General features: G+C 41.3%; 5 protein-coding genes and 1 long non-coding RNA gene across 12 annotated transcripts; 3 read left to right on the top strand and 3 right to left on the bottom strand.

Annotated features, from left to right (window-relative positions):
• The first annotated feature begins 487 nt into the window (after window positions 1-487).
• On the top strand, window positions 488-15,810 carry mapk6 (mitogen-activated protein kinase 6). 2 transcript variants are annotated; one of them, XM_082527151.1, is made up of 8 exons: window positions 488-680; window positions 4,399-5,314; window positions 5,440-5,757; window positions 11,677-11,821; window positions 12,195-12,359; window positions 12,496-12,691; window positions 12,869-12,986; window positions 13,356-15,810. In XM_082527151.1, the coding sequence occupies exons 2-8, from the start codon at window positions 5,078-5,080 to the stop codon at window positions 14,451-14,453; spliced, it is 2,277 nt and encodes a 758-aa protein (XP_082383277.1). In that variant the 5' UTR covers window positions 488-680; window positions 4,399-5,077; the 3' UTR covers window positions 14,454-15,810. The 2 variants fall into 2 exon arrangements, with proteins under 2 accessions (XP_082383277.1, XP_082383276.1); XM_082527150.1 differs by lacking the exon at window positions 488-680 and adding an exon at window positions 3,495-3,628.
• Window positions 15,811-19,252: 3,442 nt separating this feature from the next.
• Window positions 19,253-27,384, bottom strand: LOC309698255. The gene is made up of 5 exons (XR_014274038.1): window positions 27,310-27,384; window positions 22,652-22,733; window positions 21,883-21,932; window positions 20,980-21,228; window positions 19,253-19,618 (listed from the first exon to the last, which is right to left on the bottom strand). It is a non-coding gene; the product is annotated as an uncharacterized lncRNA (long non-coding RNA).
• On the top strand, window positions 26,792-34,589 carry LOC309698109 (uncharacterized protein). 2 transcript variants are annotated; one of them, XM_082520409.1, is made up of 7 exons: window positions 26,792-28,708; window positions 29,139-29,240; window positions 31,193-31,388; window positions 31,501-31,716; window positions 31,821-31,963; window positions 32,828-32,963; window positions 34,023-34,589. In XM_082520409.1, exons 1-7 carry the CDS (start codon window positions 27,495-27,497, stop codon window positions 34,209-34,211), a joined length of 2,196 nt encoding a protein of 731 aa, XP_082376535.1. In that variant the 5' UTR covers window positions 26,792-27,494; the 3' UTR covers window positions 34,212-34,589. The 2 variants fall into 2 exon arrangements, with proteins under 2 accessions (XP_082376535.1, XP_082376534.1); XM_082520408.1 differs by having other exon boundaries at window positions 29,139-29,354.
• usp8 (ubiquitin specific peptidase 8) lies at window positions 34,404-46,922 on the bottom strand. Of its 2 annotated transcripts, none has more exons than XM_082520237.1 (19): window positions 46,743-46,922; window positions 45,910-46,086; window positions 45,611-45,755; window positions 45,418-45,503; window positions 45,162-45,303; window positions 44,263-44,305; window positions 44,001-44,172; window positions 43,657-43,819; window positions 43,413-43,554; window positions 42,945-43,231; window positions 42,377-42,850; window positions 41,051-41,125; window positions 40,613-40,911; window positions 39,977-40,198; window positions 39,678-39,888; window positions 37,977-38,213; window positions 37,628-37,770; window positions 37,372-37,504; window positions 34,404-36,051 (listed from the first exon to the last, which is right to left on the bottom strand). In XM_082520237.1, exons 2-19 carry the CDS (start codon window positions 46,011-46,013, stop codon window positions 35,893-35,895), a joined length of 3,237 nt encoding a protein of 1,078 aa, XP_082376363.1. In that variant the 5' UTR covers window positions 46,014-46,086; window positions 46,743-46,922; the 3' UTR covers window positions 34,404-35,892. The 2 variants fall into 2 exon arrangements, with proteins under 2 accessions (XP_082376363.1, XP_082376364.1); XM_082520238.1 differs by having other exon boundaries at window positions 46,765-46,922.
• A 4,722-nt stretch (window positions 46,923-51,644) lies between these two features.
• Window positions 51,645-57,152, top strand: hdc (histidine decarboxylase). Its single transcript, XM_082513312.1, has 12 exons — window positions 51,645-53,488; window positions 53,598-53,770; window positions 53,881-53,994; window positions 54,072-54,194; window positions 54,290-54,427; window positions 54,500-54,643; window positions 55,156-55,222; window positions 55,329-55,491; window positions 55,621-55,711; window positions 55,788-55,886; window positions 55,987-56,088; window positions 56,360-57,152. The coding sequence occupies exons 1-12, from the start codon at window positions 53,461-53,463 to the stop codon at window positions 57,140-57,142; spliced, it is 2,025 nt and encodes a 674-aa protein (XP_082369438.1). The 5' UTR covers window positions 51,645-53,460; the 3' UTR covers window positions 57,143-57,152.
• Window positions 57,153-57,177: 25 nt separating this feature from the next.
• On the bottom strand, window positions 57,178-64,492 carry LOC309707434 (long-chain fatty acid transport protein 2-like). Of its 4 annotated transcripts, none has more exons than XM_082534761.1 (11): window positions 63,910-64,492; window positions 63,388-63,704; window positions 62,877-63,086; window positions 61,125-61,283; window positions 60,787-60,911; window positions 60,437-60,631; window positions 59,269-59,359; window positions 58,995-59,193; window positions 58,067-58,164; window positions 57,703-57,833; window positions 57,178-57,613 (listed from the first exon to the last, which is right to left on the bottom strand). In XM_082534761.1, the coding sequence occupies exons 1-11, from the start codon at window positions 63,936-63,938 to the stop codon at window positions 57,440-57,442; spliced, it is 1,728 nt and encodes a 575-aa protein (XP_082390887.1). In that variant the 5' UTR covers window positions 63,939-64,492; the 3' UTR covers window positions 57,178-57,439. The 4 variants fall into 4 exon arrangements, with proteins under 4 accessions (XP_082390887.1, XP_082390889.1, XP_082390886.1 ...); XM_082534763.1 differs by having other exon boundaries at window positions 63,388-63,556; XM_082534760.1 differs by having other exon boundaries at window positions 63,388-64,084; window positions 64,249-64,302.
• Between the last annotated feature and the right edge of the window lie 5,535 nt (window positions 64,493-70,027).

Genomic DNA, 70,027 nt, shown 5'->3' with positions numbered 1-70,027 from the left:
TGGTCTTTGGCCCACCCATTCCTGGGACATTTGAGACTTCCCTGGTGATGGCACAGGCTCCTCGACACGCAAACAGCTGCAGGAGAGAGAAATCATGTAAATGTATTTTCTCGGGTGTAAATCACCCAGCGATAGTGTTCTAGGGTTAAGCAAATTGATTTTTTTTTTTTTTTTTTTAAAAAGACAAATAACTCCTGAGTGTCTTGCCTAGAAGCAACAGTTTATTTCAGGACAGGCTACAGATAATTAACTCTTTTTCTTTTTACAAAATACAAGTGAGCAGGTCTGAAAATAACAGGGATTTTTTTTAAGAATGAGAAAAGAGTAAGAAAAGTGGCAGAGAGAGAGAGACAGAGAAAGGTGGATTCGGTGTGTCTGACACACTGCTCTGTCTAAGGCCAAGCCATACACAGTGCAGTCTCCTCCCCTCTCCGGCTTGGCCTATATTAACTTTCCATGGAGCTCCACCTCACAACCAGAGGCACATGGAGTAGGATAACACACCGCCAAGGCTCTGAGAATACATTCACACACATATAAACGGACGGTGGAGTGCACTGGGTCTTTCAAGCTTTCTGCCTTTCGGACTAGGAGTGACGGACATAAAACATACTCTTCTGAATGGACTATTGACTCAGGCACCATGTTGCTCCATTCGTCACTGGAGAATTTCAGCCATGGTAAGAGATCAGAAGATTTTTTCTTTCATAAAGGAATGAGCAAGCTTGAGAGTGACAAGAGCTGAGGACATTTTAGTTTTTGTGCAGACTTTGTATAAATGAAGAACAGGTTCAACATAATAAAACAGGGGATGCATGCAGGAGGATAGCAATGTCCAGAAATGGAGCTGAGATAAACTCAGATACTCTTTAAAGGTGAAAGTGTGTGTTTTAGTAAGAGACTCTTACCACTGTTGCAAGCAGGTTGACAGCATGTGCACACACTCATTTTCCATACATGAGACACTCTGTGCGCAGCAAACAACACTGATGGACTGCAATAGTGCTGTGTTTGTGTTGGGCCAATGATTAAAAGACTGGCAGAAACAGAAGTAAATTAAAAACATCTCAGTCTGACGTTTCGGTGTAAGACTTGGAGAAACAGTTCTCTTATATCTCAAGATAAAAGAGAGGAAGCCCGGAGCACAGAGTGTAATGACCCTGCAGAGATATATCATTAATAACTGAAATGTAAGTAACAGAAGTCCGGATCTTCTGTCTCCAACGTGATCAAAACGTGAGGGCAGGGTCTCATGAAAGACACAATATGTGACTTTATCTTCTGACCTCCATTCTTGGCTCTATACAACAGAGAAAAGAGCACTCGTGGGGGTGAGGGACAACATATCGCACACAATCAGTGAGTTAAGTGCAAAAGGACTAGATGTCAGTAAAGAGAAGTTCTCTCTTTCTGATTTCTACCTGATCAGCTCAAAGGAAGTGACTTGGAGCAAAGACAGTGAAGCTGCTACCTGAACATTTGCATCACTTTTTACAAGCACACTCAATGCAATTTCTAAAGGCAGTTTCATTCATCTTTTCTAGAAAAGCCGCTTATAAATAATAGATTTACCAAACCAACAAATAATAAATAAATAAATACACCTCAGCTAGGTCTTTATGCTTTTAAAATATAGCTGATAAAAGTACGTAATTACATAGCTCTACGTCTTTGGGAGCATTAATGGACGGGGTAACATATAGCCCAATCGTAATCTGATGTTCAGAGCAGCGGTGAACTATATCATGTCTTTTCCCAACATTTCTCTCTCTCAGTCGCATCACGTTCCGGCAGCATGTAGTTTCTCTCTCCATCGCAGAGCCCACCCCGGCCCGTAAGAGCCAGCCGCATTGTCGGACACATGGGCACTCACATGGTCTGCATGCGGATGCTGATGTAGACTTCTGCGGCTATGATGCTCCTTCCTGCACACCCACCCGTTCCCTCTCCATCCCTCCATTCACAGCATCCACAGAGAGGGAGGACCGGGCGCTCCGCGGGACCATCCGTAGAATGAGGGAATCAAATCAGTGCCGTATTTGATTTCTTCACTTCTTTTCCTCGGGATGTGTAATCCTCGCGGAGATCTGATGTGACGTGATGTCGGGCCGCTAAAAGAGAAACACCCTGTCGGTGCCAAAGGGAGTAAATCCGCATGGCGCATGTGAGTGACCTGTCCGGATTTTTTTTTTTAAGTCACTGACAAGACCACTACTGCGCGTCACTAAAAATAAATAAATAAAATGAAACAAAAAGCTAGAAAACAGCTTCGTTTTGCAAAGAAAAGACAAATAATACCATTCGTACTATTGATGCTGCCTTGAGTAAAATTTAACAATGGTTGGAAAATAGAGGGATGACGCTTTCTCAACAGAAATTCTGAGAGGCAATAAATAGGCAATGATTCTCTATTTGGAGGACAACTCAAATTTTAAATGTAAAATACTAAAGAGCAAAGTGTAAGCAAATGATGCACTGAGGTGTTTCAACTAAAATGAACAGCTGTATCTGCTCTGCAGGTTATAATGCAGTATTTCCACCCCCCAGATTTCCAGATAGGAGATCAAATAGGCTGGGTAAAGAATGTTCTTCCTGGTCCATTATCTTGTGGCATCCTCATTTTACGTTGCATAATAGAGCAAGTGACAAAAAAACAAAACAAAACAAAAAACTCTTTCTAGAGGTTTGTTACTTCTGGGGGTTGGTCTATTATAAAATGGCCTGCAGTTACGGCTGGTTGAACTTTGCATGTATCAAGAGGTGATAATGAGGTAAGTGATGGTGAGGTTGCCTGTGGTACAGTGCTGCTATCACTTGGACTATAAACACAAACACTGAGTTGGAATGAACTCCAACTTCAAATGTTTTGAATGATTCCTGCTGTATTCAAGTACTGCTCGAAGCATACAGCTCCACCTATAAATATAGATACAGATATATCTGACTGTCAAAGTTCTGGGCTGGAAACAATAGATTATTTTTTGTGTTTTTATTTTTATTTCTTTTTAACCAATTCAATCACCAGTTGCTGACATTTCAGCTGCTTACCAACTTAATTGTTCATTACACTGCTAAAATATCAATACATGTATTATGAGTAATATGACACAGTTGTGTTTCTGTGATAATAAAAATGATCAGAAACATGAGGTGATTAATTCATGATTTTTAGAAATAATGCAAATGATCTAAGTTAAACTTCATTATTTATGAAGCAGTGCCAACTCACTGCATGTTCTTGTCTGAATAATGAACCCAGTGAACCCAGAGTGGGGTTAGGGTATTAGAACTAGAGATAATTACAGTACTCTATCAATGTAATAGTGGGTTGATAATAATTTTAAAAATAAATCAGGAATATTTATTTGTAAATAACTGCTAGTATGCAACTAAAAGCTGGGGAAAACAACAAATAAGTAAAAATAAATTGTTTGTTGAAGACTCGTAGTCGTAGTAGACATCTTTCCGACAGTCAGTGAAGGTGGCCTTGTGACGTCGCTGCTGCCTTTCTCTACCTAGCCTAAATGGCGATTGCAACAGATCCGCATAGCACCGGGAGCGGATCGCAGTCAAACCTCGTCTGGGTTTGATTAAAACTATAGCCCGCCTAATGCAACAAACAAGGACCGTGAGTAACATGTTATATATAGATTCTGATTATTATGTACATGTTATGTTGGATTCGCTGTTATTCGAGCCGTTTAATCGACGTCGGCTTTGTGCTGCTTAGCGCTAGGAAAGCTGTACCACGTAGTCAGAAGCCTCCGCCAACAACGACCCCTTTGTTCGCGCTGTCGGCACATTTCTCGCTGGCTTGATGTTTTTTTTAAGTATATAAAATGAGTGATGTAGTGAGATATGTTTTCCACATATAATTTAGCTCATGTTAACGTCAAAGGGTGGTCGTGGTTATGTTCTAAATTAGATCAACGGCGGTCTCTCGCTTGCTTGCCGTTACTCTGCCATTCTTCGCTTTTTTTTTTTCTCCCCAGCGAGCTAGTCAACAGAGACCGGGCGAGGGCCAAAAGTAGGCGCTGTGAACACGGTTATTCGTCTTTAATGTGTAGTATTCGTGTACTCTCGTGGATACTGATCTTCGTGAAGCTTCTAAATGTTATCTCTTTAATTTTAACGATACCTAGAAAACCGGACTAGCAGGCGCGTCACTGGAGCGGGGGAGGGGTTAGCTTCTCGTAATGTCACCGCGTTCAAAAGCCGGCCGAGCGAGGCAGCTTGTTGCTTAATGGAAATCCCTAACACATGTCAGCCTTACAGAGTGAGACATCTTCATAGAAGACGGAAACAATGTGTCAAATGATGGGCTCAAACCCAGTTTGCTCTGGCACAATACATGTGTTCTCACACTTATTTTTTGTTTTGTTTTTCTTTGTCTTTCAGGTTATATCCAAGTAAAATGGAGGATAGTTTTGATTGCGACTGTGGCGAGCTAGAGCCACCTGATCATTGAGGCTGAGGAATTACTTTAGAGACTTAAAGGCCAGACTCATTTCAATTTTTATAGACGACGTGAATTGACAGGAAAACTACACAGACAGATCTATACATATATTTACAAAGGAAAAAAAGAAAGAAAGAAAGAAAGAAAAGAATTAGCAGTGCGTTTACTCACATGAAGCTGCTCAGGACCAGTCATACACTGAATGTATTTGCACTGTGAGGATGCAATTACGTGCTTTTATAGTTTAAGATCGTGCCAGTGCGCTTTAATTTGCCTCAAAGACCATTCCATTTGCCGTCTGCAAACACTAGTTTACTTAGAGCTGTTCATTTAAATATATCCACACATTCAGGATTGGAGGATGAATTCAACTTTAAAATTTTCTCTCCTTACTCAAAATGGAAGGAAACTTTGACTACACATTAAAACCTTGCATCTGACAGTGACAGCTAGAGGGGGTGACTTGGTAGTCGTCTGTACAGGGGTCAGCGGAACCTCTGAAGCAAGGGGGGGCGGGGATTCCTCTGTTAAGTGCGAAAATTGGGCTTGAAACGGGCCAGAGGATTAACATTAGAGATAGCAGAAGCTTGGTGTAGAAGTCCACAAAAACAAAAAGTCATGGCAGAGAAGTTTGAGTCATTGATGAACATCCACGGCTTTGACCTGGGTTCTCGCTACATGGACTTGAAGCCTCTGGGCTATGGAGGGAATGGCCTCGTGTTCTCAGCAGTTGACACTGACTGTGACAAGCGTGTAGCCGTGAAGAAAATTATCTTGACTGACCCCCAGAGCGTCAAGCACGCCCTCCGGGAAATCAAGATTATCAGACGCCTCGACCATGACAACATTGTCAAGGTATGTTGGGAGGTTCAAAGTTTAAAAAAAAGAAAAGAAAACGTTGCTATCTTTTTTTTATCTGGCTGTGACAGAAAATGAAAAGACTTCATGATCAACACATACCCTCCTTTTTATGGAACTAGGTGTTTGAGACGTTGGGCCCCAGCGGTCGCAGGCTAACAGAGGATGTGGTGTCTCTTACGGAGGTCAACTCGGTCTACATTGTGCAAGAGTACATGGAGACTGATTTGTGTCAGCTACTGGAGAGGGGCCTTCTCTCAGAGGATCACGCCCGGCTCTTCATGTACCAGCTCCTCAGGGGCCTTAAATACATCCACTCTGCCAATGTGCTGCACCGTGACCTCAAGCCTGCCAACCTGTTTGTCAACACGGAGGACCTGGTACTTAAAATCGGGGACTTTGGACTGGCACGCATTATGGACCCTCACTACTCTCACAAGGTAAGACCAATTGCAGAGTTTTGCTGGTCTGCTGTGGTTTATGATGGGTGGTTATAATGCAGCACAGGCTACAGCGCAAAGCAGAACAAATATAGCAGCGCTGGTGAACTCTTTGCCCATATACGAGTGCTCTGCTGCTCTGACACGAGATGTTTATTGCCCAGTAATGTGGTACTCCCCAGGGTGACGCAGTTTTTTGAGCAGGAAGTGAGCTAGAAAGGATGTGGTTCCTTGAGGTAAGGCCTCGCCTTCCCTTCTCATAAGTGAGGGTTGAAAACAAAGCCGTGGGAAACATTTTTTTTCCATTATGTAAAAGTATAGACGATAAGAATTGGAGATTAGTTTGTGATAATGTGGCTTAATTAAGACGTGCTACAATAGGATCTCCAGTGGAGGGTGTGTGTGAGTGTGTGGGGGGGGGGGTGTAATGTTTTCACAATGACACAAAACCGGAAGAGTTCAACGTTGCGCCTCCATCAGCTTTTAGAGAAAACTGACGAAGGCTTGAGGCTGCAAAAATTTGTTGTGGACATCCTGCTCTTAAAAAATAAAAATTGAGGATTTGTTACATCTGAAAGGAGGATGCTTTGCATGAGTTCTCTTTGCATGAGGTCATTGCTCCAATAAGCAAATTCTCATGCATGAGACTTTTAGAAGTGAAGACATTTGTGTCCCTTGCTGTTTTCTTTGTTCATGGCTTTTCACTGGTTTCTGAAAGATGCTTACTGTAAACACGTGCTTAGAAAGCCAAATGCTGGCACGCCATCTGTTGAATGCACACATTTTAATGCTTTCTATAAAACCACCTTTGTTCTGTGAAGCAATGTAATTGTAGCATTAAAGAAGCTGTTTCTGTCTTCAGTGTGAGAAGAGTATAGATCAGCCTGTGTAATTGCAGCCACGTGGGAGGCCTGTGTAGCTCTTGTGTGTTGCTGTCACCTTTATAAAGGGATGAGGAAATTCCAGTTGATGGCCATATGGTGGTGTAATGTGAGGAAATCTAGGTTGGGAAGCCTGTCCCTCCCTCTGTGTCTCTGCCCGGATCTTCTTGAGGCGCTAAGGTGGTCAGATGCTTGCATGTGTCTCGGATTAGTCACAGAAGGGAAATGGGGCTCAAGTGATGGGTGATCTCACTGGATGGTACTGTCTCATTCATATCCATTACTCATCCAGGCTCCTGCCACACAATGCATCCCTCGAAATAGACTTACGCACCCTTGTTTACCATAACTGGCTTAATTGCCAGTTAAATACGAAAACTGCGTTTTGGTCATGTAGTCACATTTTCAGCTCTGACTGTTTTCATATGAGTCATGTCTTTTGAGACAGTATGTCACTGCGCACTAGGAAGAGTAAGGTAATAGTTGCTGGGAAGGAATGAGAGCTTCACAGTTTAGTGTCTGTAGCAGGCCAGATGCTTTAGAGAAGTTTTTATTTTTTCCCTCCTTAAGCTGCTTGCCTGGGGTCAGAGCTCAAAGATGTACTGCAGCAGATTACTGCTGTTTTGCTCAAAGATGGAAACGCCATAGTCAGATTGACTAACTGGTTTTCCATGAAGCTCTCCTTACTGTGTTTTTGTTTGTTTTGTTTTTGTTTTGGGTTTTTTCATTGTTTTTGTGATAATAGCTGTACCAAGGGGCAAAGTTAAGCTAGTATCTTTACCAACCACCTTTTTATGGCTCCTAGACTCATTTAAAGTGAGTGTCTAAGAACAAATGAGGCGTGTTTAAAAATGAACTTGGCACCCCCAGATAACACACCAGTGGCACAGCGTGAAGGTGTTAAAAAAACAGTTGGTTTTACTGTTGACCACATGCCACATTCACTGGGGGGCAAATGCTCTTTCACGACCACCCTCTACTTAGAGCATAGGGTCCGAGACGCAGTGCTGGAGTGCAATGTATTTGAATAACATCATTTCTAAAAAAAAAAAACAGCTCTATTTTTCAAGTGAACTTCAGTTTCTAGTTTAGCTTCGGTAATGTGATCTTGGATTCATGCATCAGTGGTGCATTCACCAGGCGTTTGTTTAATCCTTTCCTCCCACGCTTTTTCTTTCTTATAATGCCTTGGCTAAAAGACATCAACAGCTCATGGTTCCCTTTAGGCTTTTAATAATCCTGCATAGCTTTGTTTTAAGCACAACTACCTGTTTCTGTGGGGAAACAGTTTCTGTCTCTGTGAGCTTTGAGGTCTCGCCTAATAGTGGCTCATACTCAAGAATGACAAAAATTCACGTGTACTCATCCAACTTTTCCAACCCCAGTTCCCCTCCTTTTCCCAGCCAGCCCTTTGTCTCATTGTGGGAGCCTTGCTCAGAGCCTTATTTGAAGCTGATCTAAAGCCTGCGTTCGCTTTCAGTCTTGTCCCAAACTTTAGCTAGAGACTAAGCTGAACCAAAAGTCAGTCAAAGAAGCTTTTAACAGTTTTAAACAAGAATTGCTGAGGCTTTAACAATTTTTACTGTGTGTCTAAGTTAAGCAGTTTGAGTGTGTCAAAAATACATTCTCTAGAAGTGACATCCAGTCTAGTCTTCGCTATTCTTGTGATTTATCACTGAGAGATCGTTTGGCTTGGCAAACCATTTAAAGGTTTGTCTTTTTATGACGCCTAGAAAAAAGTGGCAAACTTGTCAGACATTCGCATAATTTTGTGCTGTGGAAACAGTTGTTTGCATGTTGCCTGTCAGACTATTGAATATTGAAAAAGTGTGATCTTGTGCTTGCCTGTGGTTTGGTATAATTTTCAGTAATTTGAGATGCTATAGAGGTGATAGCCGTGACGTTGTTAGGAATGTTATAAAAGACCTTCACAAGGTTTGTTTCTGCCACACATTCATCAAAGTGAACAATTCTAAGCCACAGCTGCAATAAAAAGCATACTTGACCCAGTTATTTAGCTACCACTGGGCCTGTCTGGTGCCAGACTTTACAAGATTCAGAATAAATGCAGCAAAGTTGACTTCAGGCTCAATGAGTTTTAGAGAGCTGGTTTTGATTATTCCACCCTGTACTTTCTTGATTTTAAACAGTAGTTTAATCTTGTTCTGCAGCAAGCAGATGTATCACAAATTATTCAGAGAAGCCAAAGATCCAGATGGAAATGTTTTTTTTTTTTCTTATTTATTAGGCGCACATCCTCCTCATTTAGTACTTGACAGTTGAACTCGGAAGTGAATCTGTATTGGCAACAAAATTGATTACTTATTTTTCGGTCAACAGCTTTATCCTGGATTGGGAGGTGGGGGAGGATCTTTCTGATTCTCCAGAAGCCACCTTTACTGACATCTGGTTAAACCTGCTTGAGGTTGCTCTGACTAACCACAGCCTGTCACATGGAGAGGCCTAGTTGTGAATCATTAAATGTCAGCCTGAGCTGTTGTAGATCCAGTAGTGAAGTTATTCACCAGCTGCTGCTGGAGGTACTGACATTGTTAATGCTTTAAAGCTTTATGGTGAATGGTCCGCTTGAAAATCTGTAAAAGAATTGAGCTGGAAGGTTCACCTAATGCACTTTATGCATTTAGCTGGTAGGCAAACTTTAATCTGTTCCTTTTAGTTCAGAGTCCATTACGCATTGTCCTTACTCTCTGCAATGACTCTTTCAAGCTAACCTAATTTACATTCTCTGTTAAGCTGGTTGTGTGTGTTTCTCCCCCGTAAACACAATCTCACAGGTCGGCTTTACCAGCTGCTTCTCAGAATGGGTTCTGGTCCCAGTCACTAGGTATGACCTGTCTATGTGCCAGACTATCTCTTAATTCCCCCCACCTCTTTACAATCTTTATAGGTCCCATCAAAACAAGGGCTTGCAGGCACTTAAGGATAGGATGACATCAAGTATTTGTGGCTAAATTTGGGCAGAAATGGGAGCCTCCCACAGTGGTGAGCAGTCCATTTTGGTCCCACAAACTACCACTCCATGTGGGGGGGAAAAAAGAGCGCAGCAAGGGTGTTGTTTTACCACTCCCCCTCCCCCCATTGAGTGTGTAGACACACATACAGAGGTCAGCTTCCTTTATGCTTGGTGCCCTCCTGGCCTTGTGACTAGTCAGGCACTGTTTGAGTGCAGGTTAGTGGCAGTGGGGTATTATCCTGCTCAGACTGCTGACATGGCCTGCTCTCCCCTCTTTTCATTGGTCTCTTCTTTTTTGGGCGGGGGGTCTTTGTATGCTGTGTGGTGTACGTGACCAGCACAGAGTACGGCTGTTAAGGAGATGGCACAGGGCTCTGAATGTTTAGCACAGACTTGCAGGATAGTGTCACATCTCCTGTTACCTGTATTGTGTGGCAAACGTGGAGGTACATGAAACAAGGGTAATCATAGCTTTAGAGCTGGGCGATATGAGATTTTTTCATATCACGATATGTTTTTTTTTTTCATTTCAGGCGATAACGATATCTATCACGATATAAGCCAAATAACTATATTTGTAAGATTTAAATGTGCCGTTGCTCACAAGTAAAATGTGAAATAATCAGCAGCTTGTTTTTATTTAAATATTTATTTCCCATAATAAGTTCAACAGGGTAGATGTACTTAAGGAACATGAGACTTTTTCAGATAAATAAAGGCAAATATTGCAAACTACAAAAGGCAGCCGCTAAAGCGTTTAAGTTTCAAAATAGAACAAACAAAACAGACTAAATTGTCAATTCCACTTAGAAACAAAATATTAATTCTAAAAATAAATCTTAGTTTGTTTTACAGAAGAACAGACAAAACTGACTAACTTTTGTCAATATCAAATAAACTGAGAACTAAAAGGAAATTCTCAATCTCTCCTTGTTGTATAGCTGAGCTTTTCAAACAGTGTTAACAGTTACTTTAGTCTGACAAAAGCCGAATGACGAATTAGCGCTTCCAGTCAGAGACTCAGGCTACGTCCACGCGTACACGGGTATTTTTGAAAACTGAGATTTTCCGTTTTTGTTTTAAAAAATAATCCCGTCCACACATAAAGGCAGAAATGAAGGAAAACGCTGCTATGAACATGCCAAAGCAGCAGGTGGCGCTAGATTCCTAACCGTGCCGAAATGTTGGCCAATCAGAAGTCTAGAAGCCTCGGTGGGAAAAAGTAAACAAAGCTGGGGCATAGAAGCAGAACCGAGTCGTATGTGTGGACGGACAGTAACTGTGTGTATATGTAAGCATTTAAACACTGCAGAGAGTACAATTAACAGTAACAGTATTGTAGAAATTCATTTCACCGAAACAATAACGTGGCACACAGTGTGACGCATGCACCAGTTTATTGTATTTCCAGACTTGCTTTCGGCACAATTTACAGTGCACGCTACTCTGTTTTTTGTCAGACTTGAAATAGCCGAAATACCTTCACACTACGGAACTTCTATGGCTCTTCCGTTTGACAATCTCTCCGGCATTGGAACCATCATCTGTTTTCTCTTCGGTCACGCTCGGTTGATTTTTCTAGTCGGCACACTCATTTCCTCCATTACGCGCTGGCTCCATTACCCGCTGGCTGCTTCCCAAACAAACACACGTGCGGCTTGGCACTTGTGCTGTACGTAACAAGTCACGCGACGTGACGCTGCGGCTGTGATTGGTTCGGCTCTGCGCTACTTAATTTGGATTGGCTGACCTTTTATTTATTTATTTATTTTTGAGGACAAGAGCGGCGAGGTCTATCGCGATAGCTTAATTTCTCTATCGAGTAAAAGTTATATCGCGATACATGTCGTTATCGTTCTATCGCCCAGCTCTACATAGCTTTTATTGTGAATCACTGCAGACTTATGAGCATCTTACCTCTGAATGAAAACAAACTGAAAGTAACTTGTCACTCATAAAAAAATAATAATAACAATAATAATAATGATAATGCTGCACTATTTCCAGTACTGTAATGTATTTTTTAGAGGGTTACAATTAATGTCTGGTTTCCCACCACGACAGGGCCATCTCTCTGAAGGTCTTGTCACAAAGTGGTACAGATCTCCTCGCCTGCTGCTCTCTCCTAACAACTACACCAAAGCCATCGACATGTGGGCTGCTGGCTGCATCTTTGCTGAGATGCTCACAGGGAAAACCCTGTTTGCAGGTAAATGTTGACTCAGTTTGTTATGTCAGACTCACTCCTCACACCTTGTGTAAAATCAGTCTTTAAGGTGGCTCAAGTGACAGAGTTAAATGTCAAGTATAGGTGTGATGACACATATGCTAATTTTGTTTGTTAAACACATGGTAAACCAGACAGTCTGGTTTGACTTTGCGTATTCGGCCGGTGCAGGGAGAGACTGTTCTTGTTAAAACAGCCTTGAGCTGACCACAAGGCAAATGAAATCTCAATTCCCATGATCTGAAGCAGATCATGGGAATCGAGGCTGCCTCACTCAAACTCCCTCAGTCATGCAGAAGTTGAGTCATGGGTTCTCTTCTAAAAAACTCCATAATATTTCTGTTTGCTGTTTCAGGAGCTCACGAACTGGAACAGATGCAGCTGATCCTGGAGTCAATCCCTGTACTACGAGACGAAGACCGCCAGGAGCTCCATAGCGTAATTCCCGTCTTTATCCGCAATGACATGACCAAGCCTCACACACCATTGGCCAAACTGCTGCCTGATGTCAGTCCGCAGGGTAAGTACCACTTTAATTAATCAGAAGTACTTGGAGCCTTATGAAGTGCTTGTGAACCCAGGGTCATGGTCGTGTACTTCATAGATCACATCTCGTATTTCCAGCTTGATAATCTCATTGTCCTTCTCCTTTACAGCCCTTGATTTCCTGGAGAAGATCCTGACCTTTAACCCCATGGATCGTCTGACTGCGGAAGAGGCCCTGGCACACCCCTATATGGCTGACTACTCCTTCCCCCTGGATGAGCCTGTGTCTCTGCACCCCTTTCACATTGAGGATGAGGTAGATGATATCCTGCTCATGGACCAGAGCCACAGCCACACTTGTGACAGGTGTGCCTTCTCACTTATTTCCCTCTCACATATTCTCTTGGGATTAACTTCAGCGGAATTTGTTTTGCTGTGCTTGCTGCAAGTGAGCAGCTCTCACTGTTTGACTAGAGTTTATTTGCAAACTTAGTCTGTATATGACTGTTGCTAATGAAGTCTTTCTATTTCTTTATCCATTAGGTATCATGAGAGCCAGTTCTCAGAAGCTGACTGGCACTTGCACAGCACCCATGACCCAGACGAAGTTCAGGTTGACCCAAGGGCACTCTCCGATGTAACGGACGAAGAGGTCGTCCAGGTGAGTTATTTTTGACAAACGCTTCAAACCTACTATCAAAACTATTTTCACTGCTTTTTCAGAACCTTAAGGGTGATTAATTCTGGGCAAGGAAGCAAGTATTGGATTGATCTTAAAGCGGTATACATCAATAAAAGCCTTAAGGCCGGGTTCCCATTCATAGATTGAGCTTTATTGCTAACATAAATAAACATTATTTCAGAGGCGGCCTTCCTTGAATTTTACATGTATTTTTGTTTGGATAGGCTTAATCCATGTCTGAAAAAAGCTAGGTGCAAGAGAGCTCATTCCTTACTAATATAAATTGGATTTAAATCAGTACTGACTTAAATGATCAGATTCTGAAAGGTAGCTGTTGTCTTTTTCTAGGTGGATCCTCGTAAATATGCTGATGGAGATCGAGAGAAGTTCCTGGACGAGCCGTCCTTCGACTACTCAACCCCATTCCCACTAGAGAGATCTTGGCAGGATGACCACCACGAGAACAAATACTGTGACTTGCAGTGTAGCCACACCTGTAACTACAAGGCTGTGTCGCCCTCCTACCTGGACAACCTCATCTGGAGAGACAGTGAAGTCAACCACTACTACGAACCCAAGCTTATCATCGACCTCTCCAACTGGAAGGAGCAGCAGAGCAAGGAGAAGGCAGACCGCAAGTCCAAGAGCAAATGCGAGAAGAACGGGCTGGTAAAGGCTCAGATCGCATTAAAGGAGGCAGAGAAGAGCCCTGTAGAGAAGGACAAAGTGCAAGAGAAACACCAGACGGAAAAGCCTCAGAGCCAGCAGAACCAAGGCTTTGACTTTGACTCCTTCATTGCCAGCACCATCAAGCTGAGCCTGCAGCCGGAGCCCTGTCAGGAGGTGACCCTGCTCAACGATGTGGGGCTCCTGAATGAGGTGGGCCTCCTGAACGAGCTCAACTTTTCTGTCTCCCAGCTCGAGGCTCCTCGCTCAACCTCTATGTCCAAGTCCATAAGTCAGGAGAAGGAGGAGAAGTGCCTGGTAAATCTCGCCCAGCTAGGTGGCGGAGGGCTGGGAGTGGTCGGCGGGGACTGCGTCTGGCCTGCTCGCCCCTGGGAGAGCTCTGGGGACACTGTCGGAGAGAATGGCATTTTGATAGACGAAGCGTGCTGGGACATTGGCAAAGAGGACCACCTCCAGAAGGAAAGCCCTTACACCAGCTACCTGGACCACCTGTTCAGCAGGAGGGAAGAAGTAGTCTCCGAGACTGCCAGCCCGCAGATTGGGTCCCCGGTGGTGAGAGAGCTAGACGAGAGCTTCCTTGACAGAAGCACGGAGATTGTGCTCAATATGCAGCTGGACTCTCTGGCCCTTCCTGGCTTTGACAGCACTGATGAACTGCCTCTAAAATCCATCCAGGCGTCCCTCACCCCCTGCGCTGTCAAATGCTCCCCACAAATTGCCCACAAAACGTACAGCAGCATCTTCAAACATCTTAATTAAGGAAATGTATATCTTCCTCACAGTGCAAAATCTAGGCAGTTTTGTTTTTATGTTGCTTTTTTTTTTTTTAAATAATATGGTATACTGTACTTGAATCATTTCATACCTTTTTTTTGTTATTATTATGTTTGTTTGTTTGTTTGTTTGTTTTTTTAAAGAGTCGAAAAGGGTGATTTTATTTAAAGAGTTTTGATCATCACTCTGAGCCTTGATCACCAGGCCTTCATGGGTTAATGTCTACACCCTCATTGCTATACTGGCATGTCAGTCGCACATTTAAGTACTGTAGATGAAAGAGGAGCGGGAAAGAAGTATCTAGAGGAGGGAGGATGAGGTAGAGAGGATTTAAGAGATGAAGTTTGGCCGTTCTGGGTGTGACATAAAGAAGGAAGGTAGACGCTAACATTGCTGTGGGGTTTTAAAGTGCTCTCAAACAGCCTTTCCTGGGGTGGGGTGTCTTGTTCGTCATGTTTTTTTTTGTTTTTCCTTCTTTTTAAAATATTCTTTGACCTTCTGACATTTTTTTTTTCCCTGAAGAAAGCTTCCTTGAAAACCCTTTCATACTGTAAATCTGACACATGATGCCAGCAGCAACCATTATCGTAGGCGTTAATGTAAATGTGTTATCTACCTCAAGGTAACAGCCGCGAGAGACACTCGAAGCCGCACTAGTGCTTTACACACATGACCATCCTCATACCATGAAATGAAGTGGTCGCGTAGATGAAATCTGTCTCACTTTAGCAATTAACATAGTGAGGTGTTTCAGTAATCATTTATTTATTTCTAGCAAAATGTGCGCTATTTATTTTATCAAAATGTGTTATTTCAATGTGATTATTGAAGATTTGAGGAGTTGGGCAGACTTCCATTTTCATTTTTGGCACTATACGGGCGTGCAAGTGTTCTTTTGTTTTAAGGTAGGATGCATATTCATGTGTTATGTTGAAGTCGAGGCTTTCCATTTTCCATCAATACTGTTCTAATGGATATCTTTTTTTTTTCTTTTTTTTAAAAAATGGGTGCGTTTTGTCTTTAGTGGAGAAAAAAATTATTTTATGGTTTAAAGAAGCGCCTAAAAGTCTTAATTTTTTTTTTATCCAAATGTAAAAAAATAAAATAAAATTAAAGTTGCGTGCATGGAGGCAGGAGAAAGGTACAGTTAATGGTGAGTATAATGTACGTCAGTTTTAATTGTACTTTTTTGTTTTTTGTTTGTTAAATTTCTATGTACTTTTTCCAGGCAAGCATGATGAAATTAGGTTAAGGTGTAGCATGTAGAACACTTACGGACTTTTTTTGTAATCATTGGTTCCCCTGTTCTACAAAATATCTCAATAAAAATTATTGGCAGAGAGTTTAGCCTCCTCTTCCTTGTTCTTGATCGGGGATTGGCCCCGTCATAAACCTGGTCCTTGGAGAAGACGTGCCGCCAAATCTACGTGCCACTTTTAAAGTCCAAGTAAGCAGACTGGATTTCACTGGAAGTGCTGGGGACACGGGATTTGAATCACCAGCTAAATGTAGCTCTGGTTGAGACCACCATATTTCAAAGCTGCCAACTTGGTTTCCACCTGCTTCTCATATAAAATGCTACAGAGAAGCGAGCAGGATTACACGACAAGTACTTTTCCATTCTACAGTCCTGTTCTCTAACACCGACGCAGCATAACTACATTTCCAAACTTCCTGTTAGGGAACAACTTCACGAGATGAAATCGGACTGTGGAGAAATAATAGGTTTTTGTAGGGTGTGGTGACATTGTCAAAGTCACTCTGACAGTTCATTTTCACATCAATCGTGCAGGATCGTAGGGTTGTTTGGATTTTTGGGGGGTGGGTGTACTAAAATGTGCAAAGACAAGCTTGTCTGGCTCACATTAAAGGCAGTGATTCTAAGTGAGGTAGAGCCAGTTTTAATCAACCAGTGGGCTGATTGGGATGCTTTGGTTCATATTCTTGGATGGCATGATTTTGTCTTAAAGCCAAATCTTTCTAAACAAGTTAGTACTTGTGCACGAGAATGGGCATTTCTCTTTTAGCATTGGAAAATGTTTTAGTCGCTAAACACGGTTGTCTACAGTTTGTAGTCATCCATTTTCTTAACTGCTTATGATGTCCAGGATCACAGTGGAGCTGAGGCCTATCCCAGCTACATGGCGCAAAAGGCAGGGTACTTCCAGTTTATCGAAGAGCTGAAAACGGAGACGATTCACATCTTAATTAAACTACCTGGAGAGATTCTGTGTAGGCACGGGGACTGGGAGAAACTCCGGACCCCGCCTGGAGATCCTCTTGCTGTGACAGCGCCTCCCAGTTTTTATTCATTTATTCTCTGGCAGTAGAAACGCTTTGTTCTCCAAAACATGGCAGCATTAATCCACTGTGTATGTCATCACATGCAGAACAGTTTATCTAGTTGTCAAAATCTGCCAATGCCACTCCGTGCCAAGTCATGAACGTGAACATTGTAAAAAACATTTATAGAACTTGAGCGCAACAGTCGGATGAACATATCACAGGGAAACAGCCTGTCTGTGATAGGGGAAGAGGAGTGTGGTGGTGTAGCGAAGGACAGATAACCGACGCGAGGGATGCTGCGTAAACGGCGGTTCTTCCTCCGTTACACTGCAGAGGGACAGCACTGGGTGTGAGGCTGATTGAGTGACAGGCTGTCCCGTGATACCCGGCACTGTTACGTTACTGTAATACACTATTGCACACACATAATCCCTGTGGTTTGTTCTCAAAGTGTGTGTTTTTGATGTTCGTGGTCTATATAAGTTATGTGCAGTGCTTGTGTTGCTAGTTTACAGTACTGAGTCACCCTTAGAGGGTAAAAGAGCCCCTCCCAGGTCACAGTACACACCAATGCTCTTTCTCTTTATAAAACTTGAAATCCCCATTTGAACATTTTTAAATGTGATCCACAAAGTGAAGTGAAGCATATAAAGTCTGGTCACGCAGAAGCTGTTTTACCCAGTTAAGCACGTCTCTAACCCAGAGCTCACGAGCCTCTGGCTGACTCTTGGCTAGAATGCGTTTGTTTTGAGTGGCAAGGCTTCTCTTAATATGTTACTGTTTGCCCATTGAGGGCAAACTGCTTTAATACTGCCTTACAGTGTGCACAGTCCTCTGAGCAGGCAAGAGTCTTTATTTTAAAGTAATTTAAAGTAATATTAGAGAGTGAGGGGGGGGGAATCGTGGTACAAAGGTTGGAACCCGTTGTCCCTCAGTAATCAGCTACAGCTGGGCTTGGATTTTTCACCGCAGCTACTTTGTGCTGCGAAAAAATTAGGCCAGCTCTGTCTTGTTTTTCTGCCTTCCTAGTAACGACACTGTGATTAAACCCTGCTTGAATACTGAGATGAAAGCCAACACCTGATTTGCATCAAGTGCAAGAGTAAGAGGCGTGCCCAACAACCAAATGTAGGCCAAACACTCTGAAGAAAGCACTCTTTCCACCACAACAGCACGTATTCCACATCTTCCCTCTGCAGTATTTTTTTTCTTTTTACTGCAGCTTCATATTTGCCTAGATTTATGTGTCGATCCTCTGTTGTCATTCCCCACCCGAGGTCTTCCTCATGCCCTGGGCCTGTCAGGTGCCACCAGGTTAAAAATAAAATCCAGCAGCACCAGGATAAGCAGCTCAACTCACCATCAATCAGCTGACAGTAGCTTACCACATCGCCTCCTAATTCAAGGTTATGAATGCTATTCTCTTTCCTGGGAAGCCAATTAAAACTCCTAGATGAGGAACTGCTTAAGCTTCCACAGAATTTCCTTCAACGGCGAGCCCTAAAATACCTCGTGTAAAAGCGGTGACCTGCTTGGCACTGGCTGCAGGTTTTGCACTCGGGCTGAACAAACGTGGGGACAAAGCTTCCGGCAGTTATCTGCCACAAATCGAGACTGCTCATTATGGCTGCACGGTGTCAGGATGTGTGTCCATATTCAGACCAGAGCTGTGCTGAGCACCGGTCACTAAAGTTAGAACACAAAGTGCCTTTATAAATATAGACGTCGCCACTTTGAAAGCTTCGACTCTGGCCAAAATTACAGCCTGTCCCGACCACTGATATCAATGTGTCGTTTCTAAGCTTTGACATCACAGTTACAGATTCTCCTCAAACTGGGAGACACTGTATAGTGGAGGGGAACGAATATTTGCAGTACTTCTGACTTGAATCATGCACTTTATATTAATACATTCCAGCTTGGCTGCTTCTCCAGTAATGGAAATTAAAGCAGTCATTGTGTGGCTGGGAGGGCAGGGGGGGAGACACGAACCCTTTTCTGGCCTCCTAAAGGAGAAACGTGCTGGAGAGACTGCTGGATGCACAGCAGCCAGTCTTTCAGTGTTGTTTAAAACTTGAAATCCAAACTGTAGAAAAAGTCACAGTACGCAAAATAAAAGTCGTTTTCATACTCGTCGTTTTAAGAAGAGAACGAAAACGCGCCGGCACTCACTTTAGGACTCGAAGCACTTTTGGGGCCGCTGTGATAAACAACAGCAGCTAACATCATAATAATGTGCCCTTAATCAGAGAAAAACAATCTAAAAACCCGTTGATATTCACAGAGTCCTCGTCACAAAATGTTCCCTGTGCCTGCAGAGTAGCAACAGCTGTTCCCAGTGAAGCCCATTTATTACACAGAGACGACCAATTTAGCTGAAGAGGGTCCATTATGAAACAATTTTCTTTTGTGTGCATGTGTGTGTGCATAAGCAACGGAAAGGACAAAAATATGACATTTTGTGGTGTTATACAATCAACATGTTCCATTTTACTAAATTAGATTGTAGTAATAAAGTGATTTATTAGGACCAAAGTGCTTCTTGAAACTAGTCTGCCACTACTGAAATGCTTCCCAACACTTACTTGGGCAATTATGCTGAAGCTTGATCTAAATGAACTTTAATTTCAAGCATGTATTCTGAGTAGAAACAGCTTAAACAGGTTTGCAGACTTTGGCCCACAAATAAGGTTTTAAATATATCCGTGTTCTTTTTGGAGACCATCTTTGCTGTTGCACAGTTCTCCCATAAATCCCAGTGTTGGATTCTTTAGGTGCCATCATGCTCTCTCCCTCCCTCTCTTTGTTATAATATCTCTGACATGCATTCTGGGGAGAGTTTCCTCACTTCCCTCTCAGCGTGTCTGCAAGGAAAACAAAAAGAGTCCCTGAGAAGGAATCACCTGCTGTGTGCAGGACTAAAGGTTCAGGTCTCAGAAAGTCTACAGATTCTCACTGTGTCGACTGTTCGTTCATAATCAATTATTACGGCGATGCTTTAGATGAGGTACGCTGAGTCATAGATGCAACGTTTGTGTTATATGCACACCCTCTTCTGGCTGGTGCTACTTTAAGGTACCTATGAAATTTAGACCACTGTTATGGAGCAGTGTTAGCACAGCGCTCTTGGTATGTTTTTTCTTTCTTAGAATTGTGTAAAGAATAAACAATTCTGATTAATTACACAATCACTAATTATAAACTGTTTATGATATTTAATGGAATATTGCACTCCTGTGTTTCAATGGCACATTGTGTTATGCAAGTACATAATGTTAGATGGCTAGTTGATCATTAAACCATTGGGCTGAATGGTTTATGATTACAGTCTCCGAATAGCCGCAAAACTACCTCCTCCTGTTCACACTGCAGGTCTTAATGCTCAATTCCGATTTTTTGATCAAATCCGATTTTTTTGTTTGCTTGTTCACACTACAAATAAAATGTGACAGCAAACGCGCTCTAGTGTGAACCCTCAAAGCGGCCTGCATGCGCAAAAGAAGACGTCACACACAACGCGCTCTGTTTAGACCCAGACCAAACACTATTGTTTGACTGATGGCCTTAATATGAAACACTTGTTTCAGACTTTACGTTTTCCAATTTTGCTTTAAGTTATAAAGTTATGTTGTTATTTACATTTGGCCTAATAATGATCCTTATTGCTGTTTTAGAGGAGCGGTGCTTCAAAGGATAGTTGCAGATTTCTGTCAGAATCTGCAGATTATACAGTACAAATAAAATGTTCACGTTTCCACAACGCTGTCTTTCCAACAGTTTCACTAACATCTAGACTGGATGGCCAGGAAGCGTTCACGATGTCTTCTCGGGCGCTGATAATTGGCGTCTGTCTTGTGTCAGTGACGTAAAAGACGGATTTAATGCGACATGACCATTCACACAGCAGTCGCTTTCTAAAACATCAGATATGTATCAGATTCAGTACCACATACGAAAGTGACCCAGGTCGGATTTGAAAATATTGGATTTTTTGCTGTTCACACTGTCATACCATGATCGGATATGAGTCGCATAGGGTCAAAAAAGTCAGATTTGATGCGCTTTCGCCTGCAGTGTGAACGTGGCCTTAGAGTGCTAAGAACTTTTCCTTTTATTTGTCAGCCTCAGACATGGCACTGGTTTTTGCAGCTCTGTCTCTGCTGACTCTCTGACTGCCGTTCTGTTGAAAACATAAATATTGTGCAGGCCTCCCTCGTGCTCTCACCCATGTACACATGACCCGTTGGGTTGTTCTGTGGTGTCCAGCTTTGGGGCGTTGTGGTCTGGGGACTCCATGGATTGGGTTTGTTCCAAAGCATCCCACTGATGCTTTGCATTGACATCTGAGATGTTTGGAAGCTGGGTCAACGCTGTCCAGCTGGGCAAGGCTGCTGCCATCAGGGAGCATGATTACCAAAACACTGCACACTCAGTCAAAGAGACAGGGCCCAAAGTTCCCCAGAAGAACATTGCACTGTAAGAGGATAATGACTGTTATTCAAGTCATCTGTCAATGGTTTTAATATTGTGACTCCATTAGGAATTCATTGTTATTTAAACAATTTCTAATCAATATATTGTTCCATTAGACAATAATAAATGTGCTTTTCTATCAAAAAAGGATCTTTTGAAGTGATCCCAAGCCTTTGACCAGTAATGGCAGATCTGTATTTATGTGGCTGAGCATGACTGAGAAAAAAAATGAAAGTGAAAGAGTGAGTCAGAGAAAGAGGGGGAGAGAGAGTCTTATCAGTCCTCATTTTCCACACAGTGGCCAGTTTTCCAAGCAGGGCTAAAGAAAAAAACCCCAAAAACCTGCACACATTCCTGCCATAATAATGAGTCCTTATTTTTTCCAAAACAATGTTGACCTTGTCCAGGAAGTGGACTTTTTTCCACTGCGGTGTCATTACAGACACACAGAGAGCTCAGTTTACAACAGAGGTACACAGCTGATGCGTATCTCGGCAGCAGACTGCCACGCACATTACACTGTATTATCTGACTGAAGCTCAGCATAATGCATTTTCCACCACAGAAGGCACAAAAGAGTACTACTTAAACATGCATACACGCTTACGCGTCCGTGTGTGTGTGTCTGTGTGTGTGTGCATGTTATAAAACCTACCAGGGTACACCTGCACTTTACAGAAAAACGTAGCGATGCAATGTTCTCTGCTGATTCATCCAGAAAAAAGAAAGACAGAAAAGAAAAAAATGAGGAAGCATCACAAATTATGTTTCACCTCCAGTGTTTACGTAATTTTGCTTCTGGTAAATATTTCCATCCGATCGTGACCTGAGTCGTTCTCACGCCAGTTTTCTTAAATTAGACCGAGGATCATCATCATCAGTTTTACTGCCTTCTTATTGACTGAGGCATAAACACATCTTCTTTCATAACAACGTCAAAGGACTGTGCCTAACTATTTCTGTAATTATTATTATAATTATTAATAAATCTTTAATTTAAACAGGTATTCTCAATGAAATCAAGATGTCTTTTTTTCCAAAGAGAGCTGTTTACAAAAAACTGAAAAAGTGAGACAAACACATGTTAAAATGACACAACAGCAATTAAGAAAAACACGGGCGAGAGTAGCCACAGATAAATACATGTAATCTTTTAGATTATCTTTAGACAGTTTGTTACCAACAGCTTGTTGCCAAAACCCCCTCAAAAAACAGATATTTTGCTCTCATTCTTCTATTTTAGTCCATGAGGAATGTCAAAGATAACACAGTCTGGCAGACATGAAATTTGCCGAAAACTTGGCAAGTGTTAGCATGGCATCCTAAAAAAATCTGAGGAAGTACTGAGAACTATCTGCAGCAGAAGAACTGAAAATCATGTCCTTATTAAATAGAGAAAATGTGGGAAACACCAGATATCTCACCAGGATGTGAGAGATGCATCTGGCTCTTCAGCTGATCCGTCTACTGTTCACTGAAGCCTCGCCAGAAATCATCATGTCATTCCTAAAGAAGGGAAACAGGAAGAAAAGTTGGAGTTATGGCAAATTACACATGAACTGACTGAAAATGTGGTGGCAACAGGTCTTATTGGGGGATGTCTGGAGGTCAGGAGAGAGGTATGACAGAAAACTGATGGAATTATGATCACAGAAAAGTGCTGTCAGATGATCCCAGATCCACCATGCAGTAGAAAAATCACACAGTAAACACTATCAGTTGTGGACTGGCCTCCCCAGAGCCTGGACCTCGACATTACTGAAGCAGTGTGTGATCGTGTTGAGAGAAAGTAGAACAAAAGGCAGTTAAAATCCAAAAAAGATGGAGCCCTACCAATTATTGACTTTCAAGATTGTACAAACTCAAACTCAAAAACAAAGAATACATTTTCTCTTTTTCTAGTCTAATCTAAAATGAGTCAGGTGCAAGCAGGGATTTGATTCCTACAAATATTTAACTCATGTAACTAGAAATTAAAAGATCTCAAAATGAATCTACAGTATAAGTGATGTTGGACATGGGCATGTGTGAAAGAGAACTAGCCTGTCATTTTCAAATGAAGAGACAACTCTGGATCATATTTACTTGGTTTAAAATCTGTGTTCATGTATTTTGCAGACAACAGAAGAGTTTCCAGAAACACGATGTGCAGGGTAGCTGATTTTCTGACCTGTCTTCAATCACAAACAGAACAAAGGAGAAGCAGAATGGGGGCAGGAATAATGTCTTCAGAAGATAATTTAAGGATTTGAGTGGTATTACGATGCAAACTATTGCCTATCTTCAAACTCCTACATGAAATAAAATCATCACCTTTTGGGGGAGTATTTTCTACTCGGTGTGTGGGAGACTTGAAGTGGACACTTCAGACTGAAACACATTTTGTAAACAGTGGTTATTTGATTATGTTTCTTTGGGTCTAAATGAATTAGAAATTAGACAAAGCTCAAAGAGTGTGCTGAAGGAGAGACGATGCCCTTTGATATTAATGGATTAACATATTTTAAGCGTAAAGTGGATGTGATTTATGCAAGAGAGCTTCCCGAGCCCTCGAGGTAATTGTGCGATTCTTCCACCCCCGGTGACAGAAGGCAGGGTATTATCACGACACTCGGCATATACTTTAGATCCGCTGTGGAAAAACACCTTTAAAATTCATCTCATGAGTTAGAATTATGCAGTTTTCCTACAAAAAAAAAAAGAAATGTGCCACTTTCTCAGAAAGAATGACGTCATTATAATTTTACAGAGGCTACAGGTAAAAAAATCAGGCGAGCTTTAATCAGAAAGCAGGATTGCCGTGAAATGAACGCGGGCATTCGTGAGGCTCGTGTTTGCAATTTAGATAGAGATGCGACACCCTCTTCGTTTTCGTCCTCTCTGCCAAATTTATCTGCATTTCACAGCCAGATCGCTTGTGATATTATCTGTGATTAGGGTTTCGAGCAGGTTATCTGTTCACATATGGCGAATGTTGGATCAGCTCTAACGAAGGCAAATACGTGTTTTGTCAAAACACAAAATGTTGGCTGAGTAATTTGGCTGGAAGTGAGCAGACTTAATTTCTTGAACTGATCTGGTGCTGTTGCGAGCAGCTCTGTGAAACAACAGCACCAGTGTCACTGAGGATGGTGAACTCAAATCCATGACACTGGAACTCACAGGTTCACACCGGTTCACGTCTGCACCTCTGGATCCAACCTCGCACCACCTACTGATAAGAAAAGCAGCAGTAGAGACAGTTTACACAAATGCACAGATGGGTGACAAATTAAAGGAAAAACCTGAACCATTAAATCACTATGGAAAAGGGATCTGGTGGCAAAAAAAAAAAGAGCAAATCATCTTCATCCTGTGATAAAACCCTTCTATCCTAATGGGAGCTGTTTCTTCTAGGATGGAAATGCCCCCATCTGTAGTGCAGAATCGTCAAAATAAATAATAAGGGAACATCATTTGTAAAAAGGTGTTCCATTCATCAAATACATTACTAGAAACTCAGTCACAGCATCGTGCCAAGGTGCAGTAAAGTTGTCCTAGTGGCACATTGGAGCACTTCCCAAGAAACTTCACATTGTTCTTTGTTTTGTTTTTCCTTTAATTCACCACTCATGTGGAACTTGTTATGTTTTAGATAATTCACCAGGGCAATCACTGCCACTTGTGATGCAGTTAATCTTTTTCTAGTTGCTCTTGAGGGACTTATATGTTAAATATTAAATCTTTGTTTGATCGGGGACATATTCAACAGAAATGCGCCTGCCTGCATGTCTGCCATCCTGGAGACAGATACACAAGGTCTCCCGCTTGATGGTTTGCTTTTTGGATAATATGAGCAGTCCATTTAATGTTTTACCAAAACTCAATCCTGAAAAACCTTTAAGCTTTTTCAATGACTTACCCAGAATTGGTAACTGTAGACTTTATGGCTGCTTACTATGTGGAGAACAAAAAACTATTTGGAGTAACATTTTTCTCTCCCACAAGGGAGGGAGTATACGATCAGTTGTGGTTTCTTTATCTGTTTGTTAGGAGTCTAGCAGCCACAGACTTCAAGATGTCATTTTAAAATTTTGTGGAATGGTAGACACCAGTAACACCTCAAGCTGACTTAATTTGGGTGAAAACTGGGTCAAGGTCACACCCTTTTGTGTGTGTGTGTGTGTGTGTGTGTGTGTGTGCTCCCTCAACAAATGTCACAGTTGAGGGAGCTATATTTGATTTCTTTGCCCGTAAGAAATGCCATCCATCTAATTTAGGGTCACAGAGCATGGAATCGATCCTGTCTGTCTTAGGACAAGAGGTGGATACGCACTGGACAGGTCACCGGTCTCTCACAGGGCTAACACAGAGAGATGACCATTCACACTCACGTTCACACCTATGGGCAATTTAGAATCACCAGTTAACCCACTAACTGCATGTCTTTGGACTGTGTGAGGAAACCGAAGCACCCGGAGAGAACCCAAACAGGCACAGGGAAAACATGAAAACTCCACACAGGAAGGCCCTAACTACATGGTGGATTTGAACCCAAGACCTTCTTGCTCTGAAGCAGCAGTGCTAACCCCCACACTTTTTCTCAATTCCTTCTAATCCAAAGTGGTGTCACCTTTACCCAACTTTCCCAATTCCTGCTGTTATTGATGCAAGTTGTGACCCTTGAGCAAGGCACATGAACTTGAGCTGTTCTGCTTGTTGGGAAACAGATCAAGCTATTTGCAGCTTTCAGGTCTGTTTCTCCAGGCTGCTGTGTGGATAAGAAAAAAACTGAAATCATACGACTAGCTTTCACAGCCATTCACTTTAAATATGTATTTTTTTCCTATTGCTTGGAGCCACAAAATAACTAATAAAAAAGGCAACCAAACAGAGCTCGGCTACCATTTGTTCTTTTAAGAGCCCAGTAATTGAGTTTTAATCACAGGTAAATTAACACATATTTACACTCATAGTTTGTCTCAGGTTTAAAAAAAAGCATTTTGGTTGAACACCCCACCCATATGATCCATCAAAACCACAAAGCTTTACCGGTATCTGCTTCCATCACTGGCCCTTTCACTGTTTTGCAACAGTAATCCAGACCTAAGATCATACCTTTGCAACTCCAACCGCAAAACAAAGCAACAATTACCAGCACACAAAATGAATGGGCCAACTCAATACTTAAAATGGATTCAACTGCACCTTTACTGCAGAGATCTGGGTACAATCCTGGATGCTGATCCCTTTGCCTTTGTGCATACAGGTTGACAGTCTTTACTTTTAATATGCTACATGGCTTTGTTCAAAACAGATCCTCAACATTTTTACCTGAAGGAGGGACTCCGGCTCTTTTCTTGCACCTTCTGGGGTCTCTTCCAGACCCCTGCCCCATTATAGACGTTTTACCGGCAGTATAGGGGTTGTTTCAGGAGGTTATGATATAGGGTGGAGTTAGGGACGTGTTGGATGCCATCACCAGTACGCAATACCAGTGAGGACACTTCAGCGGAAGAGAAACTGCCACACCTGGTCAGGTGTTTTAAAAAAATTAATTATTAAAAACAGATTAGAGCAGGGGTGTCAAACACAATACCCGTGGTCCAGAATCGGCCCATCAAAGACCCCAATCTGGCCCACAGGGCAGCTTTGGAAAATGTAACAGAGGGCATTGAATTTGGACTTTGAACTGTAGTTTCAAAGGTTTTACAACATTTCCTACTGATAAAGACCTCAATCACTGCCATTCAAACTACACCAAAGTAATTAAGTAATAGATAAACAATAACAATTACAGAAAAGTTCCTGTTTTGTTTTGAAAACACACAGTTTAACGTCCCTGGTAGGTTCCCATAAGCCGCACTGGTTCACCACAGAGCACCATCTAGTGGAGACTCTGAAGAACTGCATGTAGCTCAAACGATACCCGACAGATACACAGTAAACACATTCTCCGTGAGTTAGTTCTTCTTAGTGTTTTGCTAAATGACAAGTTAAATCCTGGAGTCACGCGCACCACAAGCCAGAAGCGCGTCACGAGCGCTGTGTTTACGTTGCCAGGACACAGTTGTCTGGCTACTGCGGATCCCAGGTGATTTACCTAAAAGCGGATTCTCCTGAGCGCTGGATTCACCTGAGGATCAGATGAACATGAACAGCACACACAGTTTTCCGGATAGCACACAGGATATTAAAAATACCGCCGTCTGAGGCTATCTCCTCCTTTTGCTCCCAAACAAATACATATTTTGAGATGGCTTTTTCTTAGCGCGCACAGGTTGAACGATGAAGGTCAAAGCTCTGTCAGTGAAGGAGTGCGCCTGGATGTCCGAGGACTGCCACCTGGTGGACATACCGCGTGAAGCTACCCAGAGGGACACCCTTTGCTTACCGAATATCTTCCAAAAGTCCAAAAAGGTGAAGCCTCTGACAAAGACTCGGCCCAGCCCCAATTGCCAGGTTTACTACACAGCCAGGGAGCTTCTGCTGGAGGTGCTGGACAGAGAAGCGATCCGGGAGCTGATCAGGAGAGCTGCCGGTGTGAAGGCAGGGCCAAATCGGCAGTCACACTGCCAGAGCAGGGAGCAGAGCACAGATGTGTCTGAGGAGGGGTATGCTGATGCAGTGACGTGGTTTTCTGTGGTCCTGCAGAGCGGCCTGTCTTTGGGGGGGAACTGCAACTTTGGGCATGATCTAAATGTGAAACTAGACGGATGGCAGGGCGTGCTAAAGAGAAACAGCATCCAGGCCGACCTGCTGTCTCTGACCAGACTGGAGGATGGAGAAAAGCTGGAAGTCCTCTCTGCTTTCTGTGGCCACATAACCCAGCGCTACCAGGCCCTCCATACGCCGGGGCCAAACCTGGCTGTAAAGAAATACAGACTGTCCTCTCAGCAGGAGCACTACTCTGTTTATCTCGCTCTCCTCTGTGACCCAAGCTCGGGGTTCATCTGTAACATGTATCTGTACTGTCCAGAGCAGCTCCAGAGGCAGAGTAAGAAATCTGTTGTCGAGCAGGTGGTCAGACACCTGCTGAGACCTTTCTGCAACCACAGGTGTGTGGTTCAGCTGGATAGCTCTGCCTGGATGGAGGAAAGGCTCACACACATCTTGTCTAGATTAGGGTTCACCATTCATTTTGTTCCCGCTGTTAAGAGGCCACCATCTTCACCACCTGAGGGCTCCATGATGTCTGAACTCATTGCCCACCTGCAGGGTTGGACAGGACCTGCCCTCGTTCCCCTGTCTGATCCAAAAGGAACAGGGGTGGATGTATTCCTCCCAGGCCTTTGGGTGACGCTGCATGTGATCTGCATCAACACATTTGTGCTCCACACTCTGCAGAGCCAGAGCTCAGGAAAGAAGGTCAACCTGACACAGTTCACCAGGACTCTGGCCTCTCAGCTGGCCATGAACAGCAGCACCGCCGTGCCCGTTCTGCCACGACTGAACAGCAGCTCATACCAAGAGAAAAATGTCTCAAATATTTGTAAGCAAAGGTTAGTCCCGCTTTTTGTCACAGATCTTCTGCAACGTCTTATGGCTGCTGCAATGTTTGATGAATGAAATAAGCCAAACAGAAAAAAACGAAATTCTGAAAACTTTATATTTAGCTTAGTATTTAATTTATAAGTGTGTGTTTTAGATCTTTGATCCCCACACTTATCACTGAGCCTTGAGCACCCATAACCCGATTCTGACTTTGTCTTCCTTCCTTGCTCATCACCCCACATAACCTGCCATAGAGCCTTATTGCTACTTGTAGCTGATTTTTAATTTCCTGTGTTATCTATCCCACCACTTGACACACCACATTCTAATGTGATAACCAGGGTTTTTAATATTGTGACCTTTTAATGTGAAGATTTGAACAAATAAATCCTGTCATTGATATATTTGATATTTTTGCTTGACTAAATTTTCCTGCAGGACAAACACCAACATCTGTGGTCAGGTGACGGTGAAAGGAAAACACAGGTGCAGCTCTGCAGTGAGGCTGCAGAACAACTGGAACAGACCAGGAGTGTGTGGGTTAGACAATTCTGGCAACTCTTGCTACTTAAATGCAGTGTTACAGTGCCTGTGCTCCACCGTGCCCCTCGTAGAGCACCTCCTGGATCAGGAAACACGCAGAGAACTGGAAAAGTAAGACTGAGCATGTCTAAGGATCTTGGAAAGAAAAGCGTCTGGACTTCTTTAAGTTGCTTGAAGACGTTTCACCTCTCATCCAAGAAGCTTCTTCAGTTCTAAGGTCAAATGGTGGAGAGTCTCAGATTTAAACCCAGTGGGAGTTTCCCCCGAAAGAGGGACAAAGGATCCCCTGATGATCCTCTACCTAATCACATGAGCCAAGGTGTGAAAACGGGTGTGGGTCACAATCAGCCAGGGTTTCGGGTGAGCTCATTGTGAAATCTGGCCCCACCCTATCATGCGATTTCCTGAGGTCAGATGGCCCAGGATGTGAGTGGGCGTTAAGGCATCTGGGAAGGGAACTCAAAACTGGATTATAGATGGCAGACGGTGTCGTAAACCACCGCCTCTGTTCAAAGATGGTCGCTCACAGTGGACATAAATGGCTTCTTTCACTCCTCTTTCAAACCATCTGTCCTCTCTGTCCAAAATGTGAACATTGGCATCCTCAAAAGAGTGACCTTTGTCCTTTAGATGCAGATGGACAGCTGAGTCTTGTCCTGTGGAGGTGGCTCTTCTGTGTTGTGCCATGCGCTTGTGAAGTGGCTGTTTGGTCTCTCCAATGTAGAGGTCTGGGCATTCCTCGCTACACTGTACAGCATACACCACATTGTTAAGTTTGTGTTTTGGCGTTTTGTCTTTCGGATGAACCAGTTTTTGTCTGAGTGTGTTGCTGGGTCTGAAGTACACTGGGATGTCGTGCTTGGAGAAAACTCCTGAGTTTTTCTGATACACCGGCTACATAAGGGACATACATGTAAAGGAAGCACTCAAAACATGTGGTTATCCTATTTGGGCGTTTATAAAGTCAGCAAAGAGACACAGAAAAGAAGATCAGACACCAGCGAGGGAGGATAAGAAAGACAGACGCAACAACATTGTCATCCCCTATGTAGCCGGTGTATCAGAAAAACTCAGGAGTTTTCTCCAAGCACGACATCCCAGTGTACTTCAGACCCAGCAACACACTCAGACAAAAACTGGTTCACCCGAAAGACAAAACTCCAAAACACAAACTTAACAATGTGGTGTATGCTGTACAGTGCAGCGAGGAATGCTCAGACCTCTACATTGGAGAGACCAAACAGCCACTTCACAAGCGCATGGCACAACACAGAAGAGCCACCTCCACAGGACAAGACTCAGCTGTCCATCTGCATCTAAAGGACAAAGGTCACTCTTTTGAGGATGCCAATGTTCACATTTTGGACAGAGAGGACAGATGGTTTGAAAGAGGAGTGAAAGAAGCCATTTATGTCCACTGTGAGCGACCGTCTTTGAACAGAGGCGGTGGTTTACGACACCAACTGTCTGCCATCTATAATCCAGTTTTGAGATCCCTTCCCAGACGCCTTAACGCCCACTCACATCCTGGGCCATCTGACCTCAGGAAATCGCATGATAGGGTGGGGCCAGATTTCACAATGAGCTCACCCGAAACCCTGGCTGATTGTGACCCACACCCGTTTTCACACCTTGGCTCATGTGATTAGGTAGAGGATCATCAGGGGGTCCTTTTGTCCCTCTTTGGGGGGAAACTCCCACTGGGTTTAAATCTGGGACTCTCCACCATTTGACCTTAGAACTGAAGAAGTTCTTGGATGAGAGGTGAAACGTCTTCAAGCAACTTAAAGAAGTCCAGACGCTTTTCTTTGCAAGCTCCTTTGACTACCATGACCTGGATGACTGAGAACCTTCACAGACTAAGACTGAGCATCTTCGTTTTATTCTCGGACTCACCTGAGGGTTGGCAGTCATGTTTTTTTCCAGTAGTTTAACCTCTTTTCATGCAGGTCCAAGTGCCTTGTCGCTGAGGTGTTTGTCCGCCTGCTAGAGGAGATGTGGCTGGGGACGAACTCCAGCTGTGCCCCCGTAGAGGCCAGGTCGGTGCTGTGCTCCATCTTTCCCCAGTTCAACAACTACTCCCAGCAGGACGCCCAGGAACTGCTCCTCTTTCTCCTTAACACGCTACACGACGACCTGAAAAAGGTGCAGAGACACCTGCGCATCTGCACCATCACATAGCCTGTTCCTCTCTGTAATATAAACCTACGGAAACCATAACTGAGTGTGTTTTTGTGCATATGTGATTGTTTACAAGGTTGCAAAGGACCAGATGCACTGTTCAATACGACAGCAAAGGCAAGAACACAATAGGTACTGCACCACTGAAAGCACCATTGTGTCACAGCTGTTTGAGGGCCAGCTGAGCTACATAACCCTCTGCATGCACTGCGATGAGCAGGCGTACAGCACACAAACGTTTACTGTGCTGTCACTTCCGATTCCTGCCGGCATCCTTAAGTGCTCCATTCAGGCAGGTTTTTTTAAACACCATTCAGACTGTTTGCATTTGATATACTGACGGTCTCATCCCTGCAGTTCTGTGCTTGTCTTTTATTCTCGTTTCATGTTGTGCAGGACTGTCTGTCGCTGTTCTTCGAGCAGACTGTCCTAACTGGGGGAGAGCAGCTGCTGTGTTCAGTGTGCAGGATGAGGAGAGAAACGGCGGTCATCACTAGTTTGGAAAAACCTCCAGAGATCCTCATGTTACACCTAAAACGGTGAGAAGGAATGGATCGTCATCTCTTAAGATACTTTATTTACAGAGTATATGTTCAGTCGATAAAATCTTTAAATTTTATGAATGGATGTGTAACATTTAGCAGAGCATAATCTCACTTTAAGGTCCACTCAGGAGTGTAGCTGCTCTGAGATCTTTGATCTTTAGAAGGAGATGAACTTCAGCAGGGTGCTGTTTGAAAGCAATTAAAGGACTTAGTCGATGTTGCCTAGATTCAGTGTTGATCGTGAAAACGGCAGTGCACAAAACTTTCACATTCACGTCACATGATACAATTAATATCATCATGACCAAAATTGAGCAAAACCAAGAAGGCTTTATAGGCTTGAGGGGGAAAAAAACAGATGCTTAAATAAATCGGTTCTTCCCCATGTACAATTTTCTAGATCCGCCACTGCTCTGGAGACATTCATTTTTTTAGTGACCAATTTCAGTCTGTTTTTGGTCTATTTGAATTACAGCAACAAAGGTCATGACAGTAACAGAGAAGCAACAATATGCATTTGAATAATTCAAGGACTGAGTTTGTTAAATTATTAGACAATAAAGACTCAAAAAATTAATTAACTGATTTCCAATAATGGTCTTTTTGCTTGTAAGTACAAAAACACGAATAGCGCCATTTATCAGTATTGAGTAACCGACCTTTGCTACAAATAACATGTATTCATGCATGCATTAATTCAGCAGGCATCATGAATACTTAATACTCGTTATGCATTCTATTATGAAGTGTTTCTGCTTCCAAATACCCCGGAGATACAGGAAGGCTAAGATAAATCAATAACCCCCACTGTTTTTTAAGAGTCAGTGTTTCAAACTAAACTTATTTCCTCCGCCGCAGGTTTGGCTGTAAGGGGAAGAAGCAGGTGAAACTGAGGACTAATGTCGCGTTCCCCATGAAGCTCGACTTGACCCCATTTCTGTCGAGCTCAGTGCATAATGTCTCAGATTCTTCATACCATCTTTATGCTGTTGTGGTGAGTGAACATGAAGAAGATCGTAATATGAATTTGTGAGGTCATGTTTGTGTTTTGCCGAAAGATATTTGAGCGCACTGCAAACATCCACACTCGTAGATTCAAAGACTTGGGGATGCATGACTGCCGAGACCGCGAAGGCTCAGGGCTGTAAATGAAATGCATGACGCCACTTTGGCAGTCAGGGGTATGTCCAGAAGGGGGGCATGGGGTGGCAACAGCCCCTTCTGAAAGATGACTGCCCTCGGCCCTTGAGGACAGTCATCTTTGGCAGGTTGGACTAGAGTACTGTTAATCTTACAGTCCCCAACACTGTTATATAAGAGCATGAATACTACCAGTAGGAATGTAACGGAGTACATTTACTCCAGTGATTTACTGAGACTTATTTGGACGTGTTGTTGCTTTCTTCTGTTACTCCACTATATTTTGGATGCAATTACTGTATTTATACTATTTATTTTGCAGCTTTTTAAATCTTTGGTTATTAATTTCCTGATAAATTACATTATTATATAATTAAAATAATCAACAGCTGCAATATTAAAGAGACCATTTTAAAATTCCTAGGAACACCCCTGGTGCCAGACTTTTTCTTAGGCAGGGGCGCAAAACTCATTTTTCATCCTGGGCCAATTTGATCTTATGTGGGCTGGAGCAGTGAACCAATCCCCCTTCTAACAGTGTAAAGTAGTTTAATAATTTAATGTGAGATAACTCAGTATGAGGAAAATGAAGTGCAGCTTCAATAAACTGTCCCAGTTTTAATACGTGATAAAGAAATGCTGCTGCAGTTAATGAAACAAACCCAACTTTTTTGGGCTTAAATAATAAAACACAAATCTGTAACATTACAGAAAAACTTTTGGCATTGCCACAATGTGCTTTGCATCATTTTAAGATCACCCAGGCAACACAAAGGGTTTAATGTTTAGGACTTGGCACCTGTTATGTAATTAAAACTGTAATATTTACATGAAATGACAAACTGTGTGGAAAACCATGGAGTTTTCACCACATCTGTTTTTTTTAATGTATTCATTTCATATTTTTTAACAGAACCACACAGGTCATCTGAACATGGGTCACTATACGGCTCTGTGCCACAACGCCTCAGCCCAGACCTGGCACTTGTTTGACGACTCGCTTGTCAGAGAGGTACAGGACACCCTGGTGCAATCTCCCAACGCCTACATGCTGCTCTACAGCCGCAAGCCTTTCCAGAAGCCAAAGATCCAAGGACTGTGAGCTTTGCAAATAGAAGACCAAAATCAGTTTCCCTCTTGAAAATGTTTCTTATCATCTGCATTTGGTTCAACATCTCTGCTGCTCTTTGTACTGTTAGCATCTCCATAACAATTAGAAATAAATTGTGAGTTCAGTGTTAATGTATAATGTTTAACTATCACACTATCTCCAAACCACAGGAAGACAGGGACATCAGGTTGATAAGGGCTTTATGACAGTACTTAATACATGCTGAAGATATCTTGGAACATTTGTTCACAAACACACACAGAAACTAATTTGAAGCAGTTTTAATAAATAGACATATGAGTTGTTTGAGATTAATATAATCGTTATATCTGAAACACTTTCAGAACATTGAGGGGGGGGGGGGGGGGGGGGGAGTACAAGTGAAAAGAAAATAGCACATGATCTCATGCGAGGCAATAAAAACAGTCAGGAAGTTCAGAGTCTAATCCTACCCCTTAAGAGCTCTGGTCCATTCTAAAAAAAATAATCAGCTTACTTTGTGCTTGCCCTTGTCAGTCGGCTGGTCAGTCAGGCAGAGTGCGTTGACCCTATCACACTCGTGTAAGTGGCTAAGGTCAATTTCTCACGTCTTCACATTCTCCAGCTCAATACTAAACATTAAAGTAATTCCTGAAAAAAAAAAAAAAGAAATCTAACCAAGCCTCAAACAAATAAAGACCAAAAATCACTAGTATGAACCAAACAGGATGTCAATCTATCCTGATACATTTGCCTCTAAATAGTGTTTGAGTATAATCATGTAAAGAGTAAGTATGTTTAACTGACAATAACCTTTACAGAAGACTGTAGGGTTTCCTTTCATTAGCTGAACCGAGCAAGACAGAGAAGATATCAGCATCAGTTTAAAGCATTCTGAGTAGAGCGCTGAAATCGGCTGTTAAACAAATATGTTCTACATAAACAACTTAATGTGATTGCATAAGTGGATAAGTGCAAGAATGTGGCTAATATGAACAAGCAAAACTCCGTCCTTTACCTCAGGAAGAATGCTAAAAATCAGTCACAGTCTCTTCAACACCCCTCGTTAATAAACAAGAGAAGGCTCTACAGGTAAACCCCTAAAACATATGGTTTGCCTTTATGAATATGGAGATAATATAATGGCTGCTACTTTCACGAAAAAAATAATAATAATTTGGTCACTTAACAGATAAATATTTTGCCCTAAAGTATTTACATTTGTAATGTGCAACATCAGCGTAGGTAGGTATGTACATGCCACCTAACTGTTAATCCTGTGTATGCACAGTACAAGAAAGCTGAAAATCAGTTCTGCGATAGCGCTGTCCACACCGAGTGTGAAAGAAATGCGAGTGAAGAGCGTCTGGACCAGCGGTCAGCCCTACAGCACAACTATGGTAGAGAAGTCAGATTTAAAGGAGGATCCATTTAGTCTCTAGATGATCAGTAACGTGAACAGATGGCATATTTTAAACAGCTATGGCTCCTCTAGTAGCTGAAGCGTTGCACAGTGTGCCTGCACCGTTCTCCTTTCTGGGACAGACGAGATCTCATGGCCACTCGCTCGAGTAACTCCCCGACAAGTTAACTGCAGCTTTGTGCACCAGGTCCTCAGAGCTGTGATTCTAAAAAGAAAAAAGCATTGCTGCTCTGGTGTATTAGTGTGCCTCCTTTATGTCCCACAGCACCATCACAGGGTGGAGTAAAACAGGATATAGGCTGCAGAGGACTTGACGGAGGAGGTGGAAATGTCAGACACCTCATGGTCGTCGAACTTGTACCAGCGCTGTTTGGCGGCATTCTTACAGTAGGCTGTGTAATGGCCACCATCTAAACCCCCATAGTGGTTCTGGTAGTGGAAAAGCAGACGACAATCAACTGTTACTTAAGCATTACAGGCTGCTGTTTTCAATGTTTTAAACCAGGTTTTTTCTTTCCAATCTTGCCTGTATAAATATTTTACTATCCTGTCTTGCTGTTTAGGGACCAAACACATTTATGTACCAAAGCTACTGAGCCAGTACAGCTCTTGTGTTGCCTATTTGCCAAAAGACTGGCTGTAGTCCCCAAGCAGATCCAACTCATTGTTTTATCATTTAGACAATTGTTGATGTTACTTTGATAAACTGTACATCCACCTTGCTCCCTACATTTGTTATATTTGGGAAACCAAACAACTCATTTAAAAAAAAAAAAAAAAAAAAAGTGTTCTTAGAAAGCCCAGGTTTTCACAGATTGATCATACAAAACTAAATGGCCCATGCTAGATCTATCGATTTAACGTTTACTGAAGCCTGAGTGGGACCAAAAATATTGCACCATGTCAAAATAATTGTAAAAATTCACCAGTTTTGTTCAGTAAGCAGACCTTAAACTTTGCATGTAGCAGTTTGTAATCATTGCTCATCTGCTGATCTTACCACAGATGATACCATATACAACTTGAGATTTTGACTATGAAGATATCAGAATTGGTATATATAAATAATTTGGTCATTCAGCCAGACCTTTAACGAATCCTGTGTCTGTCAGTAGAAGCAGCTATACCGAGACCAAACTACATACAAACACTTCTTTCTCACCAAAATAGAGAAATGGTATCATGGTGGTACCTGCTGAATTTACTGCCCAGGTCACAGGACCCGTTGGCATTATGCCTCAACTTAATACAGTTCAGGAAATCATATTTATATAGATCGGCTCAGAGGGTTCCTGAGCAGACTGTTATTTCAGAATAAAATGTTTATGTTAAAATTTTGTTTAGTGCATAAATTTAAAAATATTGGCAAAGGCCAGTGATTTGACCTTGAGGTCAAGGTTACTGAGATTGAAAGTGATCAAAGATTTTTAGTAGACACCACAATGGTATCAGTTTGAAAACCCTAGGTGACTTACTTCTCAAGTTATTGCAGGTGCAAAGATGTTCAGAATATGTGACCTCTGACATTTAGTTTGAGGTCACTGAGATTAGAAGAGATTTTTTTGTACATGTTCCCATGTTATCAATTTGAAGCTACTGCTCACTACTCACAGCTACATTCTCGAGTTATTGCATTCACAAATTTAGGTGTCCATGAAGCCCGCCTGCCTGGCGGGGTGACAACAATACTTCATCAATCTTTTACACCAGAGCAGTAAAAACAGCAGCAGTCATTTCAGTTTCACTTACAGACACTCCGTAAAGGTTGTATCTCTTCAGGCTCTGTTTGGGTCCAATGACGTACTGGGCCAGGTCCAGACTATCTAAAGGGAAGTCTACAGATGTCTGCAGTTTCTGCTTCCATCTACCCTCATAGGAGAACCTGCAGGAAGAACCCCCACAACAGGAAATAATGTTAATGTCAAAAATAGCACTCCTGTAAAGCTTATAAAGTGAGGAGTGAAAATAGACAGATAAAAACTGTTTTACTGCTTTGATTACAGACCGTTTCAAGTGCACCAGGAGGATGGGTGGGACCTTCCAGATCTCCAGTTTCTTGGTGGAGTCTCTGTGGGCTTTGCAGTGTCTGCAGAACACCTTGTTGTTGTCAGTCAGCTTCTCTTCCTTGGAGAATAGCCTCAGACAGTCCTACCCGGAAGTAGAAAAATCACTAATTATTAACCATAGTTATGCATTTAATCAAGAGTAATATGATCTACACAACCACAATACATTTAATTGGCTAGTTTGTCCGAATGAATTCAGAGAAACAAATGCTGTCACGATGTGAATATGTTAGATAACAATATGTGTGCTTGACACGAGAGCAAAAACATGCTTTGATATGCCCTGACCTGTAGGGAGCACTTGCTGGTGGAGGCCAGAGGCAGCGACAGGTACATGAAGGTCTCAAATGTCCGTGACTTGCGATGGCAAGTCAGACATTGCACAGTGGACTTGAACTGCCCCTGGAACAGTGCTACGATGATGGACTCGTTCAGAAGCTTGTGTTTGCTCCAGGCCAGGTCAGCACCCGTTTGATCATCCAGATGGTCATTTTCTTCTTCCTTGTACCGCTTCCTGTTGTCCGCCTGACCAGAAGTGAAAGAAAATAATTTAAAATGACACAAGCCTAAATTAACGGCTAGAGACACCTGCCTTTGTGATTCAATTAAAAATCAATGAATAATGGCAGATGTTCACTATACCACCTATCGATATCACGTTGCAGGGAGAAGTGAAAACTCACTAAAAACTACATGAAGAATTTTCAAGCCATAATCTCTGTATTCATCTCTCGAGTATTGTTCAGCTTATTAGCATGCAGTTCAGCCAGTTCACTCTCAGTATGACAGGCAGGAAGATATGGCAGGTTAACACTTGCTAATTAATACCTTATTAATTAGTATGATTTACAAAAAAAAAAAAAAAAAAATCAATTATCCCAGAGAGACAGAGTGGACTGGGACTGGGCCAGCATGATGGCACACAGGTCAGAAGATCACACAAAAGGGACATGATGAGATGGCGTGCGTGATGACAAATGCACATCACCAGCTGCTACAATCGAATCGGCATCCTATGCTCAAAAAGAAAATGGGTTGATGTACTTCTGCAACTTAACCCCAGGTGGAGACAATTGTCACTGTATCACTCAGCTGATACTCTAACAGTATAAATAAAAGACCTTCAATAGGAAAAATAACTCAGAAAAAAAAACCCTACTACCTTTGTGGTTATAGTAAGTTTAAAAATATAAAATACTGGTGACTCCTCAGCCTCCTAGTAGACACACCTAGGGTATCAATTTCAAAAAGTCATTGCAGTCACAAGATTTTCAGAAATACAGTTATCAGAAGTACTCTAACCTTGAGGTCAAGGTCATTGAGATTCAAATGTATCCAAGATTATTAGTACATACACATACAGCATCATTTTTAAGGTCTTACATCACCTCGTTCTCGATCTATTGCTTCACAAATGTAGGTGACCACAATATCAGCCTCTTACAGCTGAGTTGTAAAAAAAACATACAATCACACAATTGCTTTGTCGTCATCCCCCCCCTGATCTAAATGCACATGAAGCCAGTAAAAACAAAATAAACGAAAGGAAAGACATCTGTTGATACAGGCAATGAGCATGTCTTGGGTCAACATGCACAGAGGTTCTGACAGAGCATCAGACCAGACAGATGCAGACACGTCACACGCACACTGCTGCAGGAGGACCAAAGACACACAGCTATTTACTTACTCTCTAATTTGCCATCAAAATGAAACCCAGTGAAAAAAACAGAAAGAAGGAAAATGATAAAAAAGACTAGGACTTCATTGTTAACAGGCAAGTGTGCAACAACATACAGGGATACTAAAAGGAAACCTGAGAAAGCTGTGGTTCAACAGAATAAAGGATGCACTGTTAATTTAGTCAATATTTAAATAAGAGTGAGAATATTTAGATGTTAATGGTTGTCTTTTCATGTAACCATTGTAAGACTTTGTTTATGCCTCACTGGTGGCTGTGGAATACCCCTTATTAAGTTTTCACACTACCTTGTTGAGGTCCTCATGAAGCCCATCCATGAGGAACAGCAGCAGCTCCTGGGAGTCTTGCTGGTCATAACCAGCAAACTGCTCATTGATCTTGCCTATGGTGATCTTGAAGTCACGTGGACTGATGCACTTGTACAGACCAGCCCACAAGGCCTTCATGATTACACCAAACTCCTCGGCCACCTCCCCTTTGTGGCCAAGAATATTGTGCCTGAAAGAGAACAGAGGCTCCGGTGTTATACATTCCCCCGCATACAGACCTCATTATGACCAGCAATTCCACTTATCTCGGATCTAACCTGTTTATATCCTCTAGGTAGCAATTGTTGTTGAAGTATTCAGCCAAGGCAGGAGTGTTGCAAAGAGACTGTAAGATTGAGTTCATATAACATGTGTTGCCCATGTTACGAAGGCCAGTCAGTGATGCGCCCAAACCCCCAAATGTGGGATTGAGGTTGCGAATTTTGGCTGCTGAAGGACGCGCAATCTCCACTTTAGAATAGACTTTGGCAGGTGCAGGTCTGAAAGAGAAAAGAGTAAAATAAGAGAGCCAGACTAGTTACTACAGATGAATCATCAAAGGAAGTACCACAGTGTAATATATACAAAGAATACAGGTCATACATACCATTGTTGCTTTAACAGCACAAAAAGCACAATATTTAATTGTAAAACAGGTTCAAACTAAACATGAACAGTCACTGAAATTACTACCTTATCACACATTTTCTGCTCATTTAACTAAACAGCCTGAGGAAATACTATCAAAAGCTACTCTTCTATCCACACAAACACAATCTGAATCACCTTTATGACACTCCAACACATCATCTTCATACCAGAAGAAGTATTTTGCAGGCTTCTATTGTCCTTTATAATATGCAGCTATTATCTGTTCACTTAAAACATATTTATAGGTGCACAGCGTGTCTTACTTGGTTTCTCTGTTGATTGTGGGTATGACAGCAGTAGCGGTCGGGGCAGTGGCCTTTTTCTGTGCCTCCTCTCTCAGGTCCTGACTGATGTCAGGGGAAGAGTAGGAGCGTTTCAGTTTAGACTGCTCCTGCTCTTGTTCACGGTTTGTGTCTGGCTCAGCTGGTCGTGGTGTTTTCTGTTTGACTGTTGGTGGTGTCGATGGTGGGGTCTGGGGAACAGTGACTTCAGGAGGGTACAGGTGGACACGATTGGTTGGCGAATGGTAGTATCGGTAGGTCCCCGTCACTGTGTCAAGGAACTAGCCAAGAAAATTAAGCGGAAGAAAAGAAAAGCATTTGGTAAAATTTAACCATAAACCTTTAAACTTTTTTTCCTTTGAACTTTCACCCTCAGTTATTTCAAATGAATCACTTATTTCAGGTTTGGTTATCTGGTACCTTCATCCAACCATCAGGAAGACCCGGTACACTCCTACCCATCTCTTCACTCCTTGCTCGGGTCAGAGGCTCCCTCTGTGAAGACACACACACAAACACACTTTATTTAATAAGATCATACAAAAAATTATTGTAAAGGCTTTCACAGTCACAGCAGGGCTGTGAGAGTCACAGTCTCTCACAGCCCTGCGGAAATCTAACAAACACATTAAGTTTGACAGACAACACTAACCCCAAGTGTCCAGGACTTCAAATTTAATAAAGGACAAACTACAATTGTTTAGCAGTGGCTTCACTTCTCTATCAAACTGTTCCTCCATTTTGACAGTGACAGGTTAAACTGAAGGAAGCGATCAGCCTAAACAGGACTAGTTAGTAAAAATGGGGGGGTTAGAATCTAAAGTTTCAACCTACACATGCCACCTTTATATGAGGAGCATTACACTATTTGAAGTTTTATCTTTACAATCCATCGCCTTCAGATGGTTCAAAATGCTGCTGCTCGCCTGCTAACCGGTACCAAACGGAGAGAGCATATAACCCCAATTTTAGCCTCTTTACACTGGCTCCCTGTCCCCTACAGGATCCAATTTAAACTCTTACTTTTTGTTTTTAAGTCACTCAACGCCCGAGCCCCCCCCTACTTGTCAGAGCTCCTCTCTGCCTATGCTCCAGGAAAACCCACGAGATCTAGTTCAAAACTATTGTTGTCCATTCCACGGACTAACCTCAAATCTCGTGGTGATAGATCCTTTTCTGTGGCAGGTCCCAGACTTTGGAATAGTCTCCCCTTTAATATTAGATCTGCTCAAACTCTTGAGCAATTTAAATCTTTACTAAAGACACACTTTTACGCTCTGGCTTTTAACACATTATGACCCAAGCATTTTGGATTTATCTGAATTAGTTAGTATTGTTTCAATTCTTCTATTTTATTGTTTCTATTGTTATTATTGTATTACACTGTAGTTTTTAATTTTATTGTTATTGTTAAGCACTTTGTGCAGCATCGGCTGTTGGAAATGTGCTATATAAATAAATCTGACCTTGACCTTGACCTTGACAAATAATTGTTATTTGGGCTCTAATTGTTATACTTTAGCTCTAGGAGCCAAACTAGGTTCTAATCCTTTAACTCATTAAAACAGTTTAGTGGATTGTGTGTTTAAAAAAAAAAAAGTACATTGTTTAGGATGTGCAATTATGACGAAGAATTTTTAACATCTTCTTTTAACCAATGATTTAAGACACTAGGACCTTGTGGGATGACCTTAAACTTTCATTTGTTTGTGACAGTAATTATCTCTGACAGAGAAGAGGACTCACCTTAATCTCACTAACAATATGGTTGGGAGCCGGGGAATCCAGAGACATACTCTTAGAGGGTGTGTCAGAGTTCTGCTCTTTTCCTCTCCTGTCTTTTTCATCCCATGCTTTGTTTATTTTATTTTCCTCATCTTCTGCTTTTTGCCTTTCCAGTTTCTTCTTCTCCTGATGTCTTCTCTCCTCCTCTTCCTTCTTTCTCTTCTCACTTTCTTCCTTTTCTAGCCTTTCTTTCGACTCCTGTTTCTCCTCCTCTAAACGACGCTGCTGCATGCGTTTCTCCTGCTCCTGCTTTGCTTTCTCCATCAATGCCACTGCTTCGGAGTGTATCTGACTTTGTTCTTCTTTAGAAAGAGAAGCATTAGGAGCAAAGGGTGGTTTAACTGAACGGTCTGGGACAACTGGGCCATTCTGGGTAGAATCCTTTGCTGACCCGTTTTGGCTGGGCTTAGGTTCAGGTTTCTTGGTACGGTCAAACTGGGACAGGAGAAGAGTCATGTTTAGACACATTTGGAGTCCTTTAATGCTTTGCATTCTCTAAAGGTTTAACAGTTATCAGGGCAAACAATACCTGAGGGAATGCTTTGGGTGTTGCAGGTGACTGGCTGGATGTGCTTGCAGCAGGGGCCTTCTTACCCAAGTCCTGACCTGAATTTGTGGAGCCGGTGACAGAGAAATCAACACTGTCGGGCAACCTATCAGCGACTATGGAAGTTTTAGATGTTGGAGGTTCTGCTGGTGTGATCCCATTCACCAGCACAGGAGCTGATGGTTCCTGAGGCTCAAGTGAAACTTCAGGCTCGGGTGGAGGTGGGGTTGGAGGTTTTGGTTCCTCAAGGGATGGGTAGCTAAAGTTCACTGTTGAAAACATCAAAGAAAATGTCTACATGTAAGACAAGAGTCCAGTCACAATTAGGAAGTAAGTGAGTAATACAAAATTATATAAAGTATATTGTGGTTTTTATTTTCTATCTCATAAAATGAGAAAACATAGCATTAAAGGGCCATTTTTTAAATAAACTGTACTACTCATACTCACACTGAGGAAGGGTGTTGGTAATGGTCTGTCGAGGTGGTCTAATTTTAGCATTGGTCGTATACATGGGGTAAAACAACAGCCAGTTCTCATAGCCACCCTCCAGCACCAGCGGCTCACTACGCAGGATGGTGATGCTGTCCCACTGTGCAGTTATCAAACACAACATTGTAATTTTACATGAAAACACAGGTATTGATATTTACAAGCTACTGCATAAAGTCAACCACCCGCCAGACACAGTTACCTTAAAAAGAGCATCTTTGAGGCTCTGCAAGGTGGTCCCCAGTTTAAGGTCAGTGACAGAACTGAACCAATCCAAGAGGATGACATAATCTACAAATCCCCGCCGTTTCCAGTGCTCTTTGGACTCTTCTGGCAGCTTTGCCTCAATCTGATTCACAGTGATTCTGAAAAGTCAAAACATTTCATTATCCACAGGTTGACCAAACCCCCCCCCCCAAAAAAAAACACAGACACAAAAACAAACTGAAGGTAGAAAGATCAGTCCATTCATATTATTATTTGATAATGAATCACACATGGTGTGTTAGAACAAACTTCAATCAAGTTTGAAGCTTCGCTTCTCACCCTGGGCTAATGGCCTCCTCAGGCACGCTGATGCAGGTTTGAGCCGGGACCTGAATGTGAGACTCCTCAAAATCTCGATGGCTGCGTGCATCCATAACAATTATTGCGATAGTCTGGTCCTTCATCATGTTGAAAAGTTTCTCAGCCGTGATCCCACCAGCAGGCAGCGCAGCTGTCAGACAAAATTCATAACTCAGCACTAATAAATCAACTAAATTCAAAGATAAAAACAAAGTGACTGCTTTGAGGTTTTCCACTTTACCTTTTGAGGTTGCATTCTTCAGTTCATTCTGTTCAGCTTTCACCTGCGACACACATCCACAAAGACTCATCTCATTAGCATGTTGACATAAACTGGATTTTTCCCCTTATACTAAAGGTACAAAAAAGAATCATTACGATTTCAATACAGGCATTCAAATATTAATTAAGCTACGGGTGTTTGCATTATTATTATTATTAAAATCCACTGTAATGCCCAGTAGGGCAAAGAAAACATTCGAAGTCTTTATATCTCACTTTATTTTTCAAAGGCACAGAAATGCTGTGTGCAGTAAATATCTCAATACCTGTAACCACCTGCAAAATTCAACTCTTATACTGTGCTTTAGTTTAGATCCTTTTGGGAGGGTTATTGATCGATGCAGTTTTTATGTAAGCGTAAATTTGGTAAACTATCGGAAAGTTACATATAAGACAGTAAAATACTCTTTTTGATTTGCAACATATTTCTAAAAAAAGTTGGGATAGTGGCAGATTCACCACTTTCTTGCATCACATTTCATGTTTAAAAAACTAATAAGAACTGAGGAGATCAGCTACTGTGGGAAAGTGCTTTCCAGTCACTATCTGAGTTCAGCTTCATACAGTTCAGAGTCTTCTTTGGCCTGTTTTGTTGTCCAAGTGTTTTCAATGGGGGACAGGTCTTGAATGCAGGCAGACCAGTTTGACAAACTCTATTATCTGAGTATTCCTTTTGTGATGTGTGCAGAATGTCCAGAAGGTGACACATCTATGTCATCTGGATGGAAGAATAATCCATTGCAAAGCCTATATATCTTACGTAAATGGGGCCCTCAAAAATAATTCCAAAACCAGCAATATACTTTGCAAAGAGTATACACACTGGCAGCAGTGTGTATACTCATTTCAAACCTTCACCTTTTTGCTGTCCTTCCTGTTTGTGAATGACGTTTTTGGAGAGCCCCGATCGCCATCTTTTTCTGTCATTTCCTCCCTCCTCTTCTTCTCCTCTTGTCTCTCCTTTTCCTCTAGTTTTTTTCTCACCTCTACCTCTTCGTACCTGTTCAAAATAGGTAGGAAATAAAGATCAGTTAAGTGAAACAGAATCAATATCCTATTTTACAGTGTCTGAATTAAGAAAGTGAGCATAATCATGACAGCTGAAACCTCTAACCTGAGTTTAAGACTTTCAGACAGCTTTTCAGCTTCTTCAATGGCTTTCTTAAAGCTGTTTGTCCCAAGCATAGTCACGTAATACTCCTGTGCACATCAGAGAACACTTCAAGTAAATAATCTGCCTTCATGTGAAAAAAACATTAGGTTAGCAATACAAAAAGAATGAACAAACTTATAAATATTAGGTATACCGGTTGCTGCTTGAACTCTGGTCTCTTCTTGATGATGTCATATACTGTCAAATACTTCATGTACAGTACATAAGCTTTCTCCTCATCTCTGTCCAGACGGCACTCCTCTGCCGCCTTGAATATTTTGCAGGCACTCTGGACATAACTACAAACACGAAAAAAGTATATGTAAGTTAAAGATTTTCATCTCCACATGACTGCAATGTGCTTCAGTCACAGAAGCCAGAAAATTGAGATCAGTGACAAATGTCTTTTTATTAGGTAATAATTTCTGCCCAAAAAAAATATAGTAACATTACTTTCTAGTGCTTGTCTTGTCTGGCTTAATTTCAGCTTTTTTATTGAGGTCCCCCAGAGAGGTGGACAAATACAGCTCTTTGACCCCGGTGGAAACTGCAGGCATCTTGGCGAATGTGTTGAGTCAGAGGTCACTGGCAGGCAAAAGGGTCAGTGGTGTAGACAAGCTCCGAACATCTCTAGATAAATGTTTGTGAAAGAGAAAAACACAAACACACGCCGTTTATACTAGAACTGCTGTTCTAGTTTCATAGAACAGTTCAATCTGCAAAAGAACATTTAAGCCACGGTTAGCAAAAACGTCTCAAAAAGTTTTCCCGTGCCGTCGGCGGTTGTGTAGTATTTAGAAATGTCTAGAATTAGGACAGGCTAAGCCGAAACGATGACACTTCGCAGATAAATCACTTATTGGCTATGACACGGCGCTTGGCTGTAGTCAACAGACCCAGGGCATGTCAACACTGACGACAACAACATAGTTTTCTCGCTAATGTTAGCCGCTAACCACTACTCGGCTGGATGCTTTTACGAAGCAGCTAAAGGTCAACTAAACTGACAGCATTCGGTTTAAACCTTAAACCTACTACTTGGCTGATAAAAAAAAACCTATTTAGCCCCTTAAATGTGCACCTGGCGTTGTTACCTTCCTCGTTAGCCTGCTAGCTACGTCAGTTAGCAAGCTGCGCTTGGAGCGCACGTAGTTAAGCGTTAAGGTTAGCTTATGAGAACTATTTCCCTACAACAGAGACAGTCGAGTACATAACACCCCCCATATCACTGAGGTCTATATTACTGTCTGACAGTTTGACAATATACATTTAGTTTTAAAAAATACCTCTTTATGATCCGTTGCTTACATTTTAGCCACTTTTTGACAGCTGATTCTGATTTCTTGTTCCGCTTCCTCCTTTTTTCCCCAACCCGTTCTCTTCTTCTTCTTCTTCAGCTAATTCTTAGACGTTGGCATCCTTACTATCACACTACCGCCACCTTCTGGAGTCATTTTTTTCTTTCCTGATACCCGTTTCCCACATCTTTGCTGCCAAACCACATATTTTGTGATGACTCCTGTATTTTATCTGTATTGCTCTGTGACTTTTAAGTGCACGTACTTACATTGTTCACTACTATAGTTTATAGCGCTACTCTTCAACTGCTGTAGATATATTCATAGCACTCTGTAGATCTGTTTACCACAAATTGGTACATATGTAGCATATCTGTATATTAGTTCATATTACATCTGTATATCTGCCCGTCTGTATAGCAATATAGAATATCTGTATTCTATACACCTCATCTGTATGTCTGTACATATGTATACATCAGTACATCTATACATTTGTCCGCAGTACATCTGTATATTTGCTCTCTGTATAGTTATATAAACATCTGTATACTTCATTTATTTGTACATAATCTGTACATAACTATTCCCACCTTTCATGCTACCCTTATCTGTATATAATCTGCTCTTAATGCACTTAATGCACCTTGCACTTCTGATTAGATGCAAACTATATTTTGTTACCCTGTATTTATACATGTTTAATGACAATAAAGTTGAATCCTATCCTATCCTACTGCCATAACTCTGTATAGTTAAAACAGTTTTATTCTGCCCAGTGATTAATATGTTTTTGGTTCTTTTGTTTATATATAGAGCCGTGTGAAAAAGTGCACTTCAGACCCAGCCACGCCGTCAGACAAAAACTGGTTTGTCCCAATGACAAAACTCCCAAACAGAAACGAAACCACGTAGTATTTGTTTGCAGTGCAGCAGGAGTACTCAGACCTCTACATTCTAGAAACTACAGCTACTCCACCTCAGCAGGATGAGACTCAGCTCACTCTTTTGAGGATGCCAGTGTTCACATTTTGGACAGACAGGACAGATGGTTTGAAAGAGGAGTGAAAGAGGCCGTCTATGTCTACTGTGCACCACCATCTTTGACTACAGGGGGTGGTTAATGATACCAACTGTATGTAACCTACTGTGCAGATTTGAGAACCCTTCCCAGGCACCTTAACACCCACTCAAGCCTTGTGTCAGTTAATCTCAATGAGTCACATGATGGTTTCACCCAAAACCTCTGCTGATAATGATCCACACCCCTTTTCACACTTTGGTTTGTTCGATGAGGCACGTGATCACTAGTGGGTCAACAGCCCTCTTAAGGGACAACTCCCACTAAGGTTTAAATACCTGGGACTCCCCACCATTTGGTTTTAGAACTGAAAAAGCTTCTCAGTTGAAAGGCGAAAGGGCTCGAAGAGACTTAATAAAGTCCAGTCTCTTTTCTTTTTAAGATCCATTACCTGGATGACTGAGAAGCTACACTGACATATTCTGAGGAGTACCATCCCAGTAAATTCACTCAAGGTCAGATCATGCAATGCACAGACAAACCAAGGGCTACATGTCAGGTTCCATTGGCTTGTTAAATGTTGAAAGCTGGTTCTCTCTAAAAAAGGACACAGCAGTAAGGATTAGGTTCACAAAGTTGCATCAGGACAAACCTTTGGACAGACAAAAACAAAGTTGAGATGTTTGCCCATAATGTACAACACCACAAGCACCTCATACCAACTGTCAGTGTAGCGGTAGAAAGGTGATTATTTGGACTTACTTTCAGCCACAGGACATGGGCATGTTGCATTCACTAATCAATCATGAACTCCATATACAAAGTGTTGTGGAGTTAATAATGAGATTATGATGAGTTAACAATCTTTCTAAACAGCTCAAGCTTGGCTGAAACTGGTTCACAGATTAGAAGAATTGTTGGTGTTACAGGGGCTCAGTCAAAGTCCAGACCTCAACTTGATTGAAATACTCTGGAGGAACTTTAAGAGCCCGAAAATAAATATTTGTCCGCAAACATAAATGACCTGAAGCAATGCTGTAAAGAAAAATGGGTCAAAATTCCTGAGAGACCAATAAAGTCATACAGAAAATAGATATTCCTGCTAAAGGGGGCTCTGCAAGCTGCTGAATCATGGGGTCTAATGAGTTTTCACAAGGCTGCATAGAGACTCTACCTGCTCTTCAAATGGACAGCTGAGAGGAAAATGATGAGCTGTTGAAGTCAACACAAAGAAAGCTTGTTTCTAAGTTGGCTCTGACCTTCAGCTTCTTTTCTTTCTTCTACTGTGATGGGCTTCCCATACAAAGGAATATATTCACATCTATATACAGTATGTAATTCCCTTTTACATCAAGGACATTGTATATCATGTATTGTACTGTACTGTAGTAATGGTCAGTTTTGAAACTGAAAATGAATCTTTCTTTTTGAAAGCAGAGCGTACTTGTATTTTCTTAGGACTGCCCTATTAACAGTAGCTTACAGCCATGCCAGACTGGTCTGCAGTTAAACCAGTCTGATCTGTTGTACACACAATGGTTCAAATGGAACGGATAAGTGCTGCTTTTGTCACATTCATACCATGATTTAATAAATCACCTGTTAAGTTGTGAGTTTTACATTAAAGTGATTTTAAAAAAGTGAAACAAAACAATAAAAAAGCAAAGCTGTTATTAGATAAGTGACTTTCTGCATTACATTTTTTATTTGGTTCATTATTTTCTACCTCCAACATTCCTCCTATGCAAGGGGAACATGTTTAAACTGACACTTAGTTGCTTTTCCAATTTTTTTTTTAACCTTCAGTCACAGCCAGTCTCATCATTAGTCGTTAGTTTTTCCTCTCTGCTCTTCATGCTGTTGTTTTGCTTTTTTTGGTTTGCATTATCAAGCTCAAAGTTTTCTTTGTGACGGGCTTATGTTGCACAGCTATTTTCAGCTTATTTGAATAAAAGCAGCAGAATCAGACCAAATAAGAAGCACTCTCACTTTGATGTCACAAGGCAGCGATCAGGCTTCATTGCACAATAATGCTTAAACCCGCTTTCATCAGGCTCAGCCTCTCAAATTTAAAAGCACACAAGGAGCACAATAGTCACAGTGTACTATGCTCCATATCACATAACACTTATTTCTGTGTATAGTAACACACCCACTCCTGCCATTAGTCATTGCATGCTACCAGTTTTCCTACATAAAATCAAAACTCTTTGTTCTTGATCAAATTTAAATAACCAGTTTGGCTAGTTTAGAAGAATCGTTAACCTATGTGACAGTTTGGAGACCAGATGTCAGATGTAAATATATCTACATAAACTCTTTAACCATTTTAACAGTAATAAACGATACTTACAAAATTGTTAATAAATGGCTTATAAACTGTCCATGAACATTTCTTCGCAACTGAGGTTAAGAAACACTGTAATTCATCTAGTAACACCATATGGATCGTTTTTAAAAATGTATGTTTTAATAAACAGTTACTTAAAGATTGGGCAGATAGTGTTGCAGTGACGTAGATCACAAGGCAGCCAGTCCAGAGACCATGTTTCATGTCCTGTGTCACTCTCAGATTGGTTGAGCTCATGAAAAGATTATGATTTTGGTTAAACTAGACCCATTCTCAAAATTAACCCTGCAGACTGGAAAAGGTACGTACCTACAGTGTTGGGGAGTAACGGAATACATGTACCGCCGTTACGTATTTAAAATACAAAATATGAGTAACTGTATTCCGTTAGTTACCGTTTAAAAGGGTGGTATTTAGAATACAGTTACTTTGTTGAAATAAAGGGATTACGCGGCGGTCTTTTCCTGTTTCATATGTAAGGCTATGCCCTCTCTATTTTTTGTAATTCCACACAGGTGGAAACCCAAACAAAACAGCATTAAGAGGCTCAAATGCCCGTGTCTCAATCTCGAGTCTCATAATGACGTGAAGAAATATTTTTTAAAATGATTTAATATGAAGGCAATAGCAGAGTGTTACAGGCATAGCCCTAAAGAATGTAGCCTCATGGGCAGTGTAGTCCGTGCTGCAGGGAGAATGGACTGCCATACCCGTTATGTATCTATGAGCGAGGGAGGGAGAAAAAAGGTGAGTGGAAAAGTACGACTTGTCACTGAGCAGAAACGGGAGCTGGAAGCATGTAAATATAATAATAACCACTGCAGCCAAAAAAGAGTGTCTGACGAGCCCAGGTGTAAGTAAGCTGTTAAGACTCGAGTATACACTGTGTTCCTGTTTTCCTCCGAAACAATAAGTTCCGCTGGAGCAGCCTTTCAACGCCTCTCTCTGTCTCTCGCCAGCAAAGTTGACCAAGACAACAAAGTAAAGCTAGTTTTCGGCTACGAGCCCGACAGGGAAACCGACGTGTTAGCCAGAGGTCCCTTTACTACGGTTTGGAGCTGCGGACCTATTTTATATACGCGCGGAATAGTTTTCTATATGAGATCGCTGCAAAAAGTGCAGCCTCACCTAATGTCCACCCTACTGTTACTCATTTTATATTAAGATTTAAAAATCTAGTTGCTATTGAGTAGCCTTCAGTAATAGTAATGAATCACACAGGAACAGGACATTCATTAGTTGTAAAAAAGCATGATAATATATTAAGTAATCCAAAGTATTCAGAATACGTTACTCTCATTGAGTAACGTAACGGAATACGTTACAAAATACATTTTGGGCCATGTATTCTGTAATCTGTAGTGGAATACATTTCAAAAGTAACCTTCCCAACACTGCGTACCTACTAGTACCTACTTAAATATGACCCCAAAGGCTCCGTGTTGTGCACAAGGAGCCATGATTTCATGTTGTTTACACCCAGTTCTGACTCCACCATCTGAATGTGGCAGGAGAAATCTACTCATCAGACCCGGCAACACTTTTCACATTTTCTGCTGTCTAGTTTTGGTGATCCAGTACAAACTGTAGCCTCAATGTCCTGTGCTTAGCTGACAGGAGTGGGTATCAGTGTGGTCTTCTGCTGCTGTAGCACATCTGCTTCAAGTTTTTGATGTGAAGAAACTTTTCCCAGAGAAGTGCTCCTCACTGGATATTTTCCTCTTTCAGACCATTTCTCTGTCAACCCTCACACAGTCATTTAAATCACTTTTCTTTCCCATTAGATGCTGTCATGCTAATGTCAAATGGAGTTGTTGCTGTGTGACTGGCTCATTAGATACTTGCATTCACAAGCAGACAGTTGTATGTAAGAATTAGGAAGATCCACCTCACCTTTGCCACTAAAAGTGTGTCACAGTACCTGCAGCAAAGAACAGCCTGTGTGTATCTCTGGAACCACGCTGGGAATGTGGAGAAGTTCAGTGATGAAGCCTTTTCTTGCTCTCAAACCAGGCACATTTGATTAGAAGCTTCCATGCGAAGTTGCTTGTTCGCAGCTTTAATGAAGGAAATGATAGAATAAACACTGATGCAAGTGCATTTATGGATTTCTTTAACTTTGTGTGGTTCTTTTCATCTTATGTGACAAAACTAATGACATTTTAAATGAAAGAATTATACTATTATTAGAGAGCAGTAAATGGTTAATGGTAAAGTTTAATCAAGTACAAGCGTGCACAGTGTGTTACAAAAAATAACTACAAATGAATTAAAATAAATGAAAGAGTAAAAAAATAAATCTTCCGTTGTTGCTTGCCAGTTATTCATTTTTGATTCATGAATTCATTGATTGATTAGATATGTTTACATATGTCTTAGATAAACATGTTATTAATTTCAGTGTGCTTGCTCTCTCTCGGTGACTTACCAATAATGCGTGCTTTGTAGGTTTGAATTGTGGCTCGATTGTCATCCAGCGACTGGTTTCCCCAGAGCACCACATGAGAGCTATCACATGCTGAGCACAATGCATAGTAAACAGTGCAGTGTGCGAACAGTCCAGGTGCTGCTCAGGCTTTTGTCAGGGTTTAAAAGGCTGCAATAAGCTAATGACATAAATGGTTTTCCCTCATCATCCCAGTACCTTTTACTGTGTTTACATTTATTGTTTGTTTTTTGTTTTTTTACTTTTATTACTTTGTGAAGAGTCATCATACATTGAAAATATCGCTCATCATGATCCATCATCATTCATAACCTGTTGGAGTAAGAAGAGGGGAGGAAATGAGACTGGAGGTTAATTGTATCGAATTGTGTTTCCCTAAAGATTAAGGGTCAGAGAGATGTCACCAAATATATAATTTACACACACGCACACAAAAAAAAAACAACAGAAACCTTGTGAGGGGGCCTGAACACCAGTTTGAAAATATAAGGGTCTCTGTATAATCTGATTTGACACATAAATTATTTTTCTGCATTACAGAGGGATTCAGGTGTAATGGTGAAAAAGAATTCTTCATAACTTTTATATAACCTATTACACTATTGATTATATTGTTCTAATCCTGTATCATTTCACGTGGATATGAAAAAAAAAATAAAATCTCCGGCTGCAAGAGGAAAGTAAATATTTAGTGCAAATGTGAAGCCAGTGATGGAAAAAATACATGAAAGACATTTGCCTTGTGGTTCAAATGCGTCACCAATTTGGGGCGTGTTCTTCACAACAGGATCTATATAGTGGTGTAATCTCTGCTCCCAAATACACAAAGCCTCACTGCAGTCACCTGTTACACACGACAAAGTAACTCGAAGAGGTCTCATCTCCGAAAATGCAAGCTGAGGAATACAATCGCAGAGGTAATCATGGACTCATTTTGGATGATGTTGATATTTAACTTCAAATGCCAACAAGCACATAATAAAGAAAATGAATATGAATAACTTGCAGTGATCTCTTATTGATCAGGTAAGGAGATGGTGGACTACATCACAAAGTACCTGGGCTCCATCAGGGAGAGGAGGGTCATTCCTGATGTGAAACCTGGCTACATGAGGCAGCTTCTTCCTGAGGCTGCACCTACGGAGCCGGAGGACTGGGAGAATATCTTCAATGACATTGAGAAGGTCATCATGCCAGGGGTAAGTGTCGCAGCAAAACCCAATTTAAATTCACCTTGCTTGTTCAGTTCACTGAAATGATCAGGAAATACATTTATGGCAAGCGAGTGTTTTCCTATCTCTCTGCCCAGGTGGTTCACTGGCAGAGCCCTCACATGCACGCCTACTATCCCAGTCTGACTTCATGGCCCTCTATGCTCGGGGATATGCTGGCAGATGCAATCAACTGTGTTGGGTTCACTTGGGTACGCAATGACCAAAAAGACAATCAATCACATGCTACCATCTGCTTCAGTGATGTCTTATTTGCTTGTTTTTTCAGGCCTCAAGCCCAGCATGCACAGAGCTGGAAATGAATGTGATGGACTGGCTGTGTAAAGCACTAGAGCTCCCCTCTTTCTTTCTTCACTACCATCCTGACAGCAGAGGTGGAGGCATCCTGCAGGTGTGCAACATCCTAATCTGTTTGCTCTAGAGCCACGAAGTTTACAGTCTTTCGGGGCCTCATTGTGTTTCTGACCTACTTGGCTCTCTCGTCAGAGTACAGTCAGTGAGAGCACACTGGTTGCTCTGCTGGCAGCCAGGAAAGATAAAATCCTGCAGCTGCGGGCCGAGCTTGACCAGGACGTGGACGACTCCGTCATAAACTCAAGACTAGTGGCCTACGCTTCGGATCAGGTAAGCTGCACAGGAGCTTCCTATCAGCCTGATAAACTGAACCGTAAAACTGATCAGATGTTGCTTTTATAGGCTCATTCATCAGTTGAAAAGGCAGGACTGATCTCACTGGTGAAGATCAGGTTTCTGCCGACCGATGACGAGTTGTCTCTGAGAGGAGACACTTTGAAACAAGCCATACAAGAAGACAGGGCAAGAGGACTTGTCCCCTTCCTGGTATGTGTGTTTGAAACCTCAATGGGACATTTCTGCAGAGAATTTAAGAATCCCCATATTGTTTTGAATCTAGTAGCTTACCTAATATGTGCCACAATACCCATCACATTTTTAAAAGCATATACTAACGCTGCAGTATATAAAAATCAGAATCGGCAGACTGTAGCATCAGCCAATCAGTGCCTTTGTTTGATTTTTCTGCTGCATGGCAAACACAGATGCATGCAGAAACTGTTTTACAATCTATTTTTTGATGGTGCATTTAAAGAAAATCAAATGTCTGGAAGTTGAAGTTCAGCTTCATTTCTTTTAAAACTGAAAAGTTGTCCGAATAATTTCTTTTTAAACTTGGAAAAAAATATGAAAATAAGTAGCAAAACGTCGTACATCATTAATCGGGACACTTGTATATCATCTCATATCATGAGGAAACTGTGATTTTTAGCTTCAAAAGTACACAACAAACCCGTGTTGCATGTTGGATCTCATCTGACCCATTCTGTCATTTTCAGCTGTGTTCAACTCTGGGAACTACTGGAGCGTGTGCCTTCGATAAGCTATCGGAACTGGGACCAGTCTGTGTGTCTTTTAATTTTACTTCCAAATCATACTGCAGAGTCAGACTTATTTTTTTTCTTTGCATACATAAGATGAAGTTAGAAGTGAAATTGAAATCTTTTTGCAGGTGAGGAAGAGGGACTCTGGCTCCATGTTGATGCCGCGTATGCTGGCTCTGCCTACTTTTGTCCGGAGCTCCGCTGGTCAATGAAGGGCATTGAATTTGCACACTCTTTTGTTTTCAACCCTTCTAAGTGGATGATGGTCCATTTTGACTGCACAGCATTCTGGTGAGTAGAGACATTTAAGCCATACCTCAACTCTGTCTCTATAATATCTGCAAAATTACATCTGACAAAGTGCAAATTTAAACAGAAGAATGCTTTTAAGCTGGTGATTTAATTAACTGTTGATCTCAGGGTAAAGGATAAATACAAGCTCCAGCAGACCTTCAGTGTTGATCCTGTTTACCTCAGACATGAAAACTCACTGGCAGCCACCGACTTTATGGTTCGTCATCATTACTTATTCACCAGTTCAAAATGTTACAGTCTCATCTGAACACTACTTTTTTTCTTTGGTTCAGCACTGGCAAATACCTCTCAGTCGACGCTTCCGTGCTCTGAAGCTCTGGTTTGTTCTGCGCTCCTTTGGATTGAAAAACCTCCAGGCTCATATCAGACATGTAAGTGGCATTCTTCTAAAATAGATATCAATATTAGACTTCCATTATAGAAAGTGTATTTAATGTGAAGTTTTGTTTGTTTGCTTTGGGGGTTTTTTAGGGGATTGAGATGGCAAAACTCTTGGAGTCTCATATTAGGAGCAACACAGATTTTGAGGTTCCTGCTAAGAGGCACCTCGGCCTGGTGGTCTTCTGCCTGAAAGTATGCAACTTGTCCTTGTACCTGAATTGTGCAGTAAACTATAAATATGTTGACCTTATAGTTTTCACCAGAAAATCATTACTGACATGTGCTAAGAAGTCCCGATTACGCCTTGTTCAATGGTGGTTTGTTATATACCTGAATGTGGTCAGCTAGTTCCCAGATGAAATGGCAAAAATAGTAGGAAAAGGGTAAACACAGATGTCTTAGTAAGGGTTTTGTGGCTTTACACAAATACTTATAAACATTTTAATGTATCTTCTTTTTGTTGGGAGGGAACACTTTGACCCAGGAGCTGCTGAGGAGACTGACCCGGTCAGGCACCATGTACCTCATTCCTGCGGATATTTATACCAAACGCATCATCCGGTTTACGGTGACCTCACAGTACACTACTGCCGATGACATCCTCAGGGACTGGGGCATTATCTGTAAAACAGCTTCCACTCTCCTGGCTGAGACACAGGCTTTGAATTATGCAGACCAGTCACAATCAGGGGAAGATGATGTAATAGGTGATGAAGAATACCAAGACCCGGTCTTAGACACCCGGTCTGATGAGAAAGAGGATGCTGTTGCCAGGCTGGAAAAAGCTCAAGTGGAGTTGTGGATTGACAAAGCTTGGAATCGGTCTAGAAGACCAATGCGATCTCTTAGCTGCAGCAGCGAGCCCCTGCCTTACACTTATATCAGGTCCCTGTGTGGCTATGATTTTGAAACGAGGCCTATAGTCGAAGATGCTGCTGGTGGCCTTCCTGTGCCTTCAACAACAGGATCTGGTGCAACAATAAATATTGAGGAGATGCCTTCAAATGATCTGGGAAAACAGGTCCTGAAAAAGCTGACAAAGTTCTACAGCGTTCCCAGCTTCTGTAACCAGTGGGTGCAGTGTGGTCGGCACCAGCTCTGCTGCCCTCTGAAGGTTTCTCCAGCAGCTCAAAAGCACTTACCCTCCACCTGCAGAAGAGTGAACTGTATGTCTTCCTCTGCCGTAACAAACACAGCCCCCCCTCCTACGCCACTGGAAACTTCCACTGCTCCTAAACTCCTCTGACGAGCCCAAAACCAGCACAAAGTGTACCTCACATCCACACAATAATTCACCTATTGATTGATAAGCAGTTTACTTCAGCACACAGTCAACCAACACAGTCACCAAATAACAGTGTCGGCGATATGGGATTTACTCATATAAAAATCATTAAAAACAAGAAAGTATTTCAGACTAAACAGTTGAAATATAAAAAAATGAAATGCATGCCATTATATGTTTGTATATCCACAATGTAAAGATTAATGTAAACACTAATGTTTTTGAGACTGACAATAAAAAAATCAGCGCTGAACTCGTTTAAAGCCTGAGTCTTCCTTCTGCAATGCAGTTGAATAACTCCTGAGTCATGGGTATGTAGCCCTTATTGTCTTCCAGGTAAAACAGAGGATCCTTGATGAGAGCAGGGTTAAAACCTTCCTCTGCCAGCTTCACCTTCATCTGCTTAAAGGTGCTCGTCACTACCAATGCATCCTGCCAGAGAAAAATGAAATGGTTACGGGATTATTGCTAAGATGTATGCAGATATATCTTAATGTGATCATTCATTGAACTTTATTTACCTGTATGCGAACGAAGCGTGGTCTTGCGTAGCTGGGCAAGTAGTTTTTGACATGCTGATATAAAGCTTTGCCATCAAAGTCCATATTTTCTTTCAGTTTTAGCGCTGCCATTCCAATTCTTCCCTCATGTCCTATTCAGTGAAGGTCAAAGTAAAAAGAAGAAAAAATACCCTCAGAATCCAGACATTAATCCAAACATTCAGAGTTTTTCCTCAGTATGTCAGAAATATGCGATTAATCTCAGAATTCCAAGAAAAAACTTCTGAATTCTGAGTTTTTTTTCTTAGAATTCTGGAAAAAAAAGATGTTTGTAATATTTATGAGACATACATCACAATAATCTTGCTTTTAGTGTCATTATTACCTGGCACCTTCACACCATAGACATTAGCCTCTTCAACAAAGTCAACTGCGAGCAGGTGGTCAGCCACCTCCGTGGTTGCCACATTTTCTCCTTTCCACCTGTAACAGATATAATACAGAGTATTTGCAGAACTCAGCTGCAGTGTATCTTTTTTCAGCAGGGACACACAAAAGTAACAAACTTCCCTAAAACACTGAGATAATAGTTCATCAAAGATGTTTAGGTTTAACTATAAAGAATAAAATACTGAAAGCAATTAGATTAGACTCACCACAGTGTCCGTAATTCTGAAATTATATATGATATATCCTAAACTTGAGGGTTTTACTGTTTTTTCCATAGCTTAAATTCTATTTCAAGTGAAGAAGTAAACTTTCTGGCCTTATTTTACAACTATAACCCCAGATTGTAAGCAATCTGTTAAACATTCATCCAGCTGTTCCAGACAGAAGGACAACTGCTGCCTAAGCGCAAACCTGTATTGATCCCGTATGTGTCAGTAGTATTGGATCAGTTGAGATGCATTTTTTCTAAACACTGAGTCTCTGTGGCTTTTAAACCCCAAAACACGCTGCACCAAAAATTGGTCCACCCCACGGATCGGTTTTCCCAACACAAACAGAGTAATATAGTGTATGCTGTAAAGTGCCAGGAGGATTGCCAGGATTTATACATTTGCAGGGCAGTGGACACTCTTTCAATGATGACGATGTACACATCCTAGACGGGGAGGAACGCTGGTTTGAGTGCAGTCACTTGGATGAGTGACATAACGTTTCTCCCACTGAAAACGCTACATCCAGATTAACAGAATCAACTTTTTGGGGGTCACACTAAGTTGTGCTTTTAAGACAAAAAACACTCTCTGGTACTCCTTGTCCTGACCTTTCACCCAGATTGTCAAATTCATTTATTATGTTTCACAGACCTGAAAGTGTCTCCAATGCGGTCTTGAAAGAAGAGAAATCCCTCGTCGTCAATCTTTAGAAGGTCGCCACTGTTAAAGTACATGTCGCCCTTCTCGAACACATCTCTTAGCTTCTTCTTGTCTGTCTGCTGCTTGTCCTTGGCATAGCCACTGAAGGGTGTTCTTTTTCCAATCTTTGCCACAAGCAGACCAGTTTCTCCTGCGAGTAAAAGTAACAGTATACGTTTAAATAGCAGCTTAAAAGGCAAGGCGGCACCTTAAGAGACAGGCTCACCTCTTGGGACTTCAACACAAAATCCTCTGGAGTCTCTGACTGGCTCCTCTTTTTCTGTGTCAAACCTTATGAGGGCATATTTGCATGCCATCTGAAACAGTTTACAGATACATTGAAGAGAATAAGCAGTTAGTCATATAAATCATGCCACATCTCCATATACAGAGGTCAAGTTAACCTCTGAAAAAAGGCTCACTGGCCTCACAGAGACTCACAGCCAATTGTCCACCAGTGGCACTAGTTTCAGCCATTATGCAAATGTACTCTTTATAAGGTTGTTGCATTCAGCTGAGACTGAAGTTACTTGAGTGAAAAAAAGGTTTCTCTAAAAAAGCTATGACTTAAGCCATGGTTCTTCTAAGCATGGCTTAGGTTTGCAAAATTCATCTGAACAAACCACAAGACCTTTGGGAAAATGAACTGTACACAGTGGCATATTTTGTGAAAAGCAAGCACAGCATAAAAACTGTGAAGCAGGATGGTGAAGAGGAGATGGTCTGGACTAGTTTTGCAGCCAAAGGACCTGATCATCTTGCAGTCATTAAGTTGACCATGAACTCCTCCGTATACCAAAGTATTCTAGAGTCAAATGTGAGACCATCTGTCTGACAACTGAAGCAACTTGAAGTGACATTATAAAGAAAGGTGGACTAATGTTATCGTTTTATAATTATGTAACTTTAGAATTGAAAAAGGGTGTGCTTTTCTTTTTCACATCTATCCATCTTCACAACCTTGCGCCTCCATATTTATCTGATCTTTCCATACATACTCATCCCCTCGTACACTCCGCTTCAGCTTCCCTTCGGTCTCTTCCACCTGCTCGCCTGACTACCATGGGACTCAGAGTCTTTAGTTATTCTGCCCCGAGACTTTGGAATGCACTTCCACCAGATCTCTGGACTACAAACTCTCTCATTAATTAGAAATCACGTCTCAAAACCCATCTATTCAGAATTGCATACCCTTGATTCCGTCTCGGTCTATTTTTACCTTGCTTACTTTTCATACTTTCATGCTGGCTTTTTTCCCCTCATTTACCTTATGTTTAAAGTTTATTTTGCAATATTTGTTGTATTGTTGCATTGTTGCTACTTTTTTGTGACCTTGAGGGTCTTAAAGGTGCCTATAAATATAATGTATTATTATTATTATTATTACATCTTACTTTGTAGAGAAAATTTTCTCTGCCAACAGCTCCAACTTTCCCACCATAGTTGATAAAGCCAACATTCCCTTCAGTTGCTCCGTAGCATTCACAGATACAAATGTTCCCAAATCGCTCCAGGAACTCAACCCAGGTGTCTTCCCTTATTCCGTTCCCTACGGCCAGTCGGACCTTATGATCCTTGTCATTGTCTCTCTAAAAGAAGGCCAAAGGAGAGGTGAGAACATAAACAATGACCATAAGAAACAATGCTCCTGACTGAAGCAGGTTGGTAGAAATCATTAAAACAGTTTGAGCTTCTAATGCATATCCCAATATTGTCATCACTATGACCTTAAATTTGTGTTTACCTTTGGTGTGTTGCAGAGGTAGCGCATAACCTCGCCTATGTACTGGATGACAGTCACATTGTACTTTCTACAGTCATTCCAAAAGTTGGAGGCAGAGAACTTGCTTCTCAAAACAACAGTGGTGCCTAAAAATGGAAAGATACAGAGTTCAGCAAATATGCCGCTTCATGCTAAGAGTTCAGTGTTGTAAACTCTGCAAGGCGAACTTTAGGACTTCAAAGTACAAACAATGGAAGCGGGTGTAGTTTGAGGTCATGTATATGTTGGTTTAACCTGCAATAAATTCAGTGGAAATCTTGATTTGTGGTTTTATTTTTAGGTAATGTTTCATGTATTACCTCTTTCTATAGTTCCACAAAGTCCCATAAGAAAAGCAGCACTGTGATACAGAGGGAGATTTATGTAGATGACATCATCTGAGCGCACACCAGCAAAGGTCAGGAGAAAACTTCCCCTCCAAACCCTCTTGTGTTTAAGCACAGCTGCTTTTGGAAGCCCTGTAAAAACAGATGTAGCACAGTTAGTCCTCATTCTCAGGTGTCCCACCAATTTAATACTGTGAACTGTGAAAACTCCTAAAATATAACACTGTGCAGACATGGGTCAATATTCTGCTTAGATAAATAGATTTTTTATTTGTAATATTTTTCATTATAGGATTATTTCATTAATTTCTTTTTATTTAGTTTGGGTTTTTGTTTTTGTACACTAACTGGTACCTTACACCAGCGGTCCCCAACCCTTTTTGCGCCACGTACGGACCGGTTTATGCCCGACAATATTTTCACGGACCGGCCTTTAAGTTGTCGCGGATAAATACAACAAAATAAAACTAGTACCGGTACCGAAAAAAAAAAGATTTATTCATAAAACACGTGAAAAGACCCAGGAAAACCGAGTTAACGATAAAAACGATAACAAAGTAACGCTGAAAACCGATAAAAACCCTGAAAACCATACATTTCACACCTGAGCCTCAGTGTTGTGCCAAAAAGTGATTTCCAATGTTTCTGTGTATTTTTTATGTGTAATATCTTTACGTATGTTCGTAAATAGACTTCGGTGAACAGGGTTTACAAAGGGGTTATATAGAGAATTAAAAAATTATCCGTTTTTCACGTATCTTTACAACTCTGTGTTACTTTATAACCAATCTGGCCCTTTATCCCCACTTAAATATTTTTACAGAACTATTGTAATATTTGCTACCATTTCTGCTGTGCTCTTGGCCAACTTACTCTTACAAAAGACATTTTTAATGTTAATGAGATTTTTTAACTGCATAAATAAAGGTTATATAAAAGTCACTGCCAAAAACTGATTGCGGCTTCTACCTTGTTACACGAATGTTGTTTGTGGCTCAAGATGACTTTATGTCATCCATAAGGGATGCATTTGACATATGTTTCACATATTATAGCCCAACAAGTTACTTATAGCAGTTTAAATACGAGCAATCAGTTTTTGGCAAATACCGGAAATCAGTTTTTGGCAGACAATCACTTTTTGACACAACACCGGTACCAAATGACTCACGGACCGGTAACGGTCCGAGGCCGGGGGTTGGGGACCGCTGCCTTACACCCGATACAAATAAAATATATTTTACCTTTTTGGATATACACGAATTTCACTTCTTATCTACACCGTATACCTATGTACAAGGAGTTTGGTTGTATCCTTACACGTTGGCTAAAATAATGCAAACATATTATTTACTCTTATAAATGAAGTAAGCTAACTAAAACAAGGAAAGTCAGACAGTTTCTTTCATGTGAGCGTCGCTTTGAGTTTAATTTCCAGCTGTCTCTCTTTTCTTTTTAAAATCCCAGACATCCCTCTTAACGGATCCATCCTACATCCCGCTCTGACGTCAATTAGGAGCGCGTGCACCTGGACCAAACCAAATGATGAAATAATGAGGGGGTTTTTTATGGTGATAGGTTAATAATTTTCATGAAAAAAGCTAAATGACTATTGTGCTGTTTTCATGGGATCCTGTCAGTCATTAGAATCGTCATCACTTTTCTCCCCACTGCTCCTTCAATTACTCAACCTCTGCACGAGGCCAGATAAGCCCTCGAGGTTACCTGTGGTTCCTGATGTGTAGATGTACACCGCAGGACTCTTGATGTTAATGCTGGCCCTGAGCTGACGGGACAGGGGCTCGTCTGACTCCATCTGAATTTTGTCAGAGAGGCTTTCGATGCCGTCCACATGACAGTGCTCACGGAGGATAAACACAAGGATACCCTGCTGCTTCAAAGTGGGCAGCACCTCCTCTATTGCTCCTTGAAGGTCTGAGAGCGAGGGAGGTAAAAAGAAAAGAGGTGCTGATCAGTCATTACAGGGTTACATAAATGTGTGTTTAATAAACAGTCGATCTATTTGATGGTGAAATTAATAAGATATACCCATGCAACTTTAGTGCAGTCCAAACCTCCCAGATTAAAAAAAATAGTCAGAGATACAAAAAGATCTTTTTAAATGAATTAGACAATATGATCACGTGATATTAAAAAACGAAAGATATGCGCACGTTTAAAGTTAATTTCATTAAAACAAACCCCAACAGCTTACTGCAGTATTTACGCAGCTTACCAGCGCCAGCGATCAGGACTTTGGCTTCACAGCAGGAGAAACAGTGCAGCAGGGATTTGGATCTTATGTTGACGTTGAGGAAGGACGCTGTGCATCCCAGCTTGGACAGTGCGAGCCACATCCATACAAACCACGGCTCGTTGCCCAAGAAGAGGGCTACCGTGTCCCCCTGCTTGAGGTGGGCATGCGTTAACAGAGCCCTGGCCACTTTGTTGCTTTCTCTGTCGGCTTGGCTGTACGTGTAGGAGCTTTCCTCGTAAACTATGAACTTCTTATGCGGATGCTCCGCCACTTTGTCCAGAAAACGATCTAAAATACTGTAAAACTTTTTCTTGATTCTACTCATGCGTATACCGACATAAATGGAAATAAATGTGTATGTTAAATCTTTCAAAAAATAAGGATTCCGGAAGTAAATCAGTAAGGGCAAGACTGCCAACGCGGTGCACAAAATATATGCAAGCATTTTTGTTTTTTAAAAAAGACGAATATGTCAGACCTGCTGCTGGATTCATACATCACCTTTCAACGGACTCCAGCCCTTGGATCATTTCCGTTTACGCCTCCTGAACTTTGAACGAGTTTGAGAGTTCGAGGGGTTAAAATGGGACGACACCCCCCTTTGCCTGCTGTGATTTGTGAGTCTCTTTCTTAACGTTTTTCCTTTTTCTTTCTTTTTTTCTTCTTCTTTTTTTGGCTGGGGAGGAATCACATGAACTCGATGTAGCAGTAGTAAAGTATTTAAAAAAACTGAGGAATAGAATTTTTAAATACATATTTTTCTTAATTTTATATATAGATAGATAAATAGATAGATAGATAGATAGATAGATAGATAGATAGATAGATATATCAACTGACCTCGGCACACCTGCACCAGGGTAAACCTCCGCCTACCGTAGTCCTGCTTTACATGTGAAAATAGAGCAACAGGACCGCTGAGTCTTTGACTTTATTTATTTTCTGCTGTGTTTTACTTGCATCTATTTGAAAGAGTGAGTGTAAACACAAAAAATATTTTATTTTATGTGCTGGAATGTGCAGAAAATAGGTTTAAATGTTAAACTAATTTATTCAAGTCAGAGAATGTTGCATATAATTAAATTTTTGCTTGCTGCATAAAGTTAAAAGATTAAAACTAATAAAACAAGTTAAAAAAAAGAGACTTTTCCATTTGATTACATTTTGTATGATGGATTATGTAGAAAAAGTAGAATTGGGCTGAAAGATCTATCGCTTTATCACCTCTTCAGGTTGTAAATCGTGTTTTTAAAAAGTAACTAAGTAATTAATTACTTTTGAAAATAAGTAATCAGTAAAGTAATGGGATTACTTTTTTGGGGAAGTAATCAGTAATTAGTTACTGATTAGTTAATTTCATTAAAACAAACCCCAACAGCTTACTGCAGTATTTACGCAGCTTACCAGCGCCAGCGATCAGGACTTTGGCTTCACAGCAGGAGAAACAGTGCAGCAGGGATTTGGATCTTATGTTGACGTTGAGGAAGGACGCTGTGCATCCCAGCATGGACAGTGCGAGCCACATCCATACAAACCACGGCTCGTTGCCCAAGAAGAGGGCTACCGTGTCCCCCTGCTTGAGGTGGGCATGCGTTAACAGAGCCCTGGCCACTTTGTTGCTTTCTCTGTCGGCTTGGCTGTACGTGTAGGAGCTTTCCTCGTAAACTATGAACTTCTTATGCGGATGCTCCGCCACTTTGTCTAGAAAACGATCTAAAATACTGTAAAACTTTTTCTCAATTCTGCTCAAGCGTATACCGACATAAATGGAAATAAATGTGCAATATAAATCTTTCAAAAAATAAGGATTCCGAAAGTAAATTAGTATGGGTAAAACCGCCAACGCGGTGCACAAAATATATGCAAGCATTTCTTTAATCAAGAGGAATATGTCAGACCTGCTGCTGGATCCAAACGATCGACTTTCAGGAGCCTCCAGCACCTGTTGGATCATTTCCGTTTACTCCTCCTTAACTTTCTCTCCCCTTTTCCTCTTTTCTTTACTGGTGAGGAGTCATGGGAATTTGATGAAGTAGTAATCATTTAAAAACCGAGGAATTATATTTTTTAAACATAGGCCTATATATCGCCTGATTTTTTTTCTTTAATGTTATTCACCTGGTTACTCCTAACAACAAGTTCACATTAGGGCATTCAGGGGCCATTCTGAGGTATTGATAGCTTATGTCTCATATGACCCATAGTTACTTCAAACCAAGACTGGATTTTGTTACTACACTACACACGGCACACACTCGTAGACATTTATTTTTATTTTATTTACACTTTCTATTCACACTTTAAAGAAATATTTGCCACATGTCATAGAAAAACTTTGTTTGCAGAAAACAGGTTCCTTTCTTGGTCTATTTTTTTTTATATATATTAAACCATCTTCCACCATCACTGGACCTGTTGAAGAGAAAAACAAATTATTAATTTATAGAGGGTTTATCTTTTTCATTGGATAGTACTGAGACAGATACTAAAAACAAACATGAGACTTATAATTCGGTGTTGTTTCTGAATTTTAATTACTAAAGAAGATCCACTTAAAAAATGTATATCATCATTTTCAGAAATATCTTAAAGGTGTTACCATATTCTTTAACTAATTCCGTTTGACAGATTAGATATAAAGTATGGGATCTAAAAGAATAGATTTCCAGAATATCAAAAAATAAAATCTATAGTAAAAAAGAAATTGAAACCTAATCAAGTCGAATTACAAACACCACCAAGTGTGGTACAATTCCTTAATCTCAAACCCCCCAAATTACTGTCTAAAATACATAAGACACTCTCTAAAATAGATGAGCCAATATCCCTCCCTATTGCAAAATGGGAAGCGGATCTATCAGTCATCTGGTCTCAAATATGCTTGCAAACCTTTAAATTGATTAGAAATCCCAATCTAAAATTAATGCAATATATTGCATTAATTTATGCATTAATTTTAATGCATGCATTAATTTTAAATGCAATCAATGTAGTGTTTTGTATACAAAACACTACATTGATTGTACAGTAAATGTCAATGGATGTTCAGGATGGGTTTTACGTCTTCTAACAACTGCTCACACTGTCAAGGCAATGTACCTGACAATTACATCCATGATCTTTGGTTCTGTCCACCAGTTCAGAGGTTTTGGTGCTCGATATGTGAAAACTTATCAAAGTGTCTCACTGACGGAATGATTTAACCAGAATTATTTAGTTATCTGACATCTAATGTATAATATACAGTTACATTCAATTCTATGCAATATGCACAACAATTACCTTAAAGTATTAGGATATCGTTGCTGTTGAGCAACGCAGCATCAACAGCGATCAACTCGAAGGAAAATGACAACAGAGGCAAAATATCCGGAAGTTCTTTGGAAATTTTATTACACACTAACACACATTACATCCTCTCTTCACGGCTGCGTTTTAGGGGTGTCGAACTCATGGCCTCGAGGGCCGGTTACAACCAGATTAACTCATACAAGGATTTTTACCTCACCCCTCTTCATAACCTTCTGGCTGATCAATGTAGATTTCATAATCGATGGAAGCGTGTAAACATGCTGTCTTCACATCCATTTGATGGAGTAACAGTCCTGCGCTGCTTTCTGTAACAGAACTCTTATGCTTGTTAAGTTAGCTGCTGGTGAGAATGTCTCTCCATAATCTATCCCCATCTTCTGGCTGTAGCCCTTGGCTATGAATCTCGCTTTGTATTAGTCATTTCCTTCAATGTCACTCTTAACGGAATAAACCGACTTTCCCCGCACTGTTTTCTTCCTCTTTGGTGAAGTGGTTTGGGTGAAAGTGTCGTTTCCCTTAATGATTGGATTTCTTCATCCATAGTTTTAATCCAGTTCTTTGAGTTAGATGATTCTAAATGTGTGTGGGACAGCACACACTGCCCTGTTATCAGTAGTCTATGGTAGTGTATGGTTGCTACCACTGTTGTCAGTTACAAAGTCATTTAGATGACTAAGTTTTCTTCTCTCCCTTTTTGATAAATCCATAACTGTTCGCTTATTACAGCATCTGTTCTGTGTTACAGCTGCTGTTTGGATAGGAATAGTTCCACAGGCATTTTGGTAGTGACTCTCAATTAACATGCACTTGCCCATTTCAAAAAGAGTACACTACCCCCTCGCGGCTGTACCATTTTGATGGGGTAAGTACAGCGCTGATGTCTCATGCTTAATGCCATTTTTCCTTAGCAGGGTTTGGAAATCTCTGCAGGTGAACTCTGTACCATTGTCCGATCTGATGCATTTTACATTGCCATATGGGGCAACATCTGCTAGAAATTTCTCTGTTTCTTGCAGTGTATCAGTTTTTTGTCTTCAGGAAATATACAAACACTGAGTTTGAATAATCATCAGTGAATGACTGCACATATTTGTACCCATCAATAGATTTAGTGGCCATCAGACCTGCTAAATCTGTGTGTACCATTTGTGAAGGAGCTTTTGCTCTTGTATTGGGATTTCTGTTCCGGGTTTGTGATTTCCCTGGATACACACTTCACATTCCTGATCAGGTCTGTCAGTTTTTCATGTAATTTGCATACCGTTAACACTCTGAAATCTTAGTATATCTTCATAGTTGCAATGACCTAATATCTCATGCCATCCCTGTTCGTCATGACAAGCATTACATTTATCATTACTCTCAACTTCAGTTTGCAAATATATGTATAATTTGCCATACAACTGAATGTTTGAATGTTTCGTCCTTGTGGGTCAACATGTCCTGCCCTTGTTTAAAGTTGACTGTTGCTAATATAGTGGCTGACTTTACTAAGAAAATGTCTTGGGGGTATGATGGAATAAACAGCGCATCTTTCAGCATTGCTTTGCATCACTGGCCTGTATCGTCAATCAGTAACATCTCTGCGTCCCCCTCTCTGTTGGGCGATGCCTCTGTACAGGGTACCATCTTCCAGCTCCTGTGCGTCTCTGGTTTGAGCTCTTGAACTTGGCTATGTCGTTAATGATGTGTGAGGTATCCCAGGTGCCCACCAGCAGGCCTTTTGCCTTAATGCTGTATGCTGACTGCTGCTGCTGGACTTCGATGTCTGCACCCTTGATCCTGAAGGCATAATCCGACGCTTCTGCTTTGGATCCATTGCCGCTCTCATCTGCAACCTTCCTCAAGCCATCTTATTTGTATTTATGTCTAGATGTGATATCATTGTGTGTGTTGCTCTTGCAATTACATTTTTTGCAGGTGGTAGCCTTTAAGTCATTGTTATTCATCCTTCTGTTAGTGAGGAAACTTTTCCTTCCGGGTCCTGCTGGTGCCATTGAGAAGAGCAAGCAGCATCTGCTAAGTGTACTTTTGTGTCACGATCCGCTGTGACAGACCGTGCGGTGGTGTGTGTGGTGGACCCAGGTGCGAACACAAGTGAGCAGACGGGAGTGAACTTTAAACAAAAGCGAGCCTTTTATTGTGGCTGGTAACGCAAGAGAAACAAACAAGAATAAGGGCAGCACAAAAGCAATAACTAAACAGAAACCTAAACTGGGAATGAACTAAGGTAAGGCTATGACTTGGAATACAACAGACCGGGCATGGAAACATGGAGGGTGAGAACACAGACGACGCGACACAGACTGTAAGAAACACAGAGACTAAATACACATGAGGGATGATCAGGGGAAGTGGCCACACATGGGAACGCAGCTGATATACATGAACTTAACGACAGGACAGGAGGAGTGAAACTGAATACACTGACATTCAATACAGACTTTCAAAGTAAAACAGGAAACATGGAGATTAGACATGACATGAACTAAACATAACCATGCAGACATGACTCATGACAGATAGACGCACGAACCAGGGAGACTCAGTACAGGGGAAGATGACAGAAGCGACAGCATGAACTTGACAACACAAGACACACGGACATAAACACATGAAGGGCAAGGGAGGCTATATACAAGGGTAATATAATTACAAATGAGCTGGAATAACTAAATGAACCTAAACAATCAATAAACATCAAAATAGACTAAACACAAAACACTGGGTCGCACGACCCAGGACCATGACACTTTTGGACCACTGAGTATTTGGACTACTTTGAAGTACTCACAGACACATTTCATATACAGCTCTATATTTATACACAATGTTGTTGTTTTTTTGCCAGCTTCTACATTGTTATTTGAATGACTATTTAAAGATATTCTCTTAACTTTTGCTGAAGACATTACAGTTTTGCCTTTGTGCTTTGAGAGATGAGTCAATAACTTAAAGGAGGGGTTCTCGTTTTTGGGGGGGGACCAGGGAATCTTACACTGGGTAAAATTTTTCCGAGGAGCCCCTTGTAAACTTCATGCTGATAAAACTCTGGGTGCTTTGTAATGAGATGCAACTTTAGCTTTGCTGGCTTCATTACTTCATTTGCTAGCACTTAAGGGCACACAGCACATTTTGGTTTTCCTTCATCATTCTCTCTCTTTTTTTTTAACACTTTCTCTTTATTGATTTTCATCTTATTTTACATACAGAACTAAAGAGGGCAAGGGAAACCAACACATTCACATATGTTCACATATTCCAAAATACACAACGCCTTGTTTTACTTACACAAATTACATATTAC

This window comes from Aulonocara stuartgranti, assembly GCF_965226115.1.
Source record: "Aulonocara stuartgranti genome assembly, chromosome: 1".
Classification (NCBI taxonomy): Eukaryota; Metazoa; Chordata; class Actinopteri; order Cichliformes; family Cichlidae; genus Aulonocara; species Aulonocara stuartgranti.
This window is presented reverse-complemented; position numbering and strand designations above follow the sequence as displayed.

Coding starts and splice junctions, on each gene's coding strand:
- mapk6 (XM_082527151.1), top strand. CDS start 5,078: ATGGCAGAGAAGTTTGAGTCATTGATGAACATCCACGGCTTTGACCTG. Junction 5,315..5,439: donor ACCATGACAACATTGTCAAG/GTATGTTGGGAG, acceptor TTATGGAACTAG/GTGTTTGAGACGTTGGGCCC. Junction 5,758..11,676: donor ACCCTCACTACTCTCACAAG/GTAAGACCAATT, acceptor CCACCACGACAG/GGCCATCTCTCTGAAGGTCT.
- LOC309698109 (XM_082520408.1), top strand. CDS start 27,495: ATGAAGGTCAAAGCTCTGTCAGTGAAGGAGTGCGCCTGGATGTCCGAG. Junction 31,717..31,820: donor TCCTTAAGTGCTCCATTCAG/GCAGGTTTTTTT, acceptor CATGTTGTGCAG/GACTGTCTGTCGCTGTTCTT. Junction 32,964..34,022: donor ACCATCTTTATGCTGTTGTG/GTGAGTGAACAT, acceptor ATTTTTTAACAG/AACCACACAGGTCATCTGAA.
- usp8 (XM_082520237.1), bottom strand. CDS start 46,013: ATGCCTGCAGTTTCCACCGGGGTCAAAGAGCTGTATTTGTCCACCTCT. Junction 45,504..45,610: donor CAGAGTTCAAGCAGCAACCG/GTATACCTAATA, acceptor TGATGTGCACAG/GAGTATTACGTGACTATGCT. Junction 38,214..39,677: donor TTCATGAGGACCTCAACAAG/GTAGTGTGAAAA, acceptor ACTTCTGGTCAG/GCGGACAACAGGAAGCGGTA.
- hdc (XM_082513312.1), top strand. CDS start 53,461: ATGCAAGCTGAGGAATACAATCGCAGAG. Junction 54,195..54,289: donor GAGGTGGAGGCATCCTGCAG/GTGTGCAACATC, acceptor CTCTCTCGTCAG/AGTACAGTCAGTGAGAGCAC. Junction 54,428..54,499: donor TGGCCTACGCTTCGGATCAG/GTAAGCTGCACA, acceptor TTGCTTTTATAG/GCTCATTCATCAGTTGAAAA.
- LOC309707434 (XM_082534760.1), bottom strand. CDS start 63,853: ATGCTTGCATATATTTTGTGCACCGCGTTGGCAGTCTTGCCCTTACTG. Junction 58,165..58,994: donor CGCATTGGAGACACTTTCAG/GTCTGTGAAACA, acceptor TATCTGTTACAG/GTGGAAAGGAGAAAATGTGG. Junction 57,614..57,702: donor CACGCTTCGTTCGCATACAG/GTAAATAAAGTT, acceptor TTTCTCTGGCAG/GATGCATTGGTAGTGACGAG.